The 72089-nt window shown below is 41.5% G+C and overlaps 5 protein-coding genes across 5 annotated transcripts in view; 4 read left to right on the forward strand and 1 right to left on the reverse strand.

Moving 5' to 3' along the window:
- Nucleotides 1-5713, forward strand: part of hcn5 (hyperpolarization activated cyclic nucleotide-gated potassium channel 5) — a gene marked incomplete at its 3' end in the record, with an annotated part of 17476 nt that extends 11763 nt beyond the window's left edge. Inside the window, exon 10 of the mRNA XM_080457299.1 lies at nucleotides 5535-5713. Within this exon, the coding sequence (XP_080313425.1) occupies nucleotides 5535-5713 (179 nt within the window). The remainder of the gene's footprint in view (nucleotides 1-5534) is intronic.
- A 14432-nt stretch (nucleotides 5714-20145) lies between these two features.
- Nucleotides 20146-34701, forward strand: ska3 (spindle and kinetochore associated complex subunit 3). Its single transcript, XM_080457015.1, has 11 exons — nucleotides 20146-20323; nucleotides 23199-23260; nucleotides 25299-25467; nucleotides 26250-26799; nucleotides 27623-27672; nucleotides 28232-28425; nucleotides 28871-29041; nucleotides 30366-30497; nucleotides 31090-31151; nucleotides 31856-31983; nucleotides 34518-34701. Exons 1-11 carry the CDS (start codon nucleotides 20209-20211, stop codon nucleotides 34682-34684), a joined length of 1800 nt encoding a protein of 599 aa, XP_080313141.1. The 5' UTR covers nucleotides 20146-20208; the 3' UTR covers nucleotides 34685-34701.
- A 1432-nt stretch (nucleotides 34702-36133) lies between these two features.
- Nucleotides 36134-41211, reverse strand: sap18 (Sin3A-associated protein). The gene is made up of 5 exons (XM_080412392.1): nucleotides 41105-41211; nucleotides 39455-39552; nucleotides 37902-38011; nucleotides 37456-37578; nucleotides 36134-37040 (listed from the first exon to the last, which is right to left on the reverse strand). The coding sequence occupies exons 2-5, from the start codon at nucleotides 39530-39532 to the stop codon at nucleotides 36875-36877; spliced, it is 477 nt and encodes a 158-aa protein (XP_080268518.1). The 5' UTR covers nucleotides 39533-39552; nucleotides 41105-41211; the 3' UTR covers nucleotides 36134-36874.
- On the forward strand, nucleotides 41106-45245 carry LOC308106244 (uncharacterized protein; the record flags this gene model as incomplete). Its single annotated transcript, XM_080457300.1, has 2 exons — nucleotides 41106-41283; nucleotides 43488-45245. 2 exons carry the CDS (start codon nucleotides 41106-41108, stop codon nucleotides 44867-44869), a joined length of 1560 nt encoding a protein of 519 aa, XP_080313426.1. The 3' UTR covers nucleotides 44870-45245.
- A 6597-nt stretch (nucleotides 45246-51842) lies between these two features.
- LOC308105588 (elongation factor Ts, mitochondrial-like) lies at nucleotides 51843-52775 on the forward strand (the record flags this gene model as incomplete). The annotated part of the gene is made up of 1 exon (XM_080456413.1): nucleotides 51843-52775. The coding sequence occupies one exon, from the start codon at nucleotides 51843-51845 to the stop codon at nucleotides 52773-52775; it is 933 nt and encodes a 310-aa protein (XP_080312539.1).
- Nucleotides 52776-72089: the final 19314 nt, after the last annotated feature.

The raw sequence follows: 72089 nt of genomic DNA on the forward strand, positions 1-72089 counted from the left end.
AGTAGTTTCCCCTGTTGGAATCGTTTACGTTTTTTATTGTGTGCTCGCTGTAGGAGCAGTGAGAACACTATTATATCTTCACTATGTATAGACTATATTCTCCTCAAACCATTAGCACCCTACTCCTCTTACATACTTTCACTTAGAAACTCATATGTTCTTGTAGAAAAGAGTCATCGTAGTGTGCAACACTCCCCCTGGCCTATTCGCATTGATTGGATCCACCCACCTCACCTGCTGTCACTCCTTCTCAATCCATAATCACACCTGCCCTCACTCACTCCTCATTAGTCTCTCTCTCTCTCTCTCTCTCTCTCTCTCTCTCTCTCTCTCTCTCTCTCTCTCTCTCTCTCTCTGCTCTCTCTCTCTCTCTCTCTCTCTCTCTCTCTCTCTCTCTCTCTCTCTCTCTCTCTCTCTCTCTCTCTCTCTCTCTCTCTCTCTCTCTCTCTCTCTCTCTCTCTCTCTCTCTCTCTCTCTCTCTCTTTCTCTCTCTCTCTCTCTCTCTCTCTCTCTCTCTCTCTCTCTCTCTCTCTCTCTCTCTCTCTCTCTCTCTCTCTCTCTCTCTCTCTCTCTCTCTCTCTCTCTCTCTCTCTCTCTCTGCCTGCCTCTCTTTCTCTCTCTCTCTCTCTTCTGCCCCTAACACATAAATGCATATTCATATTTTAGTGAAACTTTGTAGTATTGTAGAGGGTCACTCCAAATATCACTGAAACCAATCGTTTGAAAATCTAAACTTTAAACAGGCATAAGTCATGCCTCGTTTGGCCAACAGCCATGACACTTGCTTACACATGTGCCTTGACTCATGAGGAACACATCTGTCTCTTCAACCAGTAAGCTCCGCCCTTAGATCTTATGCCATTTTGAGCAGTTTGAAAGACACTTAAACCAGTTTTTCTGCCCAGAGTTTTGAACAATTTGTGTGAAACGTTCTACACACACTCTATGGACTATTATCTGAAAATCTCAGTTGAAGAGAAGTTTGTACGTAAAAAAAAATTAAGCTTTCTTTAGCCAAATAATATTGTAAAGGGCATGGCTTCATCAAAAAAGGAAGAAAAGCTGTTGAGAATGCTCATTTGTTAATTGCATGGGCTGCTTTGTCTCAAGTTCAATCTATTCTGTTTCCACGTCTTATTGTGCTATTGTTGCATATCGCTTTTTGCCTCTCATGCCTCGAACCCGTTTATTGCTGCTTGCAGCTATATTTATTTATTTATTATTATTATTATTATTTACTGTACTTAAATAGAATTTCACTTGAGTATGTCCATTTTTAATACTCTATACTTCTACTCCACTACAATTATTTGATAGCTTTTTACAGATGTAGATTATTTATACAAAACCTACATTAAGTGATAAATGATGAGGTACTGATGTAGATATATGTTGAGCTACCCAGCAGCCCCAACCATACCAGCTGCAAAATTAAAGTGATGAACACATTAATGCATTGATAATTACAATCCAATAACATTCTGCATAATGAGTATTTTTATATTTGCACATCTGTGTTCTGTTCACTATGTGGTTCAGTGGTGTAGAGCAGTGGTTCTCAACCTGTGGGTTGGGACCCCAGGGGGGTCCCCACATGATTTTGGGGGGTCCCCAGATGACAGTGAAGTGACAATTTAAGGACCTTTATGATTTATTTTTTCCCCCGGCCTTTATTGATAGTGTATCAGTACATAGACAGGAAATGGGGAGAGAGAAACGGGGAGTGACACGCAGCAAAGGTCGTTGGGATCGGGACTCGAACCCGCGACACGCTGTCAGGCTGCAATGGAGCCTAGGTGCCCTGACCGCTAGGCCAGCGGTCCAGGCCCTTTATGACATTTTTAATACCTAAAAAAAGACCATCACTGCATCAAAAGTAATCAACAAACTATACTATAAAATCTGGTCAAACATTGACCAAAATGTCAAATAATATAAGAAAGAGGACAAAATTGTGAAAATAGACGATCTACAATTTATTTGTGAGCTTTTTTTTCACAATATTTATCTGTGGAACCGAGTCAAACTAAATGTAAAACCTCAACTCCTACAATTCCAAGTGCTTGTCAGCGTGGAGGGTCCCCAGCTCAAGTATGATTATTTTGGGGGGTCGCAGCCTGAAAAGGTTGAGAACCACTGGAGGTGTGTTGACACTGCCAAGCAGTGGTGGAAAAAGTACTACATTTTTGGTATCAAAGTACCAAAAGTAGAAAGTACTCATTATGTAGGATGTCCCAAGTTTTCAAATGTATAAAAATAATTTGAAAATAGCAGATCTACAAGCTCACAACGTGTTGTGAGCTTGTAGATCAGAAGTGAAAGTACAGAACATTGGAAATACTCCAGTAAAGTAAAAGTACCTCAAAATTGTACTTAATTACAGTACTTATGAGTAAATGTACTTATGTTCTAATGTTACTTTCCACCACTGCTGCCAGGGCTGGTTGCCCGCGCTTAAGATATGGAAAAATACTCATTTGTTGTGCATAAATATTTAATTTGTAGAAGTTGAGTCTCACCACAAAAGTCAGTGTCAAGTCTACACTGTAGGCATACGCTTTACACTTACCCTGCATAAACACATGCATGCACTAACTATGAGGTCCAGACATCCAGAACCACACATTGTTCCAAAGACAGTTTTAACGATTATTCTTAAACATACTTAAACATTAAAGGTAGGGTAAGTGATATTTTTTCATTAACATTTGTGTTAAATCTAGCTCTATATTCTGATATTACTCATTGCTATAGAGTGTTTGTTCAGTAACAGGGGTCTCCCCGTCTCTCCAGCTCTTTAATAAACAAATACATTTTCAGCCCGGGATACCAATTTTACCCAATCAGGACAGAGAACCCACACAGGATACAGGATAAACAAGTGAAATTGGAAGTGATGACACAAAGGGATGAGCAGACAAAACACAAAATTGGCACTGGATCACTAAAATTGAAGCTGATAAATGGTTACTCTCTCCTGATTGGCTTAAATCTTGCCACCCACCTGAAAATGTATTTTCTGTTTATTAAAGAGCTGGAGAGACACGGAGAACCCTGTTAATGAACAAAACACTCTATAGCAACGATTACTATCAGAATATAGTGCTTTAACCTTTTAACCAAACAATATCACTTACCCTACCTTTAAGGAGTAGTATCTATTAATGCCTTATTCTGCACGACCATATTCTACAACTACTAAGCTTTAACTAAGAGTTTTTACAATTACCTCATAATTCCTACTTATTGATAGTACGAAAGGAAGGATTACTGTTGTTTTACATGAATTGATACGCTCTGTTCAGTATGCACATCGTAAGGTGGCTATACAAGAAAAGTGATTTAAATAATGGTCTATTTTTATGTAACGAAACACAAAATGACAGGAGTTCTTAGTGTCCTAATAACGAATTAATAATACATCATTCTATTCAAACTCAGAATATGTTCGCCGACGTAAAGTGAGGTCTTGCTCATAACTAATTCACTAGTAGTTTGACACGTATTAACCCACACAGCTTCCCTATTCTAAAGTTTCCTCCTTTTCACACTTTGTAGATCCATTATAAGCACACAACTACCGCAGTTAACAGACCCTATTCTTAACCACTTAAACCCTATATACCGTACATGGTTGACCAGGGTCTTTAATTAAAGGACGACTCCACCCATTTTCAACCTATCTTCATATAATTGGTCCTCACTAATACTCATGATAAAATGGTACAATTTTTTCCTACTCTGTCTGTGTCTCATAGGAGGGCTGTGGACAGTTCAGAAACCCGTCTACCAGTGACATCATTGTTGATTTTTTTTACACGAGAACAATGGCTTCTATTATTGCATTGCAACTTTCCAGGAATAGAAAGCCTGCAGTTTCTATTAGCTTGGATTCCCCATCGATGATGTCACTGGTAGACAGGTTTCTGAACGTCCACAGCCCTCCTCTGAGACTCAGACTGAGCAGAAAAAAATTGTAGCATTTTATCATGAGCATTAGTGAGGACCAATTATATGAAGATAGGTTGAAAATGGGTGACGTCATCCTTTAAGGGCTCTATACTTTGTCCTCTCTTTTTTTCGTACTACTCAACATTTCTTCACCGAAAATAGCCAAACTACAAGCTCATTGTGACCTTGTAGATGGGCCATCTTCACTGAATGTTCGCCTCAGAATAGTGTTAAATGTGCTTATGTGGTTAAAGTGATGGATTAGATCGTGAAATGAAAAGGTCTGTTGAAATGTCCCATTCAGTGGTAGAAGAACAAAGTCAGCACAAGTTAAACTATCTCCTTTAATAATGGACCACTTCAGAAAGGTCCAAATGTATCTATTAAATTTTTTTTTCAAGTTTCTTCAAGGTTAAGAACAAATGTGTTGCCAAGACCTGCTGTATAATTTTCAGCTGACAGAGCTTTTTTACCTGATGTAGGGCAGAAAACCAGCAATACTGGGGGATTATGAGGACCAGGGTTTGTGGGGGGTTGGGGGGCTTGTGAGTTGATATTAATCAATTTGACAATTAGTAATGGTTAAGTAACACTAAAGAGGCTGAATGAACAGGTTCCAAACAAGGTCATTATAGTTTTTCATTTTTCATTATTTTTCATTTTTTATTTAGTTTCAATGGGAATGGAGCGGTTTGTTGCCATTGGCGTATTTCTGGGGGGAAAAAACGCTCCATTCCCATTGAAAAGCATTGGCAGAATCCGCCTGCATAGGTAGAATTAAAGTTCGGTGTGACCGCGATAGTTTTTTCATTTTTTGAAAAGGTTTAGTTTTAGTTTAGTTTGTATTAGTTCTAAGGTCAGTTTCAGTTTTTTATTGTGCTATTCATTAGTCAGGGGCAAGACTGAACAAGGACATTTTATTTTATTTTATTGCAGATCTGCAAGCTCAAAACGCATGGTGATTACTAAACTAAAATGTTGTGCCAATTATAGTTTTATATAACTTTCCAAATCATCCCTTCTGGTGTTTTTTTTTCTCCCCATTTAATTTTTTTAAAGTTTAGGATTCAATCTCTCACATCTCGTCTTATTCGTTGTGATTATGCTTATTGCTGCATCACTGGTCGGGCCGCTGTGTGTGTGTGTGTGTGTGTGTGTGTGTGTGCGTGCGTGCGTGCGTGCGTGCGTGCGTGCGTGCGTGTGTGTGTGTGTGTGTGTGTGTGTGTGTGCGTGCGTGTGTGTGTGTGTGTGTGTGTGTTTTAATCCATTAAGACCGGGAAAAGCATCTATCATTTTAGATTTTAATCACTTTAACCATTATTTTATACTTTGGCTATTTTTGAAAAATCGTGAAACATTTGTGCAAATCTTTGAATATGTATATATACGTATATATTTTTTAACTTATATTTCCACATTAGTGGTTCAATTTGAGTTAAAAATGTTCGCTTTAAAATATATATTTTTTCAAAGATTTGCACACATTTTTCACGATTTTTGAATAGTCAAAGAAATCTAAAAATGACACAGTCAGACAGATGTTTTCCCAGTCTAAATGGGTTAATTGGTCCCCCCCCCTCCAGAGATGTGTATGTTGACCAGAGGGAGACATCTGGCCACGGTGCGGGCGCTGACGGACTGCCAGTGTTACTGCCTGTCCTGGGAGGGCCTGCAGGATGCCCTGGAGTACTTCACAGATGTACAGAACGACCTGGAAAAGCTGATTCTACACGAGGAGGACGATCGCTTAACGATATGTTAGTTAGACCGCTGTTTCTCAACTGGTCTGGTTTTGGGGCCCAAATGGACCCTTGCGGGTTTTTTTTTTATTTTTATCTTTGGGACCTCAATCTACACTGTAATTCTCTATGTTAATTTAAAGGGATAGTTCACCCCCAAAATGACGTTTTTTCACCCCATGGAGACTGGAATTCATCGAGATTTGTTTTGTTTTTGTCGTATTCCTAAGCCAATAATTTGATGACCGGCAGCGGTTCCGATAGGAGACACAAAGAGTCTGTGTCTCTTACCAGAACCGCTGCCTACCGGTCCGCTGGTCATCAAATTATTGGCTTAGGAATGGGACAACATTTTCAAGTCTTTTCAAGTCTCCGTGGGGTGACTAATCGTCATTTTTTGGGGGTGAACTATCCCTTTAACTCTGAGAGTGTACAAATAGTGACCATATGTAAATGTCACAGGTAAATTGGCATTCCAGGTAAATTGGAAGGGGAGCGCTTGTTTTTAGGCGCGGGCGGGGCTGCGAGGCGGAGGAGGAGGAGGAGGTGGCGCGAGGCGGGGCTTTGATACGAGGCGGCGCGAGGAGGAGGAGGCGAGGCCGACCTGGCTTTTGTTGTTCCCCCCCACATAGCAACCAGGAAGCTACGCTAGGGGAACGCTGAACACGCGTTCACACGCACACGTGATAATAGTTATTGTCCATGACGGAGGCGCGCCGACTCAGCAGAGCTTGAGGCCGAGGAGACACGCCCGAGCGCCTCCAGGCGCGAGTGCCCGCGCAGACCGGCCGATGCTCTGCTAGTCGAATCAGCGCCGTCCGAGTTGTGAACCGATAGGGGGAGAATAGATCTTTTCATGGTTACAGTCTATGGTTACTATCCAGTGTCCACGACGACACACATGTGTGCGTGTGCATGTGTGCTCATGCACACACGCACACGCGTGCGCACACATGCGTGTGCATGTGTGCATGCGCACACATGCACACGCACACACGCATGTGCATGTGTGTGGATTCAGTGTGGATTCAGTGTGCATTCATTGCCCTCTAGCGTTGGTTCTACAGAATTGCCTGGGGGGCGGTGAAAACAAGCGCCCCCTTTTCCAATTTACCTGGAATGCCAATTTACCTGTAACATATACACTCTCAGAGTTACAGACCCAATAGGGTTAATTTGGACCACCTCGTCGTATCCCAAACCCGACGTTGAGAACCAGTGTGGTAGACCTTAGAGATAAGAGCTCTGATGGATGATAACTGTTATTTGACTCCATGGACATTATTACCCCAGAGATGTTCTGCTACTGAACCAGACGGATACCGTATGACTATGGACATTATAACCAGATGTTCTACAGAAGCAGATGGATACGAATGTGACTGTTGGAACCCCCAGATGTTCTACTCCAGAACCAAACAGACAAAATATGTGTGACTGGGGGACATTACTTGAATATTTATCTACTGTATTGTAGGGAATCGAGGTGGACAATAAAGCTGTGTCGGGGGGCCAATAACTATTGCCCCCAAAAGTTGTACAATGTAATGGCGGACAATATAGAGTTCTGAAGTCCTGACGTCACTTCCGCTACCCCGGGGTCACGGAAAGTGTTTTTTCTATTGAAAGTCCCATAGGGAAATCTTAGATCACGTCATATAAGAACCGTGTTCCAAAATTAAACTTAATCAGCCCCACGATTGTGTCAGGTATGTGACTGTGTGTCGTTTCAGTGGTTTTCAACCTTTTTTCATGCCAAGGACCCCTAAATTGATATACATTTGGCTGCGGACCCCCGTCTGAAAATGTTTTGTGCCAGGGATGCACAGAAGCAAAGATTTGAGTAAAAAATGTTTTAAAAATATATATATATATTTAAAGGTATGCACACATTTTCAAGATTTTTCAAAAATAGCAGATCTACAAGCTCATAGCGCGGCACTCGGTGCCGCGCTATGAGCTTGTAGATCTGCTATTTTTGAATAGCCAAAGCTAAGTGGTTAAAATGATTGTGACGCTATGTTAACTAATTTAGCTGGGGACCCCCTGGTACCCCCCAAGGACCACTGGTGGTCCACGGACCACTGGTTAAGGACCACTGGTTTATGATATTGAGTTACATTTGATAATGTCAGCGTTTGGAGATTTGGATGAATGAGTGCTTTTTCACTGTCAGTTGATGTTTCATATCCGCTCAATGTTTCATATTTTACTCAAAATCACGGGGCTGATTTGTTTATTTTTGGAACACAGTTCCTATATGACGCGATCTAAGATGACCCTATGGGATTTTCAATAGAAAAAATAACTGCGACCCAGGGGGGTATAGCGGCCTCTAGCGGCAGTGATGTCAGACTTCGGTTCTCTATAGTTGTGCGTCACACCATATTATCCTAGACGCTATACCAATATAATGATCTTATATATCACACAACAACCTAATCCTATAGTGACGCTGTTTAAGGCCACGGGCTAGCAATATTTACCTGTATTGTACAGAATGAGGTGGACAATAACGTTATACAAAGTACCATGGATGTTGCACAGAAATGACATGGACACTGATCTTGTATAAGACTTATGGGCATTATTATTATTAGGGTTATGTATCTATTGTACAGAAGTTATGTTAAGATTGTGTAGATTACCCTGACAAATACCAAATGTACAGAATACGATGGACAATAAAGTTATATGAGACCATGGCTAGCACCTGGGCATTTAGTCAAGTGGGCATTAACCTGTCTGTCTGTCTGTCTGTCTGTCTGTCTGTCTGTCTCAAGCCCCCAGAACCGAGAGGGAGTAGTGAAGCGCACATGCTGGCCAATCATAGGTACTGCGGCTTATTACAGCTGGGGCCAGACAAATGAACGAGCAAAAACGGTTTCGACCAATGGGCTCGACTCACAAGCTTGCGCACGGGGTTTGCGCATGGAGGTGACGCAAAACGCGTCACATAGGCCCACCCGGAAGAAAGGGTGAAAAGGGAGTATGCGCTGGGTGAGCAACTCCATACAAGTGGATGGGCGGGCATTTCCGGTGCCCTCTCTATTATCTTTTAACTCTATGGTCTGTCTACATAGGACATGTACACAGTGAGAAACGGTGCAGAGAAGGTATTGCAGATGACAGTAACACATCTGTTATAATGTTCTTTGCATGAGAAAGATTCGGGTGATTTGAACTCTTAACTGGACATGATTCGTCACAGTTATCTCACAAAACAAAAGAGTAATTTTTTTTCTAAAATGGCATTTAATTTGATGCAATGTTTATTTAACCTTTATATGATAACCTGGAGGTAAATACCACGTAAAGACAACTGGATTTGTTGATACATTGATACACAAAAATACAGCTTTGTAAGCTTGAGTTGAATATGAAAGATGGCTTCCTGGAGAGTGGAGGGGACGTATATTCACACATACTGTACACAGTAAAACCCTTTGATTTATCCATTTGTAATCCTGAGAGTGTACAAAATGGAACCAAACAGAGTCTTACGGATCCATTTGGTTTAATTTAAATTAGCTGTACTACTGTAGTATGTAACTTTACAGAGTATGTTAATACAATATAACTTATACATTGGGGAGGTTGTATTTGGTCTCCCTGCTCTTCTATTGAGACGTTTAGATCCTGTGTTCTGGTTTGACATGACTGGTTGACAAGTGTTACTTGACAAAAATATAATTCCTCCGCTGAGCAACCAGGCAGGCTCTGTTAGCTCAGCGGTAAAAAAGATTCAGCACTTGTGCAAAAGACCCGAGTTCAAAATAAAATGCGGGGCAGGACCTGAAAGTTACATAGTGCAGCTTTAACACGGAGGATTTTAGTGTGTACCTAAAAACAACTGTGCTGACCTCACCGACTAGAAGTCCTTTCCTCACCCACTCGCTCTCTGCCGGTCTCTCTCATCATCATCTCTCTCCCTCGCTTTCTCTATATCCCCTCGCTTTTCTTTCTTTCTCCTCTCTCTTCCCTGGCCTTCACCTGTCCCTCTCTCAGTGGTGGAAAGTATCTAGGTACATTCCTTAAGAACAATTTTGAGGTACTTTTACTTCATGTCCAATTTTCAATACCATATACTTCTACTCCACTACATCTCAGAGGGAAAAACTCCACTACACTTATTTGAAAACTTTAGTTACTATAGTTACTTTGTAGATTTTGATCTTTTTACTTTGGTAACTTTAAGTACATTTTGATACCAATACTTTTGTACTTTTTCTCAAATGCATTTTTAATTCCGGATTTTTTACTTGAACAGAATATTTCTACATTGCAGTATTGATACTTTTACATAAGTAAAACAAATGTAGTACTTTTTCCACCACAGCTCCATCCTTCCCTCGCTCCCTCCCTCTCTCTCTCTCTCCCTCCCTCCCTCTCCTTTCTCTATTTATCCAAACACACACACGGTCCCCGAGGCCAGGCGGTGCTTGTACTCGTACAGGTAGTAGGACGCCTGGGGGAAGTTGCACTTCATCTCCATCCTGCCGGGCACCACGTGGACGGACACCCCCGGCCCCAGGCCCTCGCACAGCTTGGTCTGCATGCGCGCGGCCAGGTAGCGGCGTGCCCTGCCCGGGTCCTCCTCGATGGAGGCGTACACCTCGGGCGGCGGGTTGGGGATCTTCCACTCCAGGTCCACGATGAGCTGGTGGATGCGGCTCTTGTCCAGGGAGGTGGGCGTGTCCCGGTAGCACGCCACCACGTGGGGGCTGGGCGGCTCCGACGCCACCGACAGGAAGTGATTGTTCTGCACGGTCGCGTTGGCGGAGGTGGTGGTGGTGGCGTTAGCACCGGCCTCGCCTTCCTCCCCGCCCTCGCCTTCGCTCTCCCCTTCCTTCTTGTCTTCCTTTTTGTCCTCCTCCTTCTTGTCCTCCGTCTTGTCGCCCCCCTCCTCGTCCTCCGGGGGGCCCACGGCCGGGTGCAGCATCACCGCCCAGCGGAGCCAGTCGTAGTTCTTCTCCAGGGTCTTGAGGATGCCCGCCGCGGCCTCGTCGGGCGCCGCGCGCTTCCGCACGGCCTCCTGGAGATCCCGCTGGATGTCCTCCTCGGCCTGCTCCAGGAAGTAGCCGGAACAGCGGCACCCGGTGGTCTTCATCTTCCTGTAGAGGGCGCCCATGCGGTCGGACCAGGTCTTCATCAGCAGGGCCTGGTCCCGGCCGGTCAGGGAGGCCTGGGTGAACAGGCAGAGCAGCCCCGTGCCCACCACAAAGTTGATCTATAGGAGAGAGCAGATAATATCATCGTCATACATACAAATACAAATAAATGAAAGCTATAAGGTACAGTATGGCAAGGTTAGGGTTGCCAACTCCCAGAGATTAAAATAAGGCACACCTATCCTGGGCGCACAGGGGTCAAACCCCCCAAAACCCCCGAAATGTATAGAAAACTATGCATTATACCTATAACACAATACAAACACAATGGTCTTACACCTGCATTAGGCTACTATTCATGATTTTTTTTTAAATGTTTTATTTCCCCCCCCCTTTTTTTTCCTGGAGCCAAGGTACCTTGCCATACCCAATTGACGCCCCTGGACTCAAAATTTGGGCAAGGTTTCAGCCCTAATTGAGTCCCATGACTGGCAGTGTACACACGAAATTTGGCACTTGATCAGTCCTGTGGTTTGCAAGATCAGCTCCGCCCCAGAAAAAAAAACACACACACACACACACACACACACACACACACACACACACACACACACACACACACACACACACACACACACACACACACACACACACACACACACACACACTTGTACACGGCTAGCCTCCTACAGAACCACACCGTAAAAAAGAGCAGATTAGTGCCCACGAACAGAGAGCGAGAGAGAGAGAGAGAAAGAGAGAGAGAGAGAGAATGCAATTGGAGAGAGAAATAGAGTAAGAGAGAGAGAGATTAGGCAAGAGGAAAAGAATGAGAGTTGTGAGAGCAGAGAACAGATCTTAATTTTTGTTTTATTATAAATTATTAGTTTCGTAGCTGCAGATATTATAACCTGTTTTGAGAAACAGAAGACTGGAGTTTGCTGCATTTGGGGAATTGTTTAGCAAGTTACAACAGGACACTGACTATTTTAAGACTGATTTGGCTCACTCAGTTAAACAGGAAAGCACACTTGGCCTCATGAGACTATCCACAAACACTTATTTTCTCCAAACAGACAACAGACCTTGCCAGCTCATTTCATTCCCATCATCAAATCAAAAGATGTAACACTGCCTACTGTCCTTTATCAAGTGCATGTTTTATTTGTGTTTTATATAATCAGCTTTTTTATAAGAGTATGTATCACTTTCCCCCCCCAATATCTCAGACACACGTACGCACGCATGCACGCACACACGCTGTCTGTTGGAGGGAACTACTATGACGTGTGAGCTTATCAACTATGGTCCATGTTTGTGGCTGATAAGTTCTTAAAGGTCAACAGGCCTCATTGTGCTTCAATGACTTCACAAGGTCAAGTTGGTTCCCTCTCCAGCCATTATAGTGTACCTTTATTTATTTGTACAACGATAAACGACTCAAAAAGGGAAAAGGAATGCAAAGAAATTGCCGTGGGATTTCATTCACGTGAGGAAGAGAAAATGATTAAAGAAAATCTCACCTGAGGACAAATGAATGAATGAATGATTATGAATGAATGATTACCAGGGTGTGTTGTTGGCCTGTAGCTAAGCATCTGTGTTCTGACCTATAGCATCCTGCTCATTCATTCACATGATGTGTCACATTTGTTTAGACGGAAAGCAGTTATTTATTTTTGGCGAGCAACACAGTCGTACAACAACAAAGTGGTTAACAGACTGGAAACGAGAGGCGCTGCTGGCGGCAGTAACACAATACCACAGCTTTATTATTGCACACACATTTTCATTTGATCGTTCTTTCTTCTTTTGGATTTTTTCCTATCCTGCCATAAAAATGGCAGTTTTATTAGGCTGTGTGTGTACGCCACATGGCATAATGAGAAACTGTCTATGATTCTACAGCCGATCTACAAGCTCACAAATGGGAGCCTGTAGATCTGCTATTTCTAAATGTTTTAGGGAAAGGAAAGGGGAGGCCTGGCTAATCCCGTGGTCGAAATAAAGTTTTCAGCTTCATCTGCTGCTCAGATGGTACTGATGAGCCCTCAGGGGGGGGGGCAGTTAGGGGTTAAGTGTCTTGCTCAAGGACACCTCGACACGTAGCCGGGGCCAGGAATCAAACCTGGCATGTCCTGTTTCCCAGGTTCCCACTCTACCCATTCAGGTACGGGACTCCCTCTTTCATTGGTGTGTCGCCCAGGTTGCGCCTAAACCCTAACATTTAACTACACAAAAAATATGCCTAAACCTAACCTTAACCCTAAACCCTAACCTCACAAACACTATGCCTAACCTATCTACCCTAACCCTAAACCTCACAGAAAATATGCCTAAACCCTAACCTCACAAACACTATGCCTAACCTATCTACCCTAACCCTAAACCTCACAGAAATTATGCCTAAACCTAACCTCAAAACCCTGTCCAACCGGAGCGAAACACCAGGGAAAAGAGACTCTCCCATTCAGCTATGGCCAACCCAAGCCTATAACGATGCGTTATTATGGATCCCACCGCAGTTCTAGGCAAGACCCGCTGTGATTGGTCAGTAGTCGCTGTGATTGACAGTCCTCGTTTTTGCAACTATGCCTACCTAACCTTAACCCTAACCCTAACCTCAGTAAACCTATGCCTAAACCTAACCCTAACCTCAGTAAAACTATGCCTAAACCTAGCCCTGACCTCAGTAAAACTATGCCTAAACCTAAGCATGCATGCAAGAAAGATAACAGTAGGTCACAACTCTACAGAATTAAATATTTAGTTTATTTTCATACTGAGAAGACGGATGCAGCATGCGTTTCCTCCCCCCAGGGACTGAGATGCGTTTCTGTCGCATTTATCATTTTGGACAACAGACTGAATATTTAATCCTGTACAGCTGTGCTCATCCCTCTCTTTTTTTCCTCTTTCTTTAAAATAGACGCTCGGATGGGATTGGGCATATCTGCTCCCTCTTTATGTAAGGCTGTCCTGTCTGGCATGATGTTCATGTAATTCTAGCCTCCTAATTGAAGGTAGCCAGTGGTGGAGGAGGACAGTAACTATGAGTATTTGCTAGCTCATGACTTGATTACGCCGCTACATTTCAAATACAGAAGAAATATTGTACCTTCGACGAAAATAAAATGTACTTGGTATTTTGTACGTTTGAATACTTGAGTCCACTGAAAGTAGCCTATCCTTAGTTTTCAAAAGTTGTATTTTTATTTTTACAATGGTGCTTGTCTACATCTCTACCTGTCATCTATCTGTTGTGTACTGTATGAATACATGTCTGCCTTTGTGTACACAAAGCACACGTACAGTAGAGAAATCATTGTGTGTGTGTGTGTGTGTGTGTGTGTGTGTGTGTGTGTGTGTGTGTGTGTGTGTGTGTGTGTGTGTGTGTGCGTGCGTGCGTGCGTGTGTGCGTGCGTGCATGCGTGTGAAAGCCAAATATCATCATATACACACTGCAATATATAATTAACATGCATTGCATTCATCATATCATCACTTCAACAATATTTAGCAAGGAGCCTTGTCTGTTGACTGGGTGCAGACAGACAGACAGACAGACAGACAGACTGGGTGCAGACAGACAGACAGACAGACAGACAGACAGACAGACAGACAGACAGACAGACAGACAGACAGACAGGCAGGCAGGCAGGCAGGCAGGCAGACAGACAGACAGGCAGGCAGACAGACAGACAGACAGACAGACAGACAGACAGACAGACAGACAGACAGACAGACAGACAGGCAGGCAGGCAGGCAGGCAGGCAGGCAGGCAGGCAGGCAGGCAGGCAGACAGACAGACAGACAGGCAGGCAGACAGACAGACAGACAGACAGACAGACAGACAGACAGACAGGCAGGCAGGCAGGCAGGCAGGCAGGCAGGCAGGCAGGCAGACTTTCGCCGCCTGTCCAGCAACCCTCCCTCCACCCACCTTCACACAGAACTCCTTCATCTCCCAGCGCCTGGGCTTGCGGCTCTGCACCAGCACCTCCAGCAGCGTGGGCTGGTCCGTCAGGGTGGACACGCCCATCAGGCGGTTGTAGAGCGCCGTCAGCTGCCTCTCCAGACGGTAGTCCTGGACGTACTGTAAGAACACCTCCTTCTCCCGCTTGGAGAACTCCGGCTGGGCCCGAACCTGAGGTGCATACATATCGTTGTTGTCAGGTGGAAATCTTGTATGTCCAAAACCATTCCTTCCAATAAGAACAAATAGTGAAAATAGCCAATCTGACGACACGCTGCATAAAACTGGACTGTTAGAATGAAAAATGTTGAAAGTATAAAGTAGGACTTAATTGGTTAACAGCACAGCTGTAAGCATGTGTACAGGTCACACTTCTACTAAATATTAGTTTAGTTCAGTTGTTCTCAAACTATTCTGGACCAGCGCGCCCCCCCCCCCCCATCCACACCTGCACTTATGCTACACTGGACAGTTGATCTTTGTCATTAATGCTCAAGGACAGCATCACCCACTGCGTCTGCTACCATTGACATGCTGACTGAGAAAAGATGATTAAAATGTCATGAAACCTTTTTTTAAATCTTTCTTAATATTAAATGGGCCACTTTTCCAAACATCTATCTCTATACTTAGTACATATACTCTTTGTGTGTGCAGTTTGCCTGTAGTTGTCGTGGCTTGATGTCCTACAGTAGTGTTCTGGGTGCTTTGTGTCCTGGAGAGTCTCCCATAATAGAAGGGTCACATTGACACGTAAACATGTGTCCACAGGACAAATGAATACACAAGATTCAGAGAGTTAGTTTACCCCTTTCGGGACGTTTGAACACTCTCAAACGACAGCTTACAGTATGAAAATGGCATGGCATTAGAGCTCTTAGAGGCAGCATTATTATTGTCGTTACTATAAAAAAAAAGGTAATCTGTCAAATATTTTTAATGTAACATTTAAATGACATCTGAGAAATGTTCAAATATCTTTATCAAATTGACTCAGTTTGAACAGGCTGCATGCTCCATGCTGTCAGTCAAAAGGCCTTCATAAACTCAACCTAATCTAATCTAGAAGTCCTTGTTGGAGGGCACCTTCCCCCTATGCGCTGTTGGCATGCCTCATGCCAACCACCAACCGCCCCCCTGCGGCCTTACCGCAGTGCCCAGCTGGTAGTACACCACGGCCAGGTCGTCCTCCAGCTGATGGACTTCTGGGTCGTTCATGAGGCCCTGCCCCGATATGCCCAGCTCCTGGTCAATGTGGTCCAAATCCTTCTTCACCAGCTCTGTGTCCTCGGCCGTGGCGGTGCCTCCCATGTACGAGCAGATCCCCTGAACCAGGACCCTCAACGGAACCAAAGAAGATCATTGTCACTTTATTCTACTACAGCAATGTGATGTTTAACTTTACAGCATTTAGTTTACACTTTTACTTTAATTTTTTTACGTTGTGGTAGTTTACATTAACATTGCAATTTCATTTGATCTTTTTCCTTCTTTCTTTTCTTTTTTAACAATTACTTTCCAGTTTTATTTTATTTTGTCATACTCCAATCCAAGTTTGACCTGCCCAAGTCAATAACCTTGCTGCCCTTGTAGACTTTAGAGTCCTGGTGACAACAGGCTAATTCTAAAATATTGAAGTCCTTTTAGTTGTTATTGTTCCTCATTATGCCATGTACACATTTCAATGTATTTGTTTTAGTATTTATTGTGACCATAGCTCTGTATTGAGTGGTTCTCACTTCTCAACCTTTTTTTAGTTCTGGTCCACTAGCATATTTTGAATAATTCTCAAGGACCTCCCCATTCTACCGTGCCGAAACCAATGTCAAACTTCAATGAATATGAATATGAATTGTTTTAATAACAATGTTTTATTATTCTTTAAACGTTATTTATTAAACGTTGATTAGGAGAATGAAGCCATAGATAATTTTAAAAGTGTCTGACATGATATTAAACATTAGTGCCACATAATGGAGTGATTGTGACATTATCCATACATGGACCCCTTAAACGTATCTATTCAGTATACAGCATAAGAATGCATAACATAGCATGTCTATATTGTATTGCCTGATTCACTGCCTTTTTCCTATTATTTTAATGTTGTTTTATGCTTTTGCTTTTCTTTTTGCTTTATTGTTAAATTAGTTGTAACTGTAATTGTATTCTTGCTCTGTAAAGCACTTTGAGCTGCATTTCATGTCATGAAAGGTGCTATACAAATAACGTTTTTTATTATTATTATTATTATGTTACTTCTCTTTAAAAAATGGATATGTAACACTAATGATCTTAAAGCCAGAGTTATACTTGTTGGGTGCTGGTGTCACACATCTACACATACACTATCATGTGCTGCAGTGCAAAGTATATCAAGCAATAAAGGAGTATTCACCCAAAAAATGACTTATTTTCTATCAATTTACACACCCTATGAAGCCTTGAATCCATGGAGATTCTTTTGTTTTTGTCGCATTCCGAAGCCAATAATTTGATGACCGGTGGAGTCTCCTACTGAGTATCCTACTGACATATTAATGGCTTAGAAATGTGACAAAAACTAAAAAATCTCCATGAATTCAAGGCTTCATGGGGTGTGTAATTGATAAAAAATAAGTCATTTTGTGGGTGAACTACTCTTTTAACAGTCATTATTTCATTTCAAGCCCACCACCACACACTATTATATTATATTATATCAAAGATTTGATGGACTTAAAATATTTATTATAATATTTGACAAAAGTACAATATGCTGCATAATACTGTATATTAAACATTTTAAAAACATTTCTCCATGGACCACCTGTAATTATGCCATGGACCGCTGGTGGTCTGTGGACCACCAGTTGAGAAACAGTGGTATAGTAGCCTACATACAAACAACATTCGTTCAGTGTTTTTGTTAGGTTCAATCTGTCTTAGTTAAAATGTACAAAAGAGAAGAGCTCACCTCATGGTCTGCATGTAGCCCACTGGCTCCAGAACCTTTCCAAACATGGCCATGGCTGGAGCACTGAGTAATGAGTAGAGCTCTCTTAAAAAACAAACAGCAATTTATAAGGAAAATACAAATAATCATATATTATATCGTTACTGCCGGGCGGAAAGCTTGACATAACAACAAAGTATAAAATAGAGTATTATGAAAAAAACATTTTTCGACAGTGACAATATACTGTATGTATTCATAGTAACACTGTATAGGTATAATTTAGTCAGAAATATGGCACATGCATGGGCCTACCTATTTTCTGGGTGAATGTGGAGCCCTCTGGTAAAGTTCTCAGTAGTTCTGTAGCTTCTGTTCAGGACAGGTGTGTGTGGTGACCTTCATGGTTCCCTCAGTATTTATTCACCCTCCAAAATAATCAACATCTGATAAGATGTCTCCACCGACCCCCGCCTCCTCATGTGACTAAACGTAACAGAATAAAACCCCGAAACAAAGTTTATGAAAATAAAGAAATGTGTAGGTGGAGACTTTCTTCCGAATACTGAAATAAGTTTGAAATAATATTGTTGACTAGTTCACTAGTCTGTGATTTGATTTGATGTATTGATTTAGCACAAATTGTAAAAACAATACAAAAAACTGTATACAAAATTTAAAAAGGAAAAGTGCCAGGAGGAGGCAAGAAGCCCAACGGGCTCATACGAGGTCTCTAAATATGTATAACACAATAAAACATTAATAGAACATGATTTGCAAACAACAAATTAGGCAACAAAGTTGGCACGCATGAATAGCCTATATTACAAATAGGCTAACATGATTGCAGTATAAAAAAAAATCTACAACATAGTTGAAATACCTGATTACCTAATCATCCATGACAAGATTACTGATAATAATAATTAGTTTGCAATTGATTGTTGACTAGTTCACTAGTCTGTGAACTTCACACTTAGTGTAGCCTATATTAAAGGTAGGGTAAGTGATTTTCTTTGGTTAAAATAAGTGTTAAATAGCTCTAAATTCTGATAGTACTCAATGCTATAGTGTCTGATCAGTAACAGGAGTCTCCATGTCTCTCCAGCTCTTTATAAAACAGAAAATGCATTTTCGTTTCAGTTTCAGTTTCATTTCCAATTTTAATCCAATAAGGATAGAGAACTCAGTCAGGATACAGATTAAACAAGTGATGACACTAGGACATGAGCTGACAAAATGGGAACTGGAACACTATAAAAAATTAAGCTGATAAATGGGTACTCTCTTCTGATTGGCTGAAATATTGTCACCTACCAAAAAAATGTATTTTCTGTTTATTAAAGAGCTGGAGAGACGGGGAGGCCCCTGTTACTGAACAAACACTCTATAGCAATGATTACTATCACAATATAGTGCTTTAATCTTTTAACAAAATACTTTTTGTTAATATCACTTACCCTACCTTTACCCCATCCACTGCAAAGTTGATTGCATGCAGTCTTGATGAATTGAATACACAGGACAAGACCCTAAGGCTTTTTGTGTTATCCTTTTTAGCATCATTGTAAAATCGTACCACTGTACTATTTGCAAACTATGTTGATAAAATATTCAATAAAAAAACCCCAAAAAAATTGGTTTGTCCTCTCTTGCAATTAGCCTCCAATGCGCTAGGAGGCAGCATAGCCTAGTCAGTCAAAGACATACGAACTGTGTTTCCGCTGAACCCAGATTTACGAAAACAGCAGACCTACAAGCCCACAACGCGTCACATTCGTGGCAAGATGTGGGCTTGTAGGTCTGATAATTTGGCATGCGGCACCGTCGTGCAACGAAGTATACTTCGGGTTTACGGTGACCAGCGTTGCCATGTCCGCTTATTATACGCGACCTTGGGCTTGTTTTTGTTTTTTTTTAAAGTTGCTTGTAAATAAATATTGAGTAGTTGCGGGTTTGCAGTTTTTTGGGGCTTGTTTCTAAAGTGTAGTTGCTTATTCGGGCTTCTTTGTTTCCTAATGTTGTTTAAACCAGTGATTCTCAAACATTTTCACGTCAAGGTCAAGGACCACCAAATTAATATATATTATAAACTATTTTGTGCCAGAGAGACCCCCATAATAATAAGATTTTGTGGATTTGAAAATATTAAAATGCGAAAGATGAAGAAAGACAGGAAATAGTAGATTTACAAGCTCACAACGCGTCGCATCGCGACGTGTTGTGAGCTTGCGAGCTTGTGGATATGCTATTTTCAAATAGCAGCGCTCATGTGGCTTCTTTTGGGCTTGTGTTTTCATATACATGGTTGCTTATTTCTCTCGCAGAATCTGTCAACACTGACCCGGATGTATAAAAGCTAGGCGCGGCGGCGGCGCCTCATTCAAAATAATCAGCGTTTTTCGCAGACTGTCTGCCAGACCGATGCTGTAGCAGGAGTGAATTTAAACGAAACAGTTGAACTTGACAGTTTTACTGTATTTGTTGGACGCAAAGATGGACCCCACGTCTCGCTTCTTCGCAAAACTCCGAAAGGTTGCTGTCAACCTGGAGACACAAAGCGCAGAGCTTCAGGGAGCTTATGACACCCGCAACGACGAGGATGACGACGGTGAGTGATAGCTGTAGAATACAACTCTCGTAGACGTATTTATGATTCTGACTTTTTCAATCTACGAGAGTTGTAGGGTTCACCCCCCATGGACACAGGGACTTTCAGCACTATACCCCGTAGACACTCCATAACATGTACAAATTGAAAATAAAGGTCCTTCCCCCCACGCCCCAAATGTTAACTCTCGCTACGGGGTAGTAGTTTAATGTAATAATCCATATCTTTCAATAAAGAAGTGTTTTAATGCCGTCTGTGGCCGAATCTTTCGGAAGTTCCCAATGGGCGGTATCGACGCGCCCATCTGGTGAAACCCGGAATTACACTCAATGTAAACCGGAAGTAAACGAGGGTGAAAAAATGGCGTTCGGCCACAGACGGCATTAAAACACTTCTTTATTGAAAGATATGGATTATTACATTAAACTACTACCCCGTAGCGAGAGTTAACATTTGGGGCGTGGGGGTAAACACCTTATTTTCAATTTGTACATGTTTGGAGTGTCTACGGGGTATAGTGCTGAAAGTCCCTGTCTCCATGGGGGGTGAACTCTACAACTCTCGTAGATTGAAAACGTCAGAATCATAAATACGTCTACGAGAGTTGTATTCTACAGCTAAGTGACATGGTACAAACAACAACATGATCAGTGGTGGGGAAAGTACTCCCATGTTTTACTTAAGTAAAATTATCAATACGTGCGATGTAGAAGTACCCTGTTACAAGTGAAATTTCTGAATTCAAAATTGACTTCAGTTAAAGGAGCACTTCACCCCTGGAAGAAGTTTTCGGTCTTTTAATGAAGTTTAGGAGTGAAGAAACAAGATCCTGGGTTTTTTTTGTGAATAATCTGTGTTTTTAGATATCTAGTAATGTTCGCAATATTCGTGACGTTATTTGCATCATGAGAGATTGGTCTCATTCCTTTCCGCACTACATGTCTCGGCGTGTCTCAGTCAGACCATCTCAAAAGACAGCCCCAATGGGGTGTCCGTAACACTTTGTTCAACCTTCTTTCACCACTCGGCCACTCCCATTAGCTGCGGCCAGCGGCCCTTGCAGAGTGAGGCATTACTTTACCTGAGTTATCTTCTGATAGTTGTACTTGAATGTTGACATGAAATAATAATCCTGTGTAGTGTTTCATAAGCGCAAGCTTGAAAAAAAAAATACAGCGTGGAGTAGCAGCGCTGGTAAACAAACACCGTCACGAAAGGCTAGGATCATAATACCAAGGATGTGACAGTGATGTCAATACTATGCGACACGGAAGTGAAACTGCATGAAGATACTGAGGATGTCCCAGTGATATGACATCACTAACGAATCCTTGGACATATATGTAACTAGCTGAACGTTTGCGAGGACAGCCAGTGTTGCCAGATATTGTGAGAGAAATAAGCAGCCAGGTCTATGAAAACAAGCCCAAAAGAAAAATAACTATGCCAAGAGCACTTTACCTAGACATGGGATATTATATATTTGAAAATTGCTGATCTACAAGCTCACAACGCTTCGCAACCCATTGTGAGCTTGTAGATCTGCTATTTACAAAAAAATCTTGAGGGGGAAAAAGTCCAAAATGTGGATTTTTTTTTTTTTTTTGCAAAATATTTTTATTTGCTTTTCAAACTGTGGAATATTTTTGACACATATTTGTTAGGGGCTCCCTGACACAAATTATAATTTCAGATGGGGGTCTGTGGAAAAATACATGAACATGTTTGAGAACCACTGGTTTAAACAGCAATCAAAACATTTGGAAACAAGCCCAAATATCAACTACATTTTAGAAAGAAGCCGCTTATAATAAGCAGACATGGCGACACTGGCATGCTGTTTGGATGTTATTGTTGGAGATCACACCCACATGGAACCTCCCCTGCCACAAGGCACCAAAGCATTCTGGGAGTTGAAGTTATAGGCAGTGATACGCTGTGGTCCCCCTGTGGTCCCCCCTGTGGTCACCCCTGGAACTTCTTCCAGGGGTGAAGTGCTCCTTTAAAAGTACAAAAGTATTGGTATCCAAATGTTTGAAAATAGCAGATCTACAAGCTCACAATGCATCACTTCTCCTATTTTCAAATAGCCTAGGTATAAAATAGGGCTAAAGTGCTTAATGTATGTTTTATATTGTAATGCTTTATATCTGCAAAGTAACTAAAGTTTTCAAATAATTGTAGTGGAGTAAAAGTACAATATTTGCCTCTGAGATGTAGTGGAGTAAAAGTATTGGAAATACTCCAATAAAGTAAAAGTACCTCAAAATTGTACTTAAGTACATTACTTGAGTAAATGTACTTAGTTACTTAACACCACTGAACATGATGAATGGAACATTGTTGACATTTGCATAGATGCGAAAGTAAAAGTCAGACTTGATAAAATACATCCAAGATGGTCTTGATCCAAGACTAGGATAAAGCTTAAAATGCATTTTCCAATCAGTAGAGAGATCTCACACGACAGGATACAGGATGAACAAGTGAAATGGGAAGTGATGACACAAATAAATGAGCAGACATAATTGGAACACTATCAAATTGAAGCTGATAAATGAGTCCTACTTTCTCCTGATTGGCTGAAAATGCTACTGAACAAACGCACCATAGCAATGATATATTTTTTTTTTTAACCAAAAAATATCACTTAACCTACTTTAACTCAGTGGTCCTCAAAGTGGGATCCGGGACCCCCTTAGTGGTCCCTGAGGAGGTTCCAGGGGGTCCCCAGGAAAACAACTGAACCACCTTACACCTAGTATCTACTTATAAAAAAGCTCGCTTGTAGATCTATTTTCAAAATCAGTTAGGGGGTCCTTTACATGAAAACGTTATAGAACCACTGATTAAACTCAACGTGTTTTCCCCCCAGAAAAGACAGAGAGAGCCACGCGGGCGTGTTATGAGCTGAGCTCTGAAGTTAAGGAATTTAAGGTAGGTAACTACTTGATACAAGTCACATTAAAGCATTATGTGTATATTCTTTGTTTTGCTAAAGGAAATAATCTGTTCAGTAACGGGGTCTCCCGCTTCATACAAGTCACATTAAAGGATTATGTATAGGACAGAACTCCATACAGGATAAACAAATGAAATTGTAACTTTGTGATGACACAAATAAATGGGCAGACATGATTGGAACTGGTCTGAACACATAGGCAGGGCAGGACCCAGAGTATATGGGCCCCTGGCAGGCTGTGTTCCCAACCTTTTCCTTCTTACATCTGACAAATATTAAACCCTCCACACTTCAGACATGTTAACCACTTAAGCCATGCTCATGAAGAATAGCGAAAATGGCCGACTCCACCCCGTTACTTTTAGAAACATATTTTAACACCGTTATTGGTGTGGTTCAGAATGACGTTTCATGTGGGGTGTAAAATCTTAGACTACGCTAGGACCCCAGGTTGGAAAACACTGTCTTACATCAGTGTTTGGTCAGTTTAACGCAGCCTGCCATGTTTTCACCCTGCTGTAGTTTCTCAGCTGAATTGGGGGGGGGGGGGGGGGGGAGGAGGAGTGAACTACAAAATCAGTCTTGGCTGTCATTCTCCCCCTTTAACCTCACAGCAGCCATTTTGACCTTAAATAGGATAAACGCAAGTGTTTTACTTATGATACTAATTAATTCAGGTCAAAGGGAGTCATGGAGCAGAATATTAATTGCCAAGTCATTAGTAATTAAGTAGCTAATGGCTAATACATTATGCAGATCTCGGACCGTCCAACTTAAGTGCAAACGACCAGACTTTAAATCTTTTTGGTATTTTGAATCCTATTGCTACTACTTTACGTTACTACTTTTTTGTTGTTTAGTCTTGTTTTTATTATGTTTACTCCTGAAGCTTAGTCTTTGCTTAGCATCTTTTTCTTATCAGTCCCGTTTCTTACTGTGGTGATGCAGTATAGCAACTGAATTTCCTTCATGGGATCAATGAAGGTGATCTGATAACACCTGTGTCTACCTACTGTTTCATGTCAATATGGCTGTCTGGCTGTCATGAAAAAGGTTTATTGTGTAAAAGTGAAACTTGGCAATTCATTCAGACATCTGATTTGGTTGTCTGTTGCACAGTACAGCCAAATCCCTAAAATAGCTGATATTTCATAAATTACATGCATGTATGTATGCATATGGAATAGGGCATAGCAGTGGCGGCCATTTTGTGGTTTCCCTCAAAAAAAGGCCATTAATTTTTCCCATAGAGATTTCCAAAAATATGTATATCAATTATTTTAAGCTTAGAATCAAGACATCCAGGCTCCTGGTGAATCTTGACCATAAACATTAGATTTTGTGAATATTTGTTTGTTTCGCAGCTTTTTGAAAACCGCAAAACAAATGGTATTTATTAAATGTTTTATGGTCATGATTCACCAGGAGCCTGGATGGCTTGATTCTGGGTTTAAAATAATTGATCTAAATATTTTTAATTGTCTTTTTTTTATTTTTTAGAACCACAACATGGCCGGCACTGCTATGCCCTATACATGGATTGTATGGAATATCACCAATGGCTAATAATAATATTTTTATCAGCCATTCTGGGCCTATCTCTCATCCATCAGGCTCAATAAAGTCATTACATACTACCAAAGAAATGCATAACCCATAAACACAACGAGCAAAAAGATTATAATCTTCATTAGTTTGGTGACAATCATGATTAATGTGCACAATTAAAATATTAAGCAAAATCTGACAGCCCTACATGATTAATGGGCACAATTAAAATATTAAGCAAAATAATCTGCCAGCCCTGCCTCTAGTGTGTCAAGAAACAGACTTTAACCAGTTGAACGGTGAACACTAGCGACCCTATTCTATGGCAAACGGTGTGACGTCACATTCATTCTTGATACAGCCCTGGTGATCCTGGTCAACTAAGTGTTTAAAGTTCAACTGTTCCAACATGAATTGCATTACAGTAAGTGAACCACAGTGCCATGACCACATGCTTTCATACAGTCTCAGGTGCTGGCTGACCTGCAGCAACAGAGGCAGCGGGTGACTGAGGTGGACCGGTTCCTTGATGCATGCATGGTGATGAAACGTAAAGTTGATGAAGACATGGATACGATTAGGAAACAATGTGAGAAGTACGGCTACCAGGCTCCCCAAAACCGGCAGAAAACAAGTAAGTAAAGGAGGGTTAGTAGCTGGTGGGATTTCTTGGTGAAGTATGCAGAGATGAGATGTCATATCACAGACAACTTTCTTGCGTCCCAATTTTGGCCATGCCATTATAGGCAAAGTAATGAAAAATCACACCCAGTGTGAAGTGGGCGGTGTGGTCATCACAGTGCTCATCATAGTGATGGAAGCTCACTTAAAAAAAAAAAATATTTTTTGAAGTGCATAATCCTATTTATAGGTTATTAATGTCATCATGTGTCTCGCTAGCCAATCACAGTGCTGAATAGTCAGCCAATAGTCAGCCAATCACAGTACAGCTAGGGGTGTACTATAATGAGCCAATCACAATACAGCTAATGAGGTGTTCCAACCCCACTTATAGACCGCCCAAAAAAAGGCTAATCTACGAACTGAATTGTGGGCTGAACCCCTATTTGACCTATTTGTGTATATATAACTATACCTTTCAAGATGGGAACCCCTTTTGGGGTTCCTGTTGCTATGTACAGTATATAGCAACATACTTTTTTGTTATTTTTGAATACATATCAAGTTTTTCAGAAAACGTAGGTCAGGATTTAGAAGCCGTTTTTAGAATCGGCCTCAGGTCTAAATGGGTTAAGTGGTTAAGAGGGAGATCTGCACCAAGAAAATTAGATGGACTGTCATTTTTACTGCAAAACCTTTTTCCTAGTGTGATATACGTGGCACTGCTTGTTATCAAACATTAAGCCTTTTTACTGTAGGGAAGAGTCAACTTTATTGTACCCCCCACAAATAAAGGAGGAACAGAGCAGGAGGTGGTGGATGATGAGGAAGCAGGGCAAGGAGCTGAAGATGCAGAGAAGGTTGGAGAGGACCCACCCGCTCCGGACCCTCACCCTGCAGCCTCCACAGCAGACCTCCAGCGCACCCCTCAGTTCTCTGACTTCGGCCTGTCGGAGGCCAACCTGAGGAGGAGGATGGTTGAAGGCGCTGCAGACACTTCAGTCGAAGCGGCGCTTGGTGGAGCGGACCGCGGCGGAGCTGCAGCCGCCGCCTCCTCCTCCGGGTATTTACGCACCCCTCAGTTCTCCGACTTTGGCCTGTCGGAGGTGGACCTCAGGAAGAGACTTCAGGGGCTCGACGTCGCCGCCCCCTTACCGTACTCGCCACCCTCCATGTACATGCCCAGTGCCACACCCAAGACGCCCAAGTGCGCGCTGCAGATGGACGACGAGCTGCACTCGCCCCAGGCACCGTACTTCGGCGCGTATGAACACACCATGTGTCTGAACAATGACTTCACCATGGATCTGCAGCGGAAAGGGGTTGAGCTTCAGGCTGCTCAGAGGTAAGCTTGTTATCAGTGGAGGAAATGTGACCCCGCCATATCTCTAAAATACTGACTGGGATACTTTCTCAAATTTGGGGTGCAGTACTTGAGCTGCATGCAAAATTATTATTGAGCTATTGTTAATTACTTTTTTTTTTAATAACCAGGAGTTGCCCCTAGAGTTCAATGACAAGATGTGACAATGAGTTGCGGTTATTTTGCTCCCTTGTATGCCTAGTGTGTATTATGGAAGTGACAATAAAACTGATTCTGAAGATATCAACAAAGTACGACAGTAGGTCCACTGAGATTAAGACTAAATGTATAACTTTAACCTTGCATGTCAAATGATGATGTGTAAATGATGACAAAGAAACACAAAATGTGTTTTAAAAATGGTTTACTGAGGCATATTTGTGCTTCCCTAAACACATTTCAAGCTAAGTTTTCATTTATCCTCTATGGCAGTATGCAGTAAAAAATTATCTCAGCCGAAAATATAAGGACGGTTGTTTTTGCTTCCCTGCCCTCTACTTTCTTTGTCACTTCATGGAAAATTTTTGCCCTCTTTCCGTATATATATATATATATATATCACTCATATTCTCATGGTTAAAGTCTGTTTCTTGATGCACTAGAGGCAGGGCTGGCAGATTTATTTTGCTTAATATTTTAATTGTGCCCATCATGTAGGGCTGGCAGATGTAAGGGAGACTTTCTGTGTGAAAGGGACGGGGACATTAGGGCAAATTGATTCTTTGTTGCATGTGAATGCTTTTTTTCATTGCCATATTATTGTGTTGAAAAAAGGATGTAAAATGAGTTCTTCTGTCATGTGCAGCTCAACTGTTTCTGCACACCACCCTGGGACTGATGGCTTGGCTTCACCTGGTATGACATTGCGATTTACATCGGATCCCTATTAGCTGCCACCAAAGTAGCAGCTACTCTTCCTGGGGTCCACATCTCCTTCTGTACATCTAGACTTTTGACAATTTTTAGGCAATTTGACACTACCCTTTTCACAGCAGTCATTTTTACAGGTTATTTTGGTTGGCATAAAGAATACTATTGAATTTATAATTCTGTTCAGGATCTGATTGCAATGGAGTGAACAATATTAATTCAAGTACACTGAATAATCAATGTGTCTATTCTTGTTGTATTTCGTCTATTGTGAGCATTTTTTCATGTCCATGCAAACTTGGCTGTACAAAGACTGTTAGAGACAGATGAGTACAACAATATTGTTTTTCCCGATTCTGAACTGATTGTCCAGCCTTTTGTATCGATACGTATGCCACTGGCGTCATTTGCGTGTCATTGTAACCCATGTACTAGATAGTTAACGCGTCATGAGGCACTAATGCAAACTAATGCATATTTACCATTTGGGACAGACAGTGTTGAACTTGCTCTTGTATTATTATTTTTTTGTTCTCTCCCGTAGATCGAATGTTTCCATCTCCTACACCGCCCCACCAAGTATATTCTCTCCCACGTATCCGGAACAAAAGAGTGTATGGACTGGCCTCTTCACCTCCACCGGAGGAGACCCCTTTCCTGAAGAAGCAGCCCCTGACGTCTCCTGAGGTCCCTCAGTTTGAATCGGCCTACCTCAACAAAGCGCTCGGCCGCAAAATGGTATAAATGATGACGTTAATGGATTTATTTGTATAAGAACTTTTCCAAACAAGGTTACAAAGTGCTTTACAGAACAATGATGACCATAAGAATTAGATGAGCGCATAAAGCGCGTGCATGTGTCTGTAAGCCCACTGGTTGTCAATGTTGGGTTCGGGGACCACCAGGGGTACAGGTCTGTAACTCCGGAGTGTATGACCATTTGGTTCTCTTTTGTACACTCATAGTTCTTGAGGATTTTACAGTGTAGATTGGGGTCACAGACCAAAAACGAATTGTATCAAATGGGGAGGGTGGGGGGGGGGTGTCCGTGGACTTATGCATATCGAACTGGCGGTCCTTCAAATTAAAAAGATTGCAAATCACTTAACTACACTATACTGGAACCCAGTATACACTGTAAAATCCTTTTTGTTTGAATGACCCGTTGTACTTTGGTTCCCAGGGTGAGAAACATACAGGGGCCACCTGGATCCCGGATCTTCCCACGCCTGCCAACCGCACAAAGCCTGGCCAGAGGCCCTGGGAGTACGACATTCCAGAAATGACACTTGACGACGTCGTACACACGCCCGAGACGCCAGAGTGGGCTTTTGGTCCACGGCCTGCAGGCACAGTAAGAACGCATCACATCGTAACCCCTATGTAGCTTGTACATCTGCAAGCAACCAAGTAGAGGTCAGGCTATAGGCAGAGTAACAACGACTGGTTAACAAGCAGGTAGACTAGAGTCTCTGTACGACTTGGACATGACACATGGCTTTCAACAGCTGGGTGCTGAGTAGTACCCACTACTAGACCAACTACGGCTGGGCAATATATCGATGTATGAATATCGTGATATGAGACTAGATATCGTATGGGATTTTGGATATGGTAATATCTTGATATTGCAAGCGTTTCAAAAATGTTTGAAAGACGAGATGCATTGTGAGTTTGTAGATAGTATTATCGTCACAATAGATTATCGAGGTATTTGGTTAAAATAATTGATGGTTGATTTTGTCCGTATCGCCTTTGCACCACTGTAAATAGGCATAATGTTTTTATGACACCCGCCGTTCACCGCCACCCAACGTCCACCCACAAGGCAGTTTTAACATGGATAGAGGGATATGTGTACTTGTAAACTCTTCCCACAGCAAGGCTCTGCAGGAGGCTAGCCATCAATGAGTGTCTGTCTGTGTCCGGAGCTAATCTTGCAAACCACTGGACCGATCCATGCCAAATGCTTGTGCACGCTGCCAGTAGGCCATGGAAGTGCCTCCATAAAAATAAATCATTTTTCTGAAATATCTTAACTTTAATTTGATAATGGAAGTCAACAGGGCTCTGATTGGGCTGAAACCGTGCCTAAATTTGGAGTCATGGATATGTCATAGACGAATGTCGTCCCAAGTTAGCCCATGAAGTATGAGGTTCACATTATAGCCACACTGTTCCTGTGTGGATCCTGAGATTTGATCTTTTTTAATTAATTAATTAAAAAAAAAAAAAAAAAGTTTGAACCCAAGATATGATGATTTGATGATTTGCTGCTCCATTCACTCTTTGTTTAACTACTTACTGAAAAAGGCTGCATCTCGGCTCCTAAGCACTTTTTTTTTTACAATGAATTTTGCTGTGGCACTCAGAGCCAAAATCCCATAAATAAGCATGGATGGCATTGAAAGAGTGGTTTCACCACAGTAAAATTCTTGTATCAGAAGACTAAGTTAATGTTTGCCTGAGATGTAAATGAATAGATATAACCGTGAATGTCAATGCAATATGAATGCTTTTAACCGCTTGAGTTGTAAAAGGGAACATTTTGCCACCCAAGAAATTGTTGGACCCTTTTCTTTTCTGAAATGTCACCGATTTTTGACTTTGTTTCTTTGTTCATTTGTCTTTCTTCCCTTCATCCTTCTCTCCTACCCTTCCTCCTTCCGTCCCTGTAGAGGGGTGTTGTAACTGGGCAAACGGAGCCGGTGGAGCCCAGTGTTCCCAGTCTGAAGCTGCATGATCCCATGATGAGCGGCATGAGCCCAAAGATGCCAGACCTCAGCTCTGAAACACTGACCAACATTCAGGTAAGTCTGCCATTTGACCACATCATTTCATGCAATCATGAACCTTGGTGATGCACTATGTAACTTTCCTGTTCTACCCCAGATTTGAACCACAGTCTCCTCCTGCTCATGTGCGTTGCAAACGTTTCACCATTCTTTTTATAGAGTGCATAGTCTGCCTTTGCAAATGATTTGTGTGCAAACTTAAGGGTTTCATCTTTTTTGGATCAAGCACCTGACTCTAAAAACGTGAAAAGGTTTTAACGGTGTGCTGAGTTCAGCAGTTTTTCTTAGCAAGACTTTGCAGTGGCCTTGTTCCAATATAGTTACCTGCATATTAACCTATGAAAAAGTACAGATTATATGCAAGAAAACAACTCTTGTCTAAAGCTATTCATGAGTTAATCCATATATATATATATATATATATATATATATATATATATATATATATATATATATATATAAAAAACATAAATTTGTTTTCCAATTACCTGAATTTAGTGGGAGTTGTAAATTATATGGTTTCTTCAGAAAGGCATTGCACAGAAAACTATGGAAGCATCAGATATCTTCAATTCATTCATTTTATCACTGTCTTTTATACCTTTAGCATCTGCTGGCACAATCCAAAACGGTGTTGCCAAACCACAGACCTTCAGGAAAGGAAAACGGGTAAACTGATCAAACGTTTTACAAATGATAAACCACGTTAACCTTGGCGTCCCCATTTTGTGCAGATTTCTCAAACTTGTTCACATGTCTCGTAAACGGCGAATCTACAAGCTCACAAGACATTGCATCGCGACACGCTGTGAGCTTGTAGATCAGCCATTTTCACTGTTTGTCATACACCAACGTCTGAGTGGTTAATCCCCGCATTGGAATAAGGGGTTCACACAAATCAGGGCTGCTCTGGGTTCATTAAATGTATGTAAAATGACTATTCTTTGTATATACTGAAATTAAGGCGGAACTTTAATACATCTCTATGTCCTGATCTCATTATAACGAAGACTCTGCGTCTATCTGTGTGTGTGTGTCTTGCTATACTTGTGAGGGCCAAATGTCCCCTCAAGTATTGTAGAATTTGACAAATGGTTGTTTTTATGGTTCCGAAATATTTTTAGACTTTAAGCTTACAGCTAGGAAAAATGGTCAGGTTGTGTTTAGGATTACATTTAGAGGTTTTAGGTGTTGCTATTTTTGGTGTGCGCACAACTAAGTACAACTCAGGATTTAGGGTCAGAGTTAAAAATGGTACCAGTATTTATAAAATTGCTGTGCTAAAAATGTTGATGTCCTCACAACTAAGTATAGTATTACAAACGTGTGTGTGTGTGTGTGTGTGTTTGGGCTTGTCTGTAATGTTGTTCCAGATCCAAGGTCATATTCGAGGTGACGCAGGTTGAGTTCCAGCGCCTGCCCGGCTACCTTCGTCAGATGCCTCTGTCCAGCCTCAACCAGGCCGTTCAAAAGCTCAACGAAGCTGCTGCAGACTCACACGGTTAGTTGGAAGAGCATGGTGGGCTGTTTTTCGACCCAATAAATTGGTGGGGGGGGGGGGGGGTTTCAATGGATCCTTACGGATCTGTAACTCTGAGAGTTACCTTACGGGTCCATTTGTACACTCTCAGAGTTATGGGGGTCCTTGAAATTAAAAAGGTTTGAGAACCACCGATCTAGGAATAAATAAAAACGAATTAATAATTCTTAATGTGCAACTACACGGGTTATTACAATTTGTCACCGCAATGTTCTAATGCTTAAATGTGTGCTCCGTCATATGATGGTGTGGCGTGCCGAAAATAGCAGACCTACAAGCTCACAACGCAAAGTATGAATCAGGCTTAAAACGGTTTCCTCTCCTTGTGAATCTTCAGTCTGAACTAGGCTTTAGGTGGGTGTAACCACTACACTATCTTCTATTTTCCACAGACAGGCCACCCCATTCTCTGTAAGACAGAGACCGATTAGTTGGTGAGAGGGAGACACGGGGACAGTGGCTCCAGAGACATGAGTCATTTATCAAGAGAATGTTGTCCAAGGACAGATGCTCTTTTACAGCAACAGCTGGCTGCACACTCACAAAATTACACACATTCGTGTAATGCCATTAAGTGAAGTGGCTTTTGTCCAAAGCGCTTTTAGTATAGATGGGTCTCTGGGAAAAGAACCCCTAACCATGGCAGCATTAGTGCCAGGCTCTAATCTGTGACCCATACAGGGATGCCGTTTATTGTCCCATTTGCATGGTTCCGTCCATTCCTCCATGCATACTGTGTGTAATTGGCAATGTGTCACTGTCCACTGGCAACGCTATCTAAATGTGTCAGACGGACCATGGAAGCTGAATACATAGTATCTTTTCCAATGTGTTTTATTCAATGCATTACTTGAAAAGGATCCATCTTAAGTGGCAACATAAGATTAACCTAATAGTAATTTGACACCCAGGGCTGCGTTACACTGTATCAACCACATTCAAACGCTTTAAACCAATGTGACCTCCATTAAGCGCTAGATTCAAGCATACCATTTCTGTCGGGCAGAAACCATGCATGTCCAAAACCGTTCCTTTTCAGGAAATGGAGAAAAGAACCTGTGTACCTAATGTATAGGGAAAATATGTGATTGACGAGCTCAGATGTGACTCGTTTAGAGCTTGTAAAGTCGGCTACTTTTGCATGACACTGTCATACGATGAAGTATTAAATGGGACACCAATTTATGAAAAGATGTTATGCCAATACAATTTTTTTTTTTTTTACCTGACCGCTACGATGTTCTCTTGATGAACATCGTAACCAGGGTGTGAGACTGAAAGTTTACAGCTTCAATTCTCACAAGAGCTACGTGAAAGTATTCCAACATGTGGGCCTGGGCCCACTGAGGATATTGCAAGTGGGCTTCCAAATGATTGGCAAAACATTACGATTTTACCATGGTTTTTTTTTTTTCTTTCTTTGAACAATTAGTTTTCATTGCGATACTGATGAATGGAAACCTGTGTGACGTGGTCAGATAGGTGGGCCGCGAACACTTTCAAGATTTTCAAGTGGGCACTGACTCGGAAAAGGTTGGGAACCGCTGCAGTATGCCATTGAATTCTTTGAGCAATACACTTGACAGCCATTTGTCATTCAGCAGTCCTTGAAGTTGGGCCTGGCTTGAACCTGGGCTGGAAGTGAAATATACAGTGCATTGTCTGGCGTGTCACTTTGTAAAAGATACATCATCTCAAGTGACGGCGCAATTTCACCTCGGGAGTTGGTTTACAACAAGAATGTCACGACAAAAGACGAGTCCAGCCCTCGTCTTGTCTGGGGCTGAGCCCATGGGGCTGATCCCCATTTTGGAAAGTCTTAGACCACAGCTGGCTGACGTTTTTTTGACCAATATATTGTAAAGAAAAGTGCCAAATTTTGAAGTGCATTTGAAAAACTTAAAAAAAAGATTGGATGAAGTTGCTATTTGAGAACATTAACTTGTAAGCAAACGAATATAAACACAAATCACTTTTGGATAGATACACATTTTAAATTATAATGTTAATGTGCCCAATTATTAACACCTTTTGTTTGAAATCAGTTGTGATTTGATTGTATTATGAGTTGCATATAATATATTATATAGTATCGCTGTCAGGAAAAAATAACCTGTATTCCAAAGGCTCCAATGTAGTTAATAGTCAAAAGCTCCCGACTAACCACTTTCACTTTATAACGTTTTCAAATAATGGACTCGGACCGACTTAACCACTTTAATTTTAAAACCTTTTGCAAATGATTGCAAAGATAGCAGACCTACAAGCTCACCGCGTGTCACTATGAGCTTGTAGATCAGCTGTTTTCGCTACTTTTGCGTGATGTATACACACACTCCTTGTATATCTTTAGGCCTGACGGCAACAACATAAGTTTGTTGCACTGTTATCAGTGGAGAGATGGGATGTTGTGTATGTGCTCAACAGTTTTCTCCACAAGCCATTCAGTCTTTATTATAATCTATGTCATTGTTGGTCTTTGGTGCCCTCTGCAGATGAAAATGAAGAGTTCAGCATGTCCATCCTGAAGAGGATGGCAGGTTTAGACACTGTGAGCAAGGCTCCAGTCTACTTCCTCTGCCTCACAGAGCTCAACAGACTCAGGCAGGTCCGAGGTGTGGGGATGAACTCGGAATACAGGCTGATCACCAAAAACACCTGACTGCGTCTTGAACGATTGTTATGTGGTGTTGTTCATTCATTCTGGTTGACATAAATGATGTTTAATGATGATGTTTAGTGATGTATAATGATGTTTTAATTGCAATGTTTAAAAGTTATACTGATTTAATAAAGGATTTAATTGCCTCTGTTGTTTTTTTTACAAGTGAGCTGTACAGTCCCTATCTTTATTATTCCATTATATAACCATCAACCGTGCCCTTGAACAGCAACTTATTTGCTTACTTGGAACGGTAACAATTATTATTGTGCTAATCTATTTTCAGATTGGCACAATCTTTCTTCAAAGTAATGCTATTTTTTTTTGTTTTTACATTTTACGTGTTTATGCTATAGTTGCCTAAGAACTATCAACCATATATATTAAAATCTGTAATCAACTGTATTGTTTGCACAATTACAGGTAAAAGTGAGGTGAAACTATTTATGCAGGCTTCACGTTTGCAGCTCAAGGAGTAAAGGGGTTTTAAGGAAGGGGGGGGGGGTGCACAAAAAAGCCAAAGTCTAGATCTATAAATCTAACTCCCATTTACAGGTACTGTTCCCATGCTTGATTTATTAATTGCATGGCTAGACAGTTCTTGCACTATTACAACTTTGCAGTCCACTGAATTAATTAAAGTACATTTTACTAGTACTATATCTTATAAGGCCACACAACATTTTCCCACTTTTAGCTGTAACATGTTTTCTGGCAAACTCCAGACGTGGTTCTCCCTTTCCACCCTCTCATAGGTGCCAGAGCCCTTTTTTTCCCCACCCTTTTTCAATAGGTACATGTGGAGAGGGACGGGAGACACGGAGAGTAGGGAATCTAACTGGGGACTCGTCAGGCTTTTGAGCCCATGTGGTACACGGCCTAACCACTTTCCCATCGCAGTGGTTCTTTAAGTGGGGTCCATCCGGGTACCCCCGCGGTCCTTTAGGGGTTTTCAGCGGGTGACCCCTAGCAAAAATAGGAACATTTCCACTTATTTCATCAGCTATAGAAGTTAGCTCAATGTAAGAATGACATCATAGGTTTCATTCTCTTCATGTCATCTCACCAACCAGTTTTAAAATTCTGTATAAAGGCTAATCTAACAAATCTTTAGTTATGGGCGTCCCTGGCACAACATTTTCAAACTAGGGTCTGTGGCTTAATATCAATTTGGGTGTCCTTGTCATGAACATTTTTGAGAAGCACTTGTCTGTCGGGTTGCCCGGTCTCTTGATGTTGACTGGTGTACATCCGGTCATCTTGGGGTTTGACAAATGTGCAGTTAAAGGACCACTTCATTTATTTTCAGCCATACTTGATATAAATGGCCCTCACTAATCCTCGTTATAAGATGGCACCATTTGTGCCTACATGATCATCAAAACTAACGGAGTGAAATACTTATTTCCATTGTGGGTCTGATGTATGAATAGAACAGAACATAACATATTACAAATTACAAAGTATTTTAATTCACAGCATTCCAACAGAAGAGCAGTGTCTGCACTCGACACAGAAAACTTTGGTTACACAAAATTTAGAAAAGCCCACTCATTTCTAGAGTTTGAATCAGCAGGTATGATAAGCCTTTGTCTCAGCTGAACACATCTGCACGGAATGACTTATTTCCAGGAAAGGTGGGCAATGGTCCCTAGATTACCTTAATCGCTTAGTACATTTTGGAGGCAATTAAAATAAATGTCTTCGGCCATAACTTTGTCAAAAGTAGCACAATTTCTTTCAAAGTATTTACAAAATGCTGTGAATGGTATACCCGTTATTTCAGATGCATTGTTTAAATGAAACTATTTGTATGAATTTATCTTAAATTAAAAAAAAACAATTGTGATGTGTCCTTAATATTTTTGTTGTCTGTGTGTGGGGGGGAAATTTCACGTCTGGGCCGCCATTGTGTGGGGAAACTGTTGTATCCAAATTATTCTTATCGCATCCAGTGTGACTGCAGTCACTGCACCTTGAGAGACAAATACGAGTTGTGTATCTAAACGGCTAATATAAAAACCTCACATCCCTTCCAACCAAGCACTCCTCAAACAATTTAAGATCAGTTGGGTGATAAACATCGTCACCTGCAGGCTAGAGTGACTGTTCCACATAAGAAAGTTCCCAGGTTCAATCCACAACTCAAGGCAGGTGTTCACTGTAGTCTGAATGTCGAAGGTGTAACCGTTAGAAGGGTCTCATACCCTGTCTCAGACCCTGTATCGGCGGGGCTCTGTTGGGTGGGGTGATTGCTATGTCCAAATAGTCCCCAATCCTGAAACGTTGGGACTTTAGCGTCATAGAATCATCTTTGCCCTTCTGACCTGACACAGTGTTGCCAATGTCTTTCACTCTGAAACACAAAGAAGGCAGTGTCACAAAAAACTACTCTAATTCACTTCAGAATCAGAATGCATTTTGTTGTCACATCACACGATTACAGGTGTAAAAGTGGGTGAAATGTTTTGTGCAAGCACTCAACATCATTTGCAGTTACAGGAAGAGTTATAACTTACTAAAGTTATTACTAGAGAATAGTAAAACGGACTAGAGAAGAAAAGGAAGGAACAACAAAATTAACAGGCCACTGGGCCTAACCCAGGTTTAAGGTTTGTTGTGGCCAGTTAACTACCTGGCGTTTTGGAAAGCCTGTTCTATTGTTTGACAAAAGAGGGAGGATTACAAAATTCTGTGTCTGTCGAGGTTTGGAACTCGTCCACTCCAGCCACTGTGGTCGACAGCAAAGCTTGCGCTTTTGCACCGATTACCTGTAGACTTGTCTTTGCAGGTCGGGGAAGACTATGGCAAAACTGAAATGTGTGCCCTTCTTGCGAGCGTCGGGATACACTTCTTTCACAAGACTGGTCAGCTCTTTCAATGTGGCATCCGTCCTGTGAGGAAACAACACAGAGAAAATCATGAAGCATCTTCTCAAAAGGAGCATGGCGCAAAACCTACACAGGAAAATCCTCAATTTGTAACTCCAAGAGTGTAACACTCTCCGAGTTAAATTAACATTCAGGATTTTACTGTGTGTCAGTAAATTCACATCACAGTACCAGCTTGTACCACCTTCACAAGTATTTGTAAATTGTATTTGACTGTGCCTTCCACTTATTTTTGTTCTGTGTTCCTTTCTTCTCTATTCTAATGTTGAGAGCTTGCACACACAAAAAAGACAATAAAGTTCATTCAGATTATTCAGGTATCTTACCAGGTGTAAATTTGAAGCTCATTTGCAGGAACATTGCCTCTGGTGAACTCATCCATCCTATGGTGTCGACCGCTATTGCTGGTGAAGACCCTCAGCAGGAGAGGGCATGTCTGGTTGGAGAGAACACAAAGCAGGAATGTAACTTAACAGGACTCCCTGTGGAACTCGGACGTCATGTTGATGAAGTCAACCATTATCATTCATTTTTGGAGGCAAATGTTGTACTTTTTACTCCACTACAATTATTTGACAGCTTTAGTTACTTTGCATATTTTGATTATTAATACAAAACATACACTAAGACCCAGGGGTACTAGCCTTGGATCAAGTCTAGACTATCATGGATTTATTTGATAGATTTTGACATTTGCATATCTAGATACGAAAGTAAAAGTCAGACTCGATAAAATACATCTATGATAGTCTTGATCCAAGGCTATAACAGTACAAATTTGAATACAGGACTTTGATCGTTGTAACCATGTACTTCTACATTGTGGTTTTGTAGACCCCCCCCCTTTCAGAACCTTGTCGGTACCTTTTTTTGTATTTTGGAATAGCGTCATCCCAAATACCCAAAAAGTATACAGGGTTACAAAAATGGGGCTGGCATTGCTGTGTTTACTTGAGTAAAATAGGCCCGGGTTTCTCAAAGTGGGTGCCGCAGAATACTTTGATAATATTTGGAAATTATCAATGTCAATTCAGTTTAACCACAATCTACACCAAATATCTTCTCCAAAAATAGCAGATCTCCAACCTCACGCGTTGTGAGCTTGTAAATCTGCTATTTATTGGTGAATGTTCCCCCCAGAATAATATGAATGCTGGCTCAAGTGGTTAAACGTCACGTATAAAGTTATATTCAATCTGTCCTAATGGAAACGGATATTCTCTCAAGTTTTCCTCGTGACATACTGTATCGACTTAAGGGGGAAATTTACCCATTTACGTACTGTATATAATATGACATAAATGTAAGGTGCTATATAATTCAGGGGTGCTGTGGATGAAAAGTTTAATTACAGGGGGTGCCCTGAGACAAAAAGGTTTGAGAACCACTGGAATACACAGTATTTATTCAGTTCCAGCATTCATAGTGAAAGACTGGGGTGGCTCCAACCAGTGTTGCCAGGTTTAGTGAGAAACATAAGCAACCGGGTCTAGGAAAACAAGCCGGGGTCTAGAAAAGAAGCAACTTAGGCCATATGAGCTTGAGCATTTGAAGCTATTTGAAAATAGCCGATCTACAAGCTCACAACGCGTCACATCTGAGCTTGTAGATTTGCTATTTTCAAAAACGCTTGCAATAAAATGTGGAATATTTGGAATATTTTTTGAATTTCACCCTGGCACAAAACATTTATGAACATATTGGATTAAACCACTTGTTTAAATAATATATATATATATATTTTTTCGAAGCAAGCCTAAATAAGCAAGCACACTTTACAAGCCCCCCAAAAAACGAAACCCGCAACAACCAATATTTACAAGCAACTTTATATAAAAGGTCGTTTATAATAAGCCGACATGGCAACATGGGCTCCAACCTTCTCTCTGTCCACTGGTTGCTCTGGTTCTTTCCTGATCTCCTCTTGAGTCACCCTGGATTCCACCACAGCCATCATTGCGCGTGCACGAGCACTTTCTGGGAAAAAAATTGAAACGTGTAAAAAAAAGTTCAAAGTTAACCCTATAACCCAACAACAACAGTCGGTTTTAACAAATGTTGTATCGAGGCCGTTCACTTCAGCAACAGCAGCAGCAGCACTCACTCACACAACATACATAGAGCGCATATGGATGACGTCGTCAGGGGCAGTGTTGCCAGGTTCCGCGAGAGAAACAAGCAACTAGGTCTATGAAAATAAGCGACTACCCCTTTCGGCTATTTGAAAATAGCAAACCTAAAAGCTCACAACGGGTCGCATCTGCTATTTAAAAAAAAAAACATTTTAACAACACAAATACTTCTGCAGTCTGGGGGTCCTTGACATGAAAATGTTTAAGAATCACTGGTTTTAAACAACATTTACACAACAAGCCCAAAATAAGCAACTACACTTTAGAAACAAGCCAAAAACTGCAACCCGCAACTACCAGCATTTACAAGCGACTTTACAGATAAATAAGCCCAAAGTCGCTTATAATAAGCGGACATGGCAACCCCGATGACGTCGTGGCTAAACACTATTTTTCTTTGTTTTTTAATTATTATAACATTAAAATGAACACAGAAAAACATCATACAAATAAAGATCAAACGAATAATTATGTAGATAAATGAATACAAAACAAACAAACATTAAAACGTAAAAATTAGGTTGCTGATTCTGATTGCGCGTTAAATATAAACCAGGCTGGTTTACATTTGCGCAGATCTCTGTCTAGAGCCCGCCTACCGTATCCGGTACTTTCCACACAGACATAACATGCAAACACAAGGATCATTTCCGTATCCGCTGTAGACCGGATATTCAACCTTACAAAGTGGATTGGTCCAAGAGTCACTCTGCTGAAGGCGAAGGGCCGAATAATACGACGTCACACAGAAAGCGTGTTTTTTTTCTTTTTTGTCTCCCTCTGTTTCTCTCTCTCTCGCGAGTCACCACCAGTGTTGCCATGTCCGCTTATTATAAGCGACTTTGGGCTTCTTTTTCTGTAAAGTTGCTTGTAAATATTGGTAGCGTTTTTTTGGGCTTGTTTCTAAAATGTAGTTGCTTAAAATGTAGCTGCATATTTTGGTCTTGTTTCCAAATTTTGTTTAAACCAGTGGCTCTCAAATATTGTATTTATGTATTTAATATATGTAATTATCCAAGGACCCTCATCTGAAAATATTGTGCCAGGGACCCCATACAAGATTTGTGTTGTGTCAAAATGTTTCATTACATTTCCCCCCCCCCCAGATTACTTTTTGAAAACAGCCGATCTACGAGCGCATCGCGCCGTGTTGTGAGCTTGTAGATCGGCTATTTTCAAATAACCGGTGTTTTGGCCTGTTTTCATAGACCAGACTGCTTATTTCTCGCACAGAACCTGGCAACACTGGTCACCACTAGTCCGACCACCATTTTGGGAGTCAAAAAAAAAAGAAAAAAAAAATTACACGTCAAACCCTACCACCACGCACACACACACACACACACACCACGCTACTATACCGTGGGTGGAGAGAGAGAGGGTCTTCTTTAACATACTATGGTTCACACGTGCGTGGTGGCCGGCTGCAGGAACAGAAGAACCCCGGGCACCACGCTCTCCTTCTACCGCTTCCCCCGGGACCCCGAGAGGAAGCAGCGGTGGATCGCCGCCGTCAACCGGGAGGGATGGGCGCCCAACGACGGCAGTCGCCTCTGTAGCACTCACTTCATCTCAGGTACAACATCTAGCTCTGGGGCCAGTTGCACCACCTCACACCAAGTTCAAACTTAGCCTAGTTATTATAGCTTAAACACATTCAATCCGGAGACACATCTCTGTCATTTTAGATTTCTTTGGCTATTCAAAAATAGCAGATATACAAGCTCATAGAGTGCCGCGCTATGAGCTTGTAGATCTGCTATTTTTTTTGAAAAATCGTGAAAATGAGTGCAAATCTTTGAATATATATTTTAAAAATGTATATATATATATATTTAAAGATTTGCAACAAAAGAAAAAATCACTTTTTTAGCAGATCTACAAGCTCATAGCGCGGCACTCGTTGCCAGTGGTGGAAAAAGTACTCAAATTCTTTACTTAAGTAAAAGTACCAATACTGCAATATAAAAATACTCTGTTACAAGTAAAAGTCCAGAATTAAAAATTTACTTGAGTAAAAGTACAAAAGTATTGGCATCAAAATGTACTTAAAGTACCAAAAGTAAAAGTACTAAATATTTGAAAATAGCCGATCTACAAGCTCACGAGCTTGTAGATCTGCTATTTTCAAATAGCCTAAAAGTACAATATTTGCCTCTGAGATGTAGTGGAGTAGAAGTAAAAGTATTGGAAATTGGAAATACTCAATTAAAGTACAAATACCTCAAAATTGTACTTAAGTACAGTACTTGAGTAAATGTACTTAGTTACTTTCCACCACTGCTCGTTGCCGCGCTATGAGCTTGTATATCGGCTATTTTTGAATAGCCAAAGAAATCTAAAGATGAAACAGATACTTTCCCAGCTAAATGGGTTAAATTGCTTTTTTAAGCTATAACTAGGCTAAGTTTGAACTTAGTGTGAGGTGGTGCAACTGGCCCCGTGGTCCAGAGCGTTAGTGAGTCCTCATTAACGCTCTGCCAGGCGCCCTGCTCTGCTCATCCCACTGCCGTGCGAGGTCTCCTGCTTTAGTAAAAAAAATAAACTAAACTACTTCGCTACTCACCGAAACAAAGGCTGTTTTGTGTTGTTGAAAGTCTATTCTCCAGGGTGGGAAGCCTCTCAGGACCCCACCTTCTCTGTATAATACACTTTTTTTGTGCAGAAAATAATATATGTCCGCCAGACTGAAATGATCTTATTTACTCCACTGCGCCCTCTACAGATCTGGTAGAAAGACGCCATATCTCGACCCCCAAAAGAACAGATCTGCAAGCTGACAACCAGTGTTGTCAGGTTTTGCGAGAGAGAGACAAGCAACCAGTTCCATGAAAATAGCCTAAAAGAAGCGAGCCCCATCGCCCTTTAAACAATTTATACATTGGCTATTTGTATGTAAAAATAAATAGTCGATCTGGAAGTTGTGAGCTTGTAGATCTGCTATTTCTTTTTTAAATCTTAAATTTTAAACATTTGGAATATAAATCTTGTATGGTGGTCCCCTGGCATAAAATATTTTCAGTCAGATGGGTGACGGCAAACAAATAAATTTTAATTTGCGGGTCCTTGACTTGAACATGTTTGAGAAACACTGGTTTAAAAATAAAATTTAAACCATTTAAATTAGACAGCAAGCCCAATAAGCAATTACACTTTAGAAACAAGCCCAAAAAACGACCAATATTTACAAGCAACTTTACAGAAAAACAAGCCCAAAGTCACTTAGAATAAGTAGACATGGCAACACTGCTGACAACAGTGTTGAGGACCAGGGCATCCTCTGCAAAACGAGGAAAGGTTTAATTCCCCTGTTATTTCACCGGCTAGAAGTTAGACCAGTGATGTATAAGAATGACTGTTCAGATCATTTCACCCTCTCCACTGTAATCTCCCCATAGTACGCTATACAATATAGCCTTTATAACATAGACAGTTAGAATTCTGAACTAAATCTAATCTAACAGTCTTCTGTTATGGAGTCCTTGGCACAATACATTTCAAATGTGGGATTATGGCCTAATATGTAGTATCAATTTGGGGGTCTTTGACATGAAAACGAGGAAAGAAACGGGTAACATATGTACATACTGTATATATATACCATAAAATTAGCATGGCTGTACTTGAGGTTAGACATGATACAATACATAAGGTGCAACACTAGAAAGGTAACATGTGATATGTACTGTATACCTGTATATGATGCAATGTACTTTTTACATACTGTATTCTCTTTGTCTTTGACCACCACACCCTTTCTTGTTCTCTCCACACATTCAGGTAAGCAGGTGAAGAACCCGCGGTCACCAGATTATGTCCCCTCTGTGTTCACCGCCACCCCCTTGTCCCCAGAGATGAAGGAACCAGGTGCTTTTGAACTGGTAGACAAGCAGGAGGCGCAAGTAGAGGCCGCCAACGCCTTGCTTTTCCTCCAGGGCCAAGGCAGGTCATTGGCAGGGGAACACGGACAGACCCAGGAACGTGAAGAGGAGGAGGAGGCAGGGGATGAGGAGAGTGCTTCCTCGTCTGCCAGCAGCGATGGAGATGACAGCGACGATGATGATGACGACCTGGAATTGGCGAGTGACAGCAAAAGGGGAAAGTTTGCCCAGAGGTCATCGGACGTGGTGCCGTTGAACTTTGAGGACATCCTGAAAGCCCTCAAGAAAGAGAACCAGAGTCTCAGAGAGTCGGCGGAGAAGATGTCGCTCTCGGAGACCTCCCTGAAGAACGACGCGGAGAAGGTGAAGTTCTACACGGGTCTGCCCAACTACTTTGTGTTGGAGACCGTCATGTGGCTTCTGGCGCCCCACATGGACGGCATGAAGAACGTAAAGCTCACCAAGTTCCAGCAGCTTCTCCTGACTCTCATGCGGCTCCGCCTGGACCTGCGCAACCAAGACCTCGCCTACCGCTTTGGTGTGAAAGTCGGCACTGTGACCAGGACAGTCCACCGGATGGTCAACATCATGTCCTCCACCCTGGTCCCCACGGCCGTTTTCTGGCCCTCCAGGGCCGAGCTCCGGAAGAACCTTCCCGCCGCCTTGCGCTCCACGCATCCAGACTGCGCCGTCATCATAGACTGCTTCACTGTGCCCTTTGAGGAGCCCGTTTCCCGGACCAACCAGCAGCAGCAGACGGCCTTGCTTACACCTCCGTCGGTCCACCAGGGGACAGGCAGTAGTACTATTAACATACTGAAGTACCTGATAGGCGTGGCTCCTCAGGGTGTGGTCACCTTTGTCTCCAGGGGCGTGCTGGGAAGTGTCAGCGACAAGAACCTGGCTGAGGGCTGTGGCTTCCTGTGCAAGCTCCTCCCTGGCGACGTTGTGCTGGCCAATCGGGACCTGGATATTGGTGAGTCCGTGGCCGCCCGCGGGGCCCTGTTCAGAACAGCTGGCGAGGGAGGAGGAGAAGCATATGGGAGCTCTGGAAGTGCCCCGCTGGTAGACTCGTGTTCCCCAGAGGTGCTGAGCGTGCACTGCCACGTGGAGAGGGTGATCTCCATGGTGAAGCAGAGATACGCCATGCTCACCGGCCCTGTGGAAAGCCCCTTTACCACAGCCTCGGAGCGCACGTCCAGCCTCTCCACCTTTGATAAGATTGTACAGGTCGCCTGTGCCTTAAACAACCTGTGCATCTCTGCTGCACCACTAGAGTGACGTGGAGAGCAGCAAACCGTGCTGCAACTCAGTCGCCAGTCAGGCACGTCCCCTTTACTGCTTTGGAACTGCATAAGCATCCTCACTACATCACTAAGTGAACACTCGCCAGTCAGGCACGTCCCCTTTACTGCTTTGGAACTGCATAAGCATCCTCACTACATCACTAAGTGAACACTACATGTTAACTACATGGAAAAACTTTTTTCCAACTCATACAATCCAGTTCACGCGATCGTGTGTGTGATCTCTGTGTCCTAGGACAGTTTATTCCATAGTTGTGAACATGAACAACTCTCCCCAAACCAGACACCACATGAAGTGTTGTCATTAAGGTACACAACTTTCAGCAGCTCATTCAGTTCATTCAAGACTTAGTTTGCTAGCCTGGTAAACCCTCCCTCCGGAAATCTCATTTCCATTTGATCCTGGGATCAAATGGAAATGAGATTTCCGGAGGGAGGGTTTACCAGGCTATTAGTTTGTGGGCAAATGGAAGATTTGTTTAATCTTTCACAGCTTATCGAGTAAAAATGTGTGCTCTCTTTCTAATTCTACTGTATGAGGTATTGCATACGGTGGAGTTTGGGAAATGCAGTGCAGTAAGGAATGGACAATTGAAACAAAGTAATAAGACATATGCTCAAATTAAAACACAAACATAACGTGCAATAAAACAAGGCTGCCCTGAGTGCTAATTACGTTGTGCATGCTATGCGCTGCCTTCTCAGGGCCGTGGGTTTCTTAGCCATAAGATTATGAAACCAAACCATCATATAGTGGGAGAGAAAGCTTTTCAGAGCACATAATATGCAAAAAAAAAAGATTAATAATTGTACAGTAGCACAATACTGTTTAAATTCAAAAAATGACTTCAGCCTCCAGAATAAACAAAAACAAAATCATTGTGATTTCTTTACTAATGTGTTTATACATTACTAAGCTGTTCCCTCTCCTGACATTTCCTATGCTTTCTAAGTGGAGCTGTACATTACTGTGACATCACATATTTGAGGGAGGAAGAACAGACCCCTCATCTGTGGCTATTTGGGCAGGGTAAGAACTGTTCACCAATATGAGCTGATCCGTCTTGATGCACAGGAAAATCCTTTAGTATTGAAAGTCAGCTGTACATGCTATCACACTTCTCTGCATAATCGTAATGGTATATTTGGGATAGAAAATAAGCACTGTTATATGTCAAGCGGACTAAAGAGAAGCCTTTGACAGTAAACACTTTCCAAAAGGAAAGGAATGCAAAGATCTTTTCACTGACACATTTTTAAGAAGCATCATTGACAAGATGAACATTACGCTTTGCTGTGTTGATCTCATCAGGGTTTTTTGGCAGTTGGAGAATGTAGACATAGATTGTGGTTGGAATTCCAACGTCTTGGAGGGATGTGTTGGCATGTTTCACAAGTTATGTCTTTGCTTTAATTGATTGTTACATTTAGGGACCATGATTGTATGTTCATGTGTATCAGACCTTTGTGTTTGTGACAACATAAGACTGCAGGGTAGTTTAACCACATTAACCCTGGCATCTCTAGGCTTGCCGTTAGGTGAAAATACAGGTAAAAATTCTCCAAAATAGCCTAGGCCTATATAATCAATACACTCGTACGCTGGTGCAGCTAAAAGATCTACAAGCTCACAATGCGTTGCGATGCAATGCATCGTGAGCTTGTAGATACTGTCGTCCTGTGTCGGGCTTAAAGTGGTTAAGAAGTCATATCAGTTCAGATGGATAACTGTGCAAGAAAAGATCAATGATTGGATTCATTTATATATTATATAGTTTGCCAGCTTGAACTTGGATATTGGTTCTCGCGGATGCCTTCTGGTCATATCTCATATTGTGTTCATCTCAATACATGCAGTGCTAAGTATTCGTTGTTTCACGATCACACTTGGAGGTATCTGGTGAAGTTAGGGCTGGGCAATATATCGATATTAAATCATTTTTTGGAAAAATACATAATGTATATACGTGTACCTTGAGGTATTTTGTCAAAAATATTGTGATTATATTTGTGTCCATATCGCCCAGCCCTATGGTTAAATGAGTTAGCCTGCTTCTCTTGATATACCCCTTTGGTTCAGCGGTGTTGTCCTCCAATGTCGGTGCCTTAGTTTGTGAAACTGCTACTGCTGTTTAAATGGCTCTGATTTTTCTACAAATATTTTTGCACCATGCAGAATGCTTCTTGATCCTTTCCTGGTTTTGTTATTCTTTTAAAACAGGATATACCCAGTTAGTATTGCTATATAAAGAAACATTTTCTTTGTCTTTTTTGTTGTTTTTACTGTTGTTACCCTGTTACACTCTTCTGCTGGAGAACAACTGTTAACAAAGAAAAAAAGCTTGCTTTTCTTACACGACTTCCCCTGTCTACTATCTAATATGTATTAAAATCTAAATGATGTCAGGTTGTTATGACCACTTATAATGTCTTTTTGTTTACCTGATTGAGAAAAAAGCAAATGGGTGGATCTTAAACTTTGGCTTGGAAGCCAAACTGGATCATGATTCTATCTCTTGTTTCCCCTCACCTGGAGTTAGGAGGTTTTGTTCATCATTGATAAGAACAGCTAAATGGACTTACAATGAGGTTTTCAGTTATGAAATTATTGGCTTAGGAATGCGTCAAAAACCCCAAAATCTCGATTAATTCAAGGCTTCATGGGGTGTGTAATTGATAGAAATTAAGTCATTTTTTAAGTGAACTATTCCTTTAATGCTTTGAAAAGTTCGAAGCAATCAGTGAATCACTGATGGCCATGGAAATAATAACAATAATACACTTGACTTTTAAAGCAATTTTTTAAATAGGGTTACAAATTGCTCCATCTACGCCTTCCCTCTCAGCTTTCCACTTAATAAAAATAAATAAATTACAAAGGGATGAGGACTAACCACTCCCCCTCTTTAAAAACACAGTCTGTGTTCTCCATCGGGTCTACTGGACTAGTATATTAGTATTTATGGTAATATTATTGACCACTCATTTTGTATGTCCGTGGCAAAAAGTTAGTTTGAGAAAAATGTCCATCACAAGTAAGCATGTTGATGACCCCTGGGTGGTGGGGTTTTTAGCATATGGACCAATAGGGAAGCCGCTTTAGTTTCCCAACAAACCAACATATGGTGACCCTTGGGTCCGATGAAAACATGCAAAACATAGAAAATATGCTTTCAAAGTGTGAAAAAAAATTATCGAAACGATGCTATATGCAACTCATATCTGTCCAGAAAGAAGTGGTTCAGGAATTTACACAGACAAGATCGGATACCTACAGAACCTGCGTCAAACAGTGGCTTCGTCTGCAGGGTGAGAGAGTTAGTGAAGGACGTTGCTTATAAACCCTAACCCTATAAACATTGTGTGGATATGGATTTGACAAGCTTCCTGAGGATGCTGGGTTTCTCGCAACATGCTACCGGAGTTTTATTGACAAAAAGACATTGATGTGAGAGAAAAATGGCAGAAGGATCAACTCTCTCAAGCAGAAACGTCAGCAGGTAAGACACGCGCGCGCATACACACGCACACACACACACACACACACACACACACTGGGGGGGGGGGGGGGGGGCAGTGTGTGTGCCCTCATGTATAATTGAGAGCCCAAGGCTGGGAGACATTCGCTCCTTTTGTTAAGAAGACAAAAGGTGTTGGTTCTTTTGTTCAGATACATACATACATAAACACCACAAGTATGTATTTTATAATTATGGCAAAACAAACCTGTAAAAATATCATGCATCTACAGTGAGAATGTACAAACATTCCGTGTCATTTCATCCATGTTTCATCTCTGTGATAACCCAGACATCTTTACATCTTTGACAGCTAATACACCAGGGGCCTGTTCCTCAAAAGGTGAATTAGAGCTAAAGCCTGGCTTTACCACCTATCCTGGCTTAATTTAGCCAGGATTAGAGCTGAATCGGTTCCACAAAAGCTGAATTATCTTGAAGATTAGTTTAGCCAGTTCACCCTGGCTAAGTTTAGCCTTATCCGATTCCACAAAAGAGAATTGAAGCAAGCCTAGCTTCGTTACCATGGCAATTTAGCTGTGAAGTTAGCCTGGTCAGGAGCAGGCTAACAGCCAAGCTTACTTAATCCAGTGCCTTGTTCTTCAAGTTTTTCCACAGTTAATTCAACACATGTGTTTGAATATGGACTCATTTTAATGACCTTGCATTCAAATAAAATGAAATAAATACAATAACATATAATCAATTTAATTATATTACTGAAATAGTGTGTGACCATGAATCATAATTGTTTCACAATGACTCATGTGATATGTCATTGTCACTCTGTTAACACTATATATATAAATACATATATTTAAATATATATATAAATTATTAGTTACAGGTTTAAAGGAGCCTCTTTGTAAGTCAATAAGGAGCATATTTTAAATTATCAATTTCTAGTCAATGGAGAAATTATTTTGTATTTCTTGTCCACCTTTGGAGTTACATCATGATGGCAAGGTAACTACACAACCCAAATCTCTACCAAAGTGGTCTTGCAAATGTGGGGTTATTGCGTGTCTCGTCCCGTCCCCCGTTCATCCCGTCGCGGTCAACCCCCCCGTCCCCCCCCGTCCGTCCCGCCCGTCCCGTCCCCCCGTCCCGTTGCGGCCCCCGTCGCAGTACACCCCCCTAGCTAGCTAGCCTAGCTCGACAAAGTCGCTCCTTTTCAGCCTGGCTTGGCGTTCGAGGAACGGAATAAACAAGGCTTTTCGGACCCGACTTTGTCAAGCCTGGATTTGGCTTAAGGCCAGGCTTATTTAATTCACCTTTCGAGGAACAGGCCCCTGATGATGTGGTTGATGAAGAGTCCAGGGAAGAGAGATAGCCTGCACCTTTGACCCTAGCCTAGAGGAAGCCTTTATGACCAAGGTCATTAAATATCAACCACTCCTACATACCATCTCAGAGCTAGGTTATAGGTGCAGACTATTTGTTTTTATATTTGGCAGCCTTGGATACCCACAAACTGGTTGTTAGAGGGCCTCAACACCTTGGGATGCCCAAAAAGGAGGCATGAAAGTGTTCCATAGCAGGGAGAAACATACAGGTTGAAGGTGTTGAAGTTGCTGATCAGCTAGAACTGGACCATGTAGTGTTAGTTTTGACCAAGCTATATATGCCAAAGCTCAGCAAATCCGCTGGAAAGATGATGACTTGACAAAGCGTCTAGTGATTAGACTAGGTGAGTTTCATACATGTCCTTCCTAGGTATTTTAGGAAAAAGGTTTGGTGATGCAGGGCTGCAAGACATACTCATTGAGTCTGAAGTTGTTGCCCCAGGATCCATCAATGGTGTGATCAGTGGTCATCCACAGGAGATGCAGTCTGTTCTTTCATATTTTGTCACATTTGTACACTATTTTGCTGTTGTTGCACAGTCTGACAATGTCACACCAACAAATCTCTGTTCGTGCCTGTGAGTGTACGAACCAACGTACCAACCTCGGCCTGAGGGGATTGGTGGCAGGAATGATCGATCGAGCACTGATCATCGGCATGCAGTCACTGAAATTAAGTGGCTTAAGTGGTTTTAATGCACGCCTCAGTGAGTTAACATCAGTGTTTGTGCTGGATTTGTTCATTTTGTTCACTTCCAGTGCAAATTTGCAACTTTTAATCTGTTCCTCTCAGCAGCTGAACGCCAAGGACAAGATTGAAAACAATTCGCAAGTGACATCTTTCATTATGAGTGCGGGGAATTTAAGACGGTGCATTTATTGCAATAACATATTATTAACCCTTTGAATCAGTGGTTCTCAAAGTGGGGTCTGGGGACAGATCAGCTATTTCCACTATGCTCTATTGTATAAATGTATTGATAGTATGGCTTATATTGGCCATAGTAATTTTTGTATTTTGATTTGTACTGTACAAAAGTCTGGTATTCAAAATGTATGTCAGATAATTGTAGAGGAGTACAAAAGAGTATCAAGTAATTTAGTACTCAAGCAAAGTTAAAGGTAGGGTAAGTGATATTTTTTGTTTAAAACAAAAAGTATTTTGTTAAAAGGTTAAAGCACTATATTGTGATAGTAATCATTGCTATAGAGTGTTTGTTCAGTAACAGGAGTCTTCCCGTCTCTCCAGCTCTTTAATAAACAGAAAATACATTTTCCGGTAGGTGTCAAAATCTCAGCCAATCAGGAGAAAGTACCAATTTTTAAGCTTCATTTTTATAGTGTTCCAGTTCCAATTTTGCCTGCTCATTTCTTAGTGTCATCACTTCCAATTTCACTTGTTTAATCCATATCCTGATTGAGTTCTCTATCCTGATTGGATAAAATTGGAAATGAAACTGAAACAAAAATTCATTTTCGGTTTTATAAAGAGCTGGAGAGACAAGGAGACTCATTTTACTGAACAAACACACAATATAGAGCTATTTAACACTTATTTTAACCAAAGAAAATCACTGACCCTACCTTTAAAGTACCTCAATTGTACTTAAGTACAGTAGGCTACTTGAGTAAATGTACTAGTTACTTTAACCACTGGGTAGCACATGACTATCACATTGAAACACTACTTGCTTAATTATTTAGGAAAAGGTGAGTTAAATGAAATTGTCTCCTGCACATGAACATTTCTTCAACCAATGATAACTAAACAAACAACATCTAAACAAGTGACATCATTGCTGATGTCACTGGACCAAACCAGTGACATCAGCAATGATGTCACCAATCACTGGTTTGGTCCAGTGACATCAGCAATGGTCACCAATCGTATTTAAGTGGAGAAAAAGATCTGAAGACATTAAAGATTCTAGTGTCTTGGGAAAAGACACAGCGGTACCCAGAGGAGGTGATCGACGTGATAAAGAGTGGTTTGGCCGGCGACAGCACAGAGCTGTCACACAGTGTGCATTTCAATGACATCCCGGTTTATCTTTCATAAGAAATAAAGAACATAAATACAACAATGTTGTTAACCTATGTTTTTAGAGCATTAAGAACACACGTTTCAAAAGTGGGACTTTGCCAATATGTGCAATCCTTACACACAGGCTGTCACCTTCTGGCTGCTGAGAAAGCCCTGTTGATGAAGCTGAGGAAGAGCACTGGCTATACATTCATAAACTGCAAGAAAGCACTGGAGAAGTTTGACAATGACATCACGCAGGCTGAGAATTGGTTACACGATCAAGCCCAGAAAGAAGGTTGGAGCAAAGCAAACAAGCTGGAGGGGCGTAAAGCAAAAGAGGGTCTGATTGGTCTTTTTGTAGGAGACAAAGCTGCAGTTATTGTGGAGGTAAACTGTGAGACAGACTTTGTTGCCCGTGATGAGAAGTTTCAGCAACTGGTTAAGGATGTGGCATTTGCCGCCATGGCTCACCACCGGATGAAAAATCAAGGCCAGGCAGGATATGTAAAGAATATGCTGGCAGCTGATCAGCTGAGTAAACTTAGTGTCACTGAAGGAACTTCACTGACTGACCAGGTGGCTCTCACAATAGGTTGTCTGGGTGAGCACATGGCAGTGAGGCGGGCAGTGACAGTGGGGGTCCCTGCCGGTTGTCAGATTGGGTCTTATGTGCATGCCGGTGTGACTGGCCAAAGTGACATGGCCATGGGCCGCTATGGTGCCCTGGTGGTGTTCCATGGTGGAAAGGAGGGGTCTCGGGAGGCTCTGGGGCGTAAGCTGGGTCAACATGTGGTGGGGGAGGCACCTGTGTCCCTGGGCAACATGGATGATCTGCCTTGCGGTGAGAGCGAGACTCGCCTGCTGCCTCAGACCTTCCTCCCAGACCCCAGCAGGACAGTGGCACAGTTCCTCAAAGGGCAGGAGGCCAGAGTCCTGGACTTTGTCCGATTTCAATGCGGCGAAGCGGTCGCAAGTGAAGGAGCGGAATGAAAGGATGGAATGATTTGTATTATTATTATATAATGATGATACAGTATGCAAGTACTTGGAATGGTAGGAGGCATTACATTTTGTTTGACTCTGTGCCACAGATAAATATTGTGAAAATAGTGAGGCTTGTGAGCTTGTAGATCGGCTATTTTGTCTCTTTCTTCCGTAATATTTGACAATTTGGCCAATGTTTGACAATTGTTTATTGTACATTTAGTTGATCACTTTTGAGGTATTTGAGGTATTAAAAAGGTATTAAAAGTTCTTAAATAGTCACTTTAGAAATTGCAGATACCCTGTATACACAATGTTGCACAAAAAACAAAATCCCTCCCATAGTTAGGCCTGTAAGGGTCCGATTGGTTCCTAACTATTAATCATTTAGCTTATTTATACTTTATTGTACGATGGACCGTGTCATTTACAGTATAACCACAATAACATTTCCTTTGCACTCTGTCTCTGCCAGTAGACTACAGAAGTGCGTTCACGACTTCACGCATGTGTTTCACATTATGTTTTTGTTTACATTTTTGGGGAAATATTTCACTTCAATTTTATAATGGAAGTCAAGGGGCTTGGATAGGGTGTCATCATAGATGACTGACATCACAGGCTTGCCATGTGAAATCCGAAATCCAAATGAAGCCACGCCTTCACCATGAGGACCCCAAGGACCCCTAAGTATTAGGTTTTTTGATACTGGCAGCGCTAATTTAATTTGAAACACTGATCAGAAGTAGCCTATATTTCCGGGGTGTGTGATATACCCCCTTCTTCCCAGTTTACTAGAGGTTATTCTGTACAAGCATTATTACATATAGGATGTAATGTGCCCATCAGTCCAATAGGTAGCAGTATTAAGCCTAGTTTATACAGTGTAAGACTAGCTAGCCATGGCTGTGTGTAAATGCTCAGAGCTATGAGTCTTACACAGTATAATTGAGACTTAAATCAATCTTTTATTTAAGAGAGTAGTTTAGGTTAAGTTTTACGTCAACTCTATAGCTCTGTCTGCAACCTGTCTGTCTGTCTGTCTGTTCACATTTTGTCTGCCTCTAGTTCTAAAAGTACGCAGTATGAAACAAAACGGTCGTCAAGCTGTTTTCTCACTTGTTCAACACAAAACTAAATCAAACTCAAGTTCACATTTGTTCCGCTTTTCATTACATTATAAATGGTGGACAATCAAAAGGGTCAAAGGTCAAAGTGGCAAAGTTGTTCCTCATAAGGAGACACATACATGAAGTTTCATGTCTGTAGCTTCAACAGGGAACAACAAAATAGGCTAGCACACTGACAAATGAACATTGAGGCTCTTTGGATGCAAAAAAGTATTTGACTTTACTTAAAAGTGACAGAGTGGACGACTCCTCAGACATTCAACAACACTGAATGTAGGTTGTCCATGTTGGCTATAAGTAGGCAGTTGGCCTATTAGTGTGGAATACCAAAACTGCCATATCTAATAAATAAATAGATACATGAATAAATGAATTTATAAAGCAAGAAATGCTAAAATAAATGAATAAATATGCAAAGATCGAAGGCAGTTGAGGCCCAAGGGCTTGCATGAAAATGAACACCATATATACTTAATTATATACAACACAAACAGCATACAAACATGGAATCAATGATCTTATTTGAAAGGCACAGGTGATTTGGACTAATACCAACATTCAAGCCATTTCGTCTGAAGTACATCTTATCACAAGTAAGACGCGCGAACGCTGGAGGCGAACGCAGATTCGCCTCGATCTCCAGGCTTTTATTGCTTAGTTTTGCTAAAAAATAAAAGCCTGGCCCAGCGGGTCGGTGTACTCGGTATGAGGAAGTGTTTCATTTCGCAACCAACCAGAGTGCAGTGGGCGTCGCTCGTAATGTTGTGTTAACGGGGCGGGGGTTGACGGACAGATCGGTGAACCAATGGGATCAGGCGCAATCTCTCGCCGGCGAGCCAATGAGAGAATGAGAGCGTGAACACAGACGGAAAGAGACCATAAATATGGGACACACACCGCAAGCACGATGATATAGTAAGCTCCACTTGGTCGGAGGCGCCTCCTTCCGCGTTCGCAACTATGGATGTCTTATCACAAGTAAGACGCGCGAACGCTGGAAGCGAACGCAGCTCGAAAATATTGTGTACTTACGGACTTGTAATCCGTGTTATTTCACTGTGATGGGGAGGTGTGTGTGTGTGTGTGTGTGTGTGTGTGTGTGTGTGTGTGTGTGTGTGTGTGTGTGTGTGTGTGTGTGTGTGTGTGTGTGTGTGTGTGTGTGTGTGTGTGTGTGTGTGGTGTGTGGTGTTGCATTTAAATCAGAGCATTGTCTAAATTCCTGCACTCTGGCACCCTCTACATAGGTAGTGCATGCACACAGACAGACACACAGACAGACATACAGACAGACAGACACACAACCTGAGCAGGGTTACATAGTAAGCTCCACTTGGTCGGAGCCTCCTTCCGCGTTCGCAATTATACTCTAAATTACCTCAGAGGGCCTCAAGGTACCCTTAGGCACTTTTCAATTTGCAGACCTTCCCTTTATCCACCTACATAATTTCAGTGGTGGAAAGTAACTAAGTACATGTACTCAAGTACTGTACTTAAGTACAATTTTGAGGTATTTGTACTTTACTTCAGTATTTCCAATTTCCAATACGTTTACCTTTCCTACATCTCAAAGGCAAATATTGTACTTTTACTCCACTACAATTATTTGAAAACTTTAGTTACTAGTTACTTTGTAGATTTACAACTACTTCAGACCTATATAAATTTCGGCCATTTGAAAATAGCCGATCTACAAGCTCACAATGTGTCGCATCGCGACGCATTGTGAGCTTGTAGATCGGCTATTTTCAAATGGACGAAATAATATATAGTATAAATTGATTTTTATAAATTTGAAAACTTGAAATGGGACATTCTGCATAATGAGTACTTTTACTTTTGGTACTTTAAGTATATTTTGATGCCAATACTTTTGTACTTTAGTACATTTTGAATTCCGGACTTTTACTTGTAACAGAGTATTTCTATATTGCAGTATTGATGCTTTTACTTAAGGAACAAATTGTTGTACTTTTTTCCACCACTGCATAATTTCTTAATTATATACATTGTGGTATTGCTACTTTAAGAGCCATCTGCACTTCTGATACATTTTGTTGTGTGCTGCTACCTCCGCCTCTCAGATAGTCTAATGTAGGACAAAGTTACTTGGAATATCGTGCTCATCTGATTGACGTGGTGTTATTGTGGGTGGGATTGTCGGGTCTCTACATGTAAAGTGTCTTGAGACAACTTGTTGTGATTTGACACTTTAATAAAATTGAATTGAATTGAATTGAATTGTGCCACTAGGAGGCAGCCATACAGTGTTAGTTTTGTCACCAGTGTAGAATATATTCCTTCATCCCTTCCAACTGCTATCCTGCCAGTTTTACTTTCATTGGATACATGTATGTGATTTTGGCATGTCCCACACTGCTCTGCAAACTACAGTGTGTGTAATAACTGGTTAGATGATACTAATAAAACAAGTAAGACGCGCAAACGCTGGAAGCGAACGCAGCTCGAAAATATTGTGTATTTACGGACTTGTAATCCGTGTTATTTCACCGTGATGGGGAGAGAACATTGACTGTGTGTGTGTGTGTGTGTGTGTGTGTGTGTGTGTGTGTGTTTTGCAGGCTGTTGTGCATTTTAATCAGAGCCTTGTCTAAATTCCTGCACTCTGGCGCCCTCTGGGGGCCAGAGTGCACAGTGCATGCACACAGTTTATGCACACAGTTTATGCACACAGACACACACACAACCCGAGCACGGTTACATAGTAAGCTCCACTTGGTCGCAGGCGCGGCTTCGCCGCGCCTCCTTCCGCGTTCGCAATAAGATCACAAGATTTTATTGTCCACAAGTTATTTGATAAAACAAGCCATTTTGATCATGTATATTCTATTTTCATAAGCATAATTGAACATTTTGCATGTGTACCTGCTGTCATTAAGGGGTAACTGCCCCTTTAAGAAACCCTGATGTAGTGACACATTACCAAATAGGTTCCTTTACATGCAATACATGGTAAGTGGACAATATGGACTTTTTTTTGGGGATATCAGTATCAGCAAGCCTAGTTTACCTGGACTGCCAATTAAAGTGTGAGGGAGCTTTTAGTGTTTTTTCTAGGAATGAGCGCAAAAGGAGCAGAGATGGCAAGGAAGCAGATATCGGAACGTCATGATGCTTACCCGGACAGAAGAAGAAAGGTTCTTCTGCACTTGGTTCTTCTGCACTTTGCTGACCACAGCGGTCCAAAATGCTACTTTTAATGGCTTTTTATAGTTCACCCCAAAAATTACTTATTTTCTATCAATTACACACCCCATGAAGCATTGATTTCATGGAGATTTGTTTTGTTTTTATCACATTCCTAAACCAATAATTTGACAACCCGCCGTCTCTTCGGTAGGAGACGCAAAGAGTCTCCTTTGTGTCTCCTACCGGATACATTAGCATCTTTATTATCAAATTATTGACTCAGGAATGTGACAAAAAAGAATCTCCATAATTCAATGCTTCATGGGGTGTGTAATTGATAGAAAATAAGTAACTTTTTGGGTGAACTAATCCTTTAAGGAGGACTGCACATTTAGACAACTGGAAGCACCAGCCCATGACTTAGCCCTGCCACTACTCTGCTCAATCCCCACAGTAATCTTGAATGAGAGTATAAATAGATTTAATTTGGGTTTTGGGAAAAGTAAAAAATTGTTCTTAGTCACTCTTCATATGCCATGCACAAGATTTCAGATTGATTGTTCAACCCACTGAGGAAATAAGTGGAGGAGGCCAGTCAGTTTCCTCATTTTAAAGTAGGGTTACCTTTAACTCTATGAGGATTACACTCAGGAGTCAATCAAGAAAGAAAAAAAACCAAAAGTGCCAATCCAATACAGGACCATCGGCCTAGCCACTCTCCCTAACTACAAACCACTAAACTAAAACTCTAACAGGACTACCAGTCATCTCCAGGCCTTCACACTGTGAATGTGTGACTATGCTTGAAGCCAGGTGTGTTGGGCGGGGCTGTAGCCACAATCAGGAATGAGCAGCAGCTGTGCAGCCTGCTGAGCGCGCACAGCTAGTGAACAAGATTCTTTTAATTTTTTTGGTAACCCTTATTTTGGTGCCAATTTTCTAAGTGATTATGCGCGCTACACTCCCCTCACCAGCCTTCAATGCATGAGAGCCAACTGACCTTCTTGTCACCTGACAGGGGAGAGTTTCCCTGGTTGGACGTAGCGCATGGAAGGAACACGTTATTCCCACCAGTTCCCTTCCCCTCCATCAGGCGCCCCGGCTGTCATGGGGAAGGCGGTATAGCGACCAGGATTACTACATGTTTTTGTGAGGGTATTAACTACCCTGAGAGACATGGGGAGAACACGCAAACTCCACACAGAGAGTAGGCCCTTTCGCCAGCTGTTAACAAGATTTTAACCCTCAGTGAACTGGACCTGATTTGGCTCTGTGCTTGGACCGCTTTTCCCCCCTGTGTACACCAAATCTCTTTGCCAAAAATGGCTGATCTACCAGCTACTTGTAGCTCTGCTATTTTTGGCTAATGTTCCCCCCCAGAATATGGATGCTGAGGTTCAAGTGGTTAAAGGCACATGAGCCACATATAGTCCAGTAATATTGGCATTTGACCTCCCACTAATTGCAACAAAAACAAACTCAACTGATTTTGTGTCCTAAATATGTCCTGAATGAGAGGAAAAAAGTTGCAAGGAATTGCATGTAGGGAAATTTCAAAATGGCCGCCATCCACACTGTTATTACACATACAATTATATATCTTGAAAACCGAACACTGTATGAAGTCGACATTTGGCAGGTGTGTTGCTGAGGACCCAGAGAAATGCAGTATCAAGTTTGAACTTGTTTGGATGAGCGGTTCTTAAGAAAGCTGCAATTAAGTGGCCCATTCTAAACAGGCATATTAAGTATAGGCATTCTATGGATAATAAGGGGTTAACCTAGGACAAATTGCAACAGAAACTCTTTCAACTTTTTTTGTTTCATAAAAGTTATAACATATCAAAAGTCCTAAGAAATCCCAGTGGTGGAACATATTGAAAAATGCTTAAATAGGTGATGTGCTGATGTCACAATTTCCCATTGACGCCCATGTTAAAAAAGATTTAAGCATGTTTCCTTGTCTAATTTCCACACAAAAGGTTCAATACTGTCCACTATCAACCAGAAACTGTGTTGGATGCATTACAGTGCTTGTTAAAAAAAGAAAGAAGAAGAAACTGATCTTAACCCTTCAAGTGCCATTTCTGTATGTTATGCATTATGCATTTGTATGCACTCGGTTTTCATGTTCATTTCATATACATTCTTATGTGAAGCACTGCGCATGTGATTTTGTTGATGTAAAGCACTGCATTTTGTTGTGAAGATACCATCTTCTCTGTTGCGAAGATGGTATGCCGCCGACACTGTCTTGCCAATGCTGAGCTACAAACGCCACCTGCGGATGGTGCCCATGTCTTGGTTGAGACCGTCTTCCATCACCTTCAATTATAATTAGACCTATTTGATCCCGTGGGAGAAATTAAGTTTCAGAAGTGTTCAGTGTATTGTCATCGGGACACATCAACAACTTGGCAGGGCCAGGAATCGAACTTGAGACCTTCTGCTTCTGAGGCTGGCTCTCTACCCATTCAGCTATGGCCACCCTGTTGGTCTTTGCTTCCATGTTAGTCATCTCAGCATGATGGCTAGGTCGTCCACATAACCATATTTTTTTCATGTTGTAAATGGTAAACGGTAAATGGTGCATTTGTATAGCGCTTTTATCCAAAGCGCTTTACATAGATTGTGCATTACATTCACCCATTCACACACACATTCATACACCGATGGCGGAGGAAACCATGCAAGGCACCAACCTGCTCATGGGGAGTAATTAGGGGTTCAGCATCTTGCTCAAGGACACTTCGACACTAACTCTGGGGGAGCCCCCCAGCCCGGGATCGAACTGGGAACCTTGCGGTTTCCAGTTCACTCTACCGTGGCCACTCTACCCCTGAGCCACTGCCGCCCCATGTTGTATCTGGTAGGTCATAGATGTAGATGTTACAGCATTGAGGAGAGAACACACCCTTACGGAATACCATTCCTCAGTCATCTGAGCCAGCTGTGCTGGCCATTACTGGTCTGTAGAGTGAAGCTGCGGTTTGACAGCATCTCCATGATGAAGTTCACCATATTTCGATCAGGGATTGTCCTCCGAAACCTCAGGTGGAATTTACAGTGCCAGACAGTGCCAGACTATTTTCGGATTTAGTAATACAAAAAAGAAATCAAAGTTCTGATTTCTAAAAAAAAATTAATTCACTTCATAATAATAATATTAATAATATTAATAATAATAACAATAATAATAATAACTTTATTTCCTTTTTTGTGGAAATTAGACAAGAAAACATGCTCAAATCCTTTTATAACGTGGGCGTCAATGGGAAATTGTGACATCACCTATTTAAGCATTTTGACATTTTGTAGTGTGATATTGTGTGTGCATAATTTAATTTAGTTGTTTGATCAGTACTTGATCAGTTGTGTGATTATGTGATCATAATAAATTCTTGTCACTGATATTCTGTTTCCTTGTTTTGCTACAAGCCAAGGAACAAATACAGCATAGTCAAATCTAGCAGAAAGGGCCAAAAAGCGTTATACTTACAGGTAATTTTCTAAACTTTCCCTTCATCCGATTCCTTGCAACTTTTTTTCTGTGATTCAGGACATATTGAGGATACAAAATCAGCTGAGTTTGGTTTTGTTGCAATTAGTGGGAGGTTGACCCCTTTTTTGACCTTAAATGCCTGGACTATTTCCTCTGCCTCTCTTCTCTAAAGAGACATCAAATCTCACAAATATCCCTTCACTCGAGTTTTTAGTTTCAAGTTCAGTGTGAAGAAGTGACAACAAAAAAACAACTCAAGTGCTGTATGAGGCCAATGACTATCATCTGTAATATTAGTCCAGGCATTTAAGGTCAAAAAAGGGGTCAACCTCCCACTAATTGCAACAAAACCAAACTCAGCTGATTTTGTATCCTCAATATGTCCTGAATCACAGAAAAAAAGTTGCAAGGAATCGGATGAAGGGAAAGTTTAGAAAATTACCTGTAAGTATAACGCTTTTTGGCCCTTTCTGCTAGATTTGACTATGCTGTATTTGTTCCTTGGCTTGTAGCAAAACAAGGAAACAGAATATCAGTGACAAGAATTTATTATGATCACATAATCACACAACTGATCAAGTACTGATCAAACAACTAAATTAAATTATGCACACACAATATCACACTACAAAATGTCAAAATGCTTAAATAGGTGATGTCACAATTTCCCATTGACGCCCACGTTATAAAAGGATTTGAGCATGTTTTCTTGTCTAATTTCCACAAAAAAGGAAATAAAGTTATTATTATTATTGTTATTATTATTAATATTATTAATATTATTATTATGAAGTGAATTAATTTTTTTTTAGAAATCAGAACTTTGATTTCTTTTTTGTATTACTAAATCCGAAAATAGTCTGGCACTGTCTGGCACTGTAAATTCCACCTGAGGTTTCGGAGGACAATCCCTGATCGAAATATGGTGAACTTCATCATGGAGATGCTGTCAAACCGCAGCTTCACTCTACAGACCAGTAATGGCCAGCACAGCTGGCTCAGATGACTGAGGAATGGTATTCCGTAAGGGTGTGTTCTCTCCTCAATGCTGTAACATCTACATCTATGACCTACCAGATACAACATGGGGCGGCAGTGGCTCAGGGGTAGAGTGGCCACGGTAGAGTGAACTGGAAACCGCAAGGTTCCCAGTTCGATCCCGGGCTGGGGGGCTCCCCCAGAGTTAGTGTCGAAGTGTCCTTGAGCAAGATGCTGAACCCCTAATTACTCCCCATGAGCAGGTTGGTGCCTTGCATGGTTTCCTCCGCCATCGGTGTATGAATGTGTGTGTGAATGGGTGAATGTAATGCACAATCTATGTAAAGCGCTTTGGATAAAAGCGCTATACAAATGCACCATTTACCGTTTACCATTTACAACATGAAAAAAATATGGTTATGTGGACGACCTAGCCATCATGCTGAGATGACTAACATGGAAGCAAAGACCAACAGGGTGGCCATAGCTGAATGGGTAGAGAGCCAGCCTCAGAAGCAGAAGGTCTCAAGTTCGATTCCTGGCCCTGCCAAGTTGTTGATGTGTCCCGATGACAATACACTGAACACTTCTGAAACTTAATTTCTCCCACGGGATCAAATAGGTCTAATTATAATTGAAGGTGATGGAAGACGGTCTCAACCAAGACATGGGCACCATCCGCAGGTGGCGTTTGTAGCTCAGCATTGGCAAGACAGTGTCGGCGGCATACCATCTTCGCAACAGAGAAGATGGTATCTTCACAACAAAATGCAGTGCTTTACATCAACAAAATCACATGCGCAGTGCTTCACATAAGAATGTATATGAAATGAACATGAAAACCGAGTGCATACAAATGCATAATGCATAACATACAGAAATGGCACTTGAAGGGTTAAGATCAGTTTCTTCTTCTTTCTTTTTTTAACAAGCACTGTAATGCATCCAACACAGTTTCTGGTTGATAGTGGACAGTATTGAACCTTTTGTGTGGAAATTAGACAAGGAAACATGCTTAAATCTTTTTTAACATGGGCGTCAATGGGAAATTGTGACATCAGCACATCACCTATTTAAGCATTTTTCAATATGTTCCACCACTGGGATTTCTTAGGACTTTTGATATGTTATAACTTTTATGAAACAAAAAAAGTTGAAAGAGTTTCTGTTGCAATTTGTCCTAGGTTAACCCCTTATTATCCATAGAATGCCTATACTTAATATGCCTGTTTAGAATGGGCCACTTAATTGCAGCTTTCTTAAGAACCGCTCATCCAAACAAGTTCAAACTTGATACTGCATTTCTCTGGGTCCTCAGCAACACACCTGCCAAATGTCGACTTCATACAGTGTTCGGTTTTCAAGATATATAATTGTATGTGTAATAACAGTGTGGATGGCGGCCATTTTGAAATTTCCCTACATGCAATTCCTTGCAACTTTTTTCCTCTCATTCAGGACATATTTAGGACACAAAATCAGTTGAGTTTGTTTTTGTTGCAATTAGTGGGAGGTCAAATGCCAATATTACTGGACTAAAACCTTCAGAAGGCCACATTATTGGTTAATTGCCAGACCCAGGGGGTCAGGCCTACATGAGGCTTTGTCGGTCCCCTTTTGCCCTCCATTTCGTCCATATGTCCCTCTTTTTGATTGGCCAAGCTTAGCGTGACGTAGTTTAGAAACCATTCAGATTTCCGGCCATTCAGATTTCAACCACTAGGGGTCTGGCAGTACCAGGTCCCCTGGTTCACTTGTTTTGGTTACCCTCATTCAGTGGCATGCAGAGTGTGTGTGTGTGTGTGTGTGTGTGTGTGTGTGTGTGTGTGTGTGTGTGTGTGTGTGTGTGTGTGTGTGTGTGTGTGTGTGTGTGTGTGTGTGTGTGTGTGTGTGTGTGTGTGTGTGTGTGTGTGTGTGTGTGTGTGTCAAGGTGGTGTCAAGGTGGCCATAGTATACCCAGTGTACACGTCAGATGTTGCTGCTGAAGTACCGCTCAAGGGGTTTGAGTGTTTGCTCAGATCAATGAAAAATGAAGGAGAAGTGGGAACATTGCTTTTTAATTTTAATTTATGGGCGCAGTCAAACAAGAGAATATGTGACTAACTAGCCAGATGGGAAATAACACGCATGTTGATGCATCAACTATTCAGGGACGTGCAGAGAACATTAGAGGCAGGGGCTGAAATGGCCTAAAGGGGACATACATTTTTAAATACATTTCAAGCCACATTTAGAGGAACATCACTTTTTTTATTAACACTAGGATTATACTTGTGATGAAAAAGTAAGCAAAATTACCAGTTGCAATTAAGTCAGTTTTAGTAAGCAGTAAGCATGCTTGATTGCCTAGAAGTGTCTGTCAGTCAGCAATTGTGTGATGATCAAAATTCAATTAGGAGAGAGAGAGAGAGAGAGGGGTTCCTACTTGACAAATAAGATTGAAATGAACAGTAGAATATAATACTTTTGTTTGTCTCATCTGTCTCACATTTAGATGGACCACTCGTTGTGTCTGCACATCTGTGCGCACGGCCGTGTTTGGTTTTGATTTAAGGGCTTGCCTTGATATACTGCATTGCAATTTAGTATAATCAAGCTTTACTGGAGATACAGCATACGGCATGGATTTATACACAGAGGGTAATTCATCTAAAACGTTCTGTGGTGGAGAAAATATGCGTAAATTGACAAAATTATATTTTGGATGCAAACGCTAGGTGGCAACTGTCACCCCCTGTGAGCCCAAATGACACCCTGAATATAACGTCTTATTTTCATCTTCTTCCCCATACTGTATGTGGGTGATTATATGTAGTACACACAGTGGGGGAGGTACACATTGGGGGACAAAGGACATGCACACCTGAACAGGTGTGCATGTTAAAATGTACCTGAAGAACATCCCTCGAGGAGCCAAACGTTATCATGCTTTGCAAATAAAGTTGTTATTTATTGTCTCCGCCAGGCCGTAAGGCATGGCGAGAGAGTATGTTTTGCACCCTGTCCGTCCGTCCGTCTGTCTGTCTGTCCGTCTGTCCATCCGTCTGTGGACAGCTAATCTCTGGCTCCGTTGGCTTGATCGCAGCGAAACTGTGCACACACACTCCCTGGATGCCAATTCAGAACCTCTGCCCATGGGCCTGTTATAGCGCCACCAGGAGGCCACTCTTTGCAAAACACATTTTTTGACAGTACTCCTACTCCTGTGTGTGTGTGTGTGTGTGTGTGTGTGTGTGTGTGTGTGTGTGTGTGTGTGTGTGTGTGTGTGTGTGTGTGTGTGTGTGTGCGTGCGCGTGCGTGCGTGCGTGCGTGCGTGCGTGCGTGCGTGCGTGCGTGCGTGCGTGCGTGCGATTTTCGCCTATACACATTGTCTCATTCATTGTCAATTGAGCTAATTGAGTCTGCACATTGATTTGGTATAATCAAGTGTACACCCAAGAGAGGGTTCTCTTAGGTGTACACTTGGCACAGTGCTATAGTACTTTCCCACCATTGTGGAGACTGGGCTTTGATTCCACCGCAGAGCCTCTGGCTTGGCCAGGCGTGGATGAATAGAAGCATGGCTGTGTCTGCAGGTGGGAAGCTGGTATAATTCAATTTATATTAGCTGAGTGGCATGGAGTGGCAGGATGGCTCATCCATGATTTTTCATGTCAATCAGAGTCAGTGGGTGGTTACTATGGTTACCATTTATACCTGGCAGTGGGTGATTGTGGCCAGGTTTTTTGTTGCACTCCCTCATGGAGCTACTTGCGGATTATACTAGGGTCAGTCCACCCTAGGTGGACACGCACTGACCTTTTGCACCTTAATCCCATGTATAACGCACTGACTCTTTTGTCTTTTTTTATTGTGCTCTTTTTCTCTAAGCAACCTGATTCTGATTCTGAGGTGTCCAATGAGAGAAGGCCACACAGTTTCGACCGTGCCATGTCATGCCATGTGTTGCTGGCGGCTTTCAAATGTTATTTTATATGAAGTGAGTTTTTGTTATCTTTATGGATTTCTGGAACGAAACAGCTTAAAGGGATTGACATATCCAAAGAGACAACTTGCTCTGGACATTGAATTCATATCTGACTCAAGTCAACCCAGTTGCCCCTCGCAGTAGCCTTAGCCTATAGACTACAGGTAAAGGCTCAACAGAGTGCATAAATTAACATACTTTTCAGAAGGTTGACATTTCTGTATTATAAGTAAATGTTTTATTGGTTGTTAATATTCAAATTTTGAGATACTGGATTTTAGATTTTCATGAGCTGTATGCCGTAATAATCAAGATTAAAACAAAAAGGGCTTGAAATATTTCACGTGTATCCTTATTTTCCATGCTATTAATTTTTTTTAGAATGCTCCTCTACATTATAATCCCCTTAATGTGCATGTGACCGTAATGCAATAGAACTACTGTATGGTTGCCACTTTCTGAAGCAAAACTTTAAGCTTTGATTGGAATGTCATCAAATCGTCCTCATTCCAGCTTCATTTCAGGGAACAGAAGAAAGCAAATCACAGAGCGTTCTCAGTTGTATTGTTAGATACAGATCGGTCTCAGATAGGTCTTTTGAAGGTGCATAAATTGTTTATAGTAATGAATTTGGTTAAATGAATCTAATCTCTTTAGACCAGTGGTTCCCAAACCTTTTAGCTCAAGACCCAAAAGAGACATTTTACATTTGCTCCTGTTCTGTGGGACCCAAACTAGTGAAAATAGCAGATCTACAAGCTCACAATGCGTCGCTTAGCCCTATAAATTGTTTTCAATACTTCTTAATTATTGTTTTTTTTTAATAATTCATGGAAATTATTAGATCTTTTTCATTTTAGTTATGAAATACTTTAAAAAAATGTTTTAATTGTTTTTAATTCATGAAAAGTTGTGATTCTTCCTTCAGAGACTTTGCCTTTTGCCATTTTTGGCAAACTGACAAAGTTTGGTGAACTGACAATGTGAACACAAAAATAACTGAGTCTTGTATTCATTGTCACTTTTGATGGAATTATAGGATAATGCCTCAGTTATTAGGTTTCTAGCTTTGGATGATTGCTATATATTATGAAAAATATTTCATTTTATTTTATTTTATTTTAGTGTTTTGATTTTCATTTATTTATCCATGAGAGGGTTTTATTGGCATGACATGTTCTTATTCAGCATCGATATTCATACAGCTACACAGAAAGAGAGAACAGACCTTTGGGACATACACAGTACATCCACAGCTTTCAAATATTGGCCACTGAGCTCCTGCACTGAAGTAACTGAGATTTGAGTTACAGGATATGTCATCCTCAGTCATCAACTGTAAATCTTGATGTCCCTTTTTATATGAAAAAGATAAGTCAAGAATAAAGGAAATTAAACAATAACACATACACAGAATACAACAGCAACGACAAAGCTGAACAAAATAATCAAACGAAAAAAAGAATAACTAGAAAAAGTGCTCCTCGGAGCACAGGTCTCCGCCAGGTCAGGTAGGTTATTGTGGCCTCCTGGTGGCGCTATAATAGGCCAATGTGAAAAGGGTGCCATTTCTTCTTAGGTCTTGCACGGCAATCGGACACTGCATTCATGATTTGAGGCATTTTGTTTTGCTAAATTAGACCTGCTGGTGGCGCTATAACAGGCCAATGTTAAAAGGGTAGCATTTGTTCCTCAACATAGTGTGAATGTACGTGCAAAGTTTGACCGCAATCGGACACTGCATTCATGATTTGCGGCATTTTGTTCTAAACAGGCCACTCCCGCAAACTTTAGATGTGAATCTTAGCCAATCGGGAATGGAATATGAAAAATTAAACAGATCCGTCTTGATCACATAACTATAGACATCATGTGTACCAATTTGCGTGAAATTTGGATAAAATCGGAAGGAGTAATGTAAAGAAATATGTTTTACATAAGTCGGCCTCCTGGTGGCGCTATAAAAAGCAGATGTGAAAAATGCAGGGCAAAGGCTTTTCCTTGACCTCTAGGGAGTGCGCATAAAAAGTTTTACACAGATTGCTGCAGTTATAGGTAAAAACACGAATCGGGGTGTTATAGCGCCACCATGAGGCTGATTAGAAAAATCTCAAGTGGAATTTCTTCCTCGGCATAGTGGGAATGTGCGTGAAAAACTTCATGGAAATTGCATGCTGTGTTCATAATTTGAGGCATTTTGTTCAAAACGGAGCAGGCCTGCATACTTTGGAAGCCATTTTTAGCCAATCAGAATGGAACATGAAAAATCTGAAAGAAACGTTTCCTTTAATGACTATAGAGATACTGTGTACTGATTTGCGTGATGTTTGGACAAAATATGTAGGAGTACTGTGAATAAATGAGTTTTGCAAAAAGCGGCCTCCTGGTGGCGCTATAGCAGGGCCATGTGAAAAAAATTGGGGCAGAGGTTCTGAATTGGCATCCAGTGAGTGTGTGTGCACAGTTTAGCTGCGATCAAGCCAACGGTGCAGGAGATTAGCTGTCCACGGACGGACGGGCGGACGGGCGGACGGACGGACGGACGGACAGACGGAAGAACGGACAGGAAGTAAAACATACTCTCTCGCCATGCCTTTTGGCCTGGCGGAGACAAAAAACATGTAGGCTTGTTTTGCATTATTTCTCACATAACTTGCATTTCCCTCATAACTTATTCATTTTAGGCACAACTCATTACACTGACCAAAACCATAGGCTACTGCTTTAACATAATATCTCATATAATGGATTTTCCATTTATTTATTTGACAGAAAGATGTTCTGCTCTCAGCTAGAGAACGAAAACATCATGCTGCGTGATTTCATTTCAACATAAGGCAGCATGCAATTATTCAAGCTTTTGTGTGCGGTCCAGGATACTATTCACAACATAATTGCAGTTGCTTTTGGCATCCATTTGTCTAAATGCATATGACCCATAGTTTTACATATTAATACTAGATCAGATTTAACATTAGCTGTAACCTGAAGATTACTAAAAGCTTTTTAACAAAGCTACATGCTGGTAATGGATGTGACTTTTAGTCTGACTTCCTGCTAGGAACAGGAGGTGAAGAGAGAGGAGGGTGATGGGGAGACAGAAGAAGGGTGGGAAATGAAGGTCATAGACGATAGAGGGAGAGAGAAAGAGAGATATGTTACATAGAAATGAGAGGTTAACGCATTCACTGTCAGAAAACGGGGAGATAGAATGCAGAGATTCAATTCAGTTTTATTGTGTAGGCACATATGTATGTGCACAAAGAGGGCTACGGCGGGGGGAACATAAGGTCATGAATAACATAAAATAGGCCTAAGTACAGGTGAGGTAGTGTATGTAATGGATTTGTAATAGAGCTGTACAAATGACATTGGAAATACGGCAGAAACAGTGGGAGGAGGGCGCATATAGGGGAAAGATCAGGGTGTGAATGTTTGCAGGTGAGAGAATATGAAGGTAATTGTGTATGTAGCCTTATACACTAACTGTGCAAAGCTGTTTTGCCCTAAGCTGCTGTCTTGCTCTGTGTATAAGGAGCGGAGATGGTTGCTAGCACAAGCGCTCACACACATCATCACCCCCGTCACACATACGCACACGCACGCGCGCGCACACACACACACACACACACACACACACAGTGTGTTAGTGTGGGGCCATCTCTTTTTCTGTGAGAAAATGAGTGAGACTGAAATCAATTACCTGAATGAATGAAACCCAGTGGTGGTACATTAAAAGTAGCTATACCACAAAATACTCGGTTACAAGTGAAAGGTCTGTATTCAAAATTTTACTTGAGCGAGAGTACAAAAGTATTGTCAAGATGCAGAGAGCAGAAGCAGATGGAAACAGATGATCCACTGTGGTGACCCCTGATGGGAATTAGCTGAGGGGGCTCCAGTCCAAACTTGAGGGTGGGTTTATAAATATAACAGTGCATGATAAGGGAACTTGGTATAGTCTCTGTTGCTAGACATAAAACGGTGTAGTGCCCTTGGCAAGAGAGGGTGAGCCAAGTTTCCTGCATGGGGTTCAGAAGAAAGCCTAATTATTGGCCCAACCTCAATGACCTCTGTGTAAGAAAGAATCCGAGTATCCCTGGACTGGGTTCAACCTGACTCGGACCTGACACTGTACTTTCTTAGGACATTATAACCAACCGTTTGATCATAGTAAGACTACTAGTTAGTATACAGAGGTACCTTGTAATGTCACAACAACAACAATAATAACAGCACAGGACTAGTTTAAAGCTAGCTTTCCTTCCTGCTGCAGATCATACTCTCATGCAATATTCAAAGATTATACAGTTGATGAGGTTGATAACACAGTCATTTTTACAGTTAAAGCCAGATTGCTGGTTCTTCCAACTAGACTCATCTTTCTCTGTGGTACCCTAACACATGTTCTCCTTATTGCCTGCACCATGACCATAATCCAGTTACTGAAACTCTGTCACATGTGTTCAAAATGCGCAATAGTGAAGCACAGCCCCACACTTTGTGTCTGCATTTTGAGCACACATGCAGCTGTAGCGATACCATGGTGGCTATGTGCTGTATTCAGACAAAACAAATCTACCACGGGCACTATACCGCTGTGTTGCATTTGAGAAAGCAGCCAACCAGAGAGCTCTACCCCCCTCTCTGTCCCCTCTCCGCCACCCCGCTGCTATCCGACGGTTGAAATTGACCGTGCTTTCTAGGTCGGCTTTCGACACCTCACTACAAGGTTTGGCTTTTCAGATGTTACAGATAATACACCAGATGTTGTTGTTGATGAGGACGGTAGAGAAGTGACCATTCTATAAGTGGGATGTACATTCGACCACAGTCTGGAAAAGGCATTCCTTACCAAGGTGCTAAAGTACCAGACCTTTTTCGCCTTGATGAAAAGCAGGAGAAAGTGCTTATGATATTGGTGCGTTAGGGCGCATATATGCTTAGTTTTGTTTCAGAGAAAATCTGACAGCTGACAGCTGGTGTTTGAATGAGACGAGCCACGCGCATGCATGCGCACACACAGCCCCAAGCTTTGTCTGCATTTTGAGCACACAAGTGTTTATATTTGAAAGCCTCTGTAATGTCCACAAATTAGTCGTTAGAGGCCTGCAGATTGCAGAAATGCCCAAGCCAAGAACTAAGGCATGTGTGTGTGTGTGTGTGTGTGTGTGTGTGTTTGCATGGGGGATCAGCAGAAAGGCCATGGGTAAAGCGTTAGTGAAGAATACTTCATACTGTACATTTGTACACTCACAGTTATGGGGACTGTGACGGCCTTGAAATTAAAAGGTTTGAAAGGGAATGAGAGAGATACAGTGAGGGATGTAGAGTCACATGGAGAGGAAGTCAGGGAAAGATGAGCAGAAGAGATGGGTGAGATAAACATACAGACTGTAGAACAAAGGGGAAACAAATTAACAAAGAGAGAAAGTATGAGGCAATTCAATGAAATCCAAACAACATTATTAATTCCACTTGGGCAATTAGTTTCAAGTGAGATTAATACATTTGTTTGATTTGAATCTTCCTCATTCTTTTTCTCTCTCTGTCGGTCTATTTTTCTTTTTCATTTGTTCCACACTGATAAGAGATGCCCTGGACTTAAATGAGGAAGGAGAACAGGCACTGAAAGACAATTAGGTCATTTTCAATCAATCATTTCAAAATATTGAACTTGGTTAATCGACAATTGAACAACCCCATCAAAGCAAAAGTCTGAACCAAATTGATAATTGCAGAATTCATCCAATTTCATATTGTCTCCTGGTTGAACTAGCCCAGTCTGTTCGTGACATGGCTCAGGTGTCCATTTAGGCCACATGCTGAGAACTCAGGGTATTCGAGGAGAGCTGGACGACAAGCACTGCATAAATGTGGAATTCCCAATGCAACCCACAGGCTTTGTTATAAATATGTTTGATACCACAGGTAGAACACACTGTTCGAAGGCACTGTCATCTTCAAGCCTGTCTTCTGTCTGCCGACTCCAGGGACGTGCAGAGAATGTTAGAGGGGCAGGGGCTGAAGTTTCCAAAAGGGCACTTTTGGTGAAAATACAGAAAATAGCCGATCTCCAAGCTCACAACGCGTCGCGCTGCGACGCGTTGTTAGCTTTGAGATTGGCTATTTTCGGTGCGTGATGCCGCACTCAACTAAAGCTTTCAAGATTCAAGCCAATACTGGAGATGCAATTCTTTCAACATAAAATGCTTGCATTCAAGTTCAGGAGAGTTTGGAAAAGGCAATTCTCTTGAACGCTGCATTCAGGTACGGCAGGGCTACTCAACTTAAGATGGCTCAGGGGCCACTCAGCAAAATACCAAAAGTCCAAGGGGCCGCAAGCTAAAAATTACGGTCCTATTTTGGATTTTTCGATTTTGTAACACACACTACACATTGTTATTGTTATAAGAAAATGTACATTTTGACATCATATTCTTTTCACTGTACCTGTTCATTTTGTGTGTATGTCCAGTGCATGGCATCAGTTCAGCAAAAGCTAAAAAATTGGGGGTCAAACCCCCCCAAAAAAACGAAATGCATAGAAAACTATGCATTATACCTGTAACAATTGACGCACCTGTATGTATGTC

This window comes from Gymnoscopelus braueri (assembly GCF_963280865.1).
Source record: "Gymnoscopelus braueri genome assembly, chromosome: 18".
NCBI lineage: Eukaryota > Metazoa > Chordata > Actinopteri > Myctophiformes > Myctophidae > Gymnoscopelus > Gymnoscopelus braueri.

Coding starts and splice junctions, on each gene's coding strand:
- ska3 (XM_080457015.1), top strand. CDS start 20,209: ATGGACCCCACGTCTCGCTTCTTCGCAAAACTCCGAAAGGTTGCTGTC. Junction 27,673..28,231: donor TGATGGCTTGGCTTCACCTG/GTATGACATTGC, acceptor TCTCTCCCGTAG/ATCGAATGTTTCCATCTCCT. Junction 30,498..31,089: donor AAACACTGACCAACATTCAG/GTAAGTCTGCCA, acceptor TTATACCTTTAG/CATCTGCTGGCACAATCCAA.
- sap18 (XM_080412392.1), bottom strand. CDS start 39,532: ATGATGGCTGTGGTGGAATCCAGGGTGACTCAAGAGGAGATCAGGAAA. Junction 38,012..39,454: donor AACCAGTGGACAGAGAGAAG/GTTGGAGCCCAT, acceptor CTCTCCAACCAG/ACATGCCCTCTCCTGCTGAG. Junction 37,041..37,455: donor CTGCAAAGACAAGTCTACAG/GTAATCGGTGCA, acceptor TTTGTGTTTCAG/AGTGAAAGACATTGGCAACA.